The sequence below is a fragment of the Cinclus cinclus genome, chromosome 17, assembly GCF_963662255.1.
Source record: "Cinclus cinclus chromosome 17, bCinCin1.1, whole genome shotgun sequence".
Lineage (NCBI taxonomy): Eukaryota > Metazoa > Chordata > Aves > Passeriformes > Cinclidae > Cinclus > Cinclus cinclus.
In genome coordinates, this window is record NC_085062.1 from 5,605,505 (window position 1) to 5,675,461 (window position 69,957).

At 42.6% G+C, this 69,957-nt stretch overlaps 2 protein-coding genes, 1 long non-coding RNA gene and 1 other non-coding gene across 4 annotated transcripts; all 4 read left to right on the forward strand.

Moving 5' to 3' along the window:
• The first annotated feature begins 748 nt into the window (after nucleotides 1-748).
• On the forward strand, nucleotides 749-887 carry LOC134051155 (small nucleolar RNA SNORA49). Its single transcript, XR_009933763.1, has one exon. It is a non-coding gene; the product is annotated as a small nucleolar RNA SNORA49 (small nucleolar RNA).
• A 556-nt stretch (nucleotides 888-1,443) lies between these two features.
• On the forward strand, nucleotides 1,444-3,574 carry LOC134050909 (uncharacterized). Its single transcript, XR_009933744.1, has 3 exons — nucleotides 1,444-1,561; nucleotides 2,026-2,137; nucleotides 3,441-3,574. It is a non-coding gene; the product is annotated as an uncharacterized LOC134050909 (long non-coding RNA).
• Nucleotides 3,575-6,305: 2,731 nt separating this feature from the next.
• EP400 (E1A binding protein p400) lies at nucleotides 6,306-50,952 on the forward strand. The gene is made up of 51 exons (XM_062504049.1): nucleotides 6,306-7,628; nucleotides 13,467-13,557; nucleotides 13,980-14,087; nucleotides 14,792-15,171; nucleotides 15,385-15,693; nucleotides 15,836-16,021; nucleotides 17,358-17,498; nucleotides 17,606-17,734; nucleotides 19,033-19,090; nucleotides 19,758-19,847; nucleotides 21,065-21,172; nucleotides 21,737-21,930; nucleotides 22,117-22,294; nucleotides 22,733-22,869; nucleotides 23,027-23,196; nucleotides 23,620-23,794; nucleotides 24,186-24,322; nucleotides 24,936-25,122; nucleotides 26,037-26,203; nucleotides 27,006-27,160; nucleotides 27,662-27,916; nucleotides 28,968-29,132; nucleotides 29,902-30,069; nucleotides 31,269-31,360; nucleotides 32,054-32,349; nucleotides 32,788-32,990; nucleotides 33,089-33,258; nucleotides 33,471-33,667; nucleotides 34,114-34,225; nucleotides 34,715-34,858; nucleotides 35,166-35,324; nucleotides 35,567-35,650; nucleotides 36,209-36,340; nucleotides 36,461-36,505; nucleotides 36,613-36,766; nucleotides 37,188-37,429; nucleotides 37,933-38,106; nucleotides 39,412-39,548; nucleotides 40,046-40,102; nucleotides 40,224-40,302; nucleotides 40,875-41,069; nucleotides 42,136-42,181; nucleotides 42,273-42,382; nucleotides 42,979-43,183; nucleotides 43,675-43,838; nucleotides 44,202-44,408; nucleotides 44,712-44,907; nucleotides 45,219-45,346; nucleotides 45,699-45,860; nucleotides 46,586-46,667; nucleotides 48,465-50,952. The coding sequence occupies exons 1-51, from the start codon at nucleotides 6,306-6,308 to the stop codon at nucleotides 48,728-48,730; spliced, it is 9,249 nt and encodes a 3,082-aa protein (XP_062360033.1). The 3' UTR covers nucleotides 48,731-50,952.
• Nucleotides 50,953-51,098: 146 nt separating this feature from the next.
• Nucleotides 51,099-58,958, forward strand: NOC4L (nucleolar complex associated 4 homolog). The gene is made up of 15 exons (XM_062504296.1): nucleotides 51,099-51,200; nucleotides 51,308-51,426; nucleotides 51,520-51,622; nucleotides 51,903-52,010; nucleotides 52,152-52,301; nucleotides 52,853-52,952; nucleotides 53,235-53,269; nucleotides 53,373-53,423; nucleotides 53,960-54,071; nucleotides 54,688-54,748; nucleotides 55,295-55,405; nucleotides 56,601-56,764; nucleotides 57,144-57,226; nucleotides 57,957-58,070; nucleotides 58,402-58,958. Exons 1-15 carry the CDS (start codon nucleotides 51,099-51,101, stop codon nucleotides 58,516-58,518), a joined length of 1,530 nt encoding a protein of 509 aa, XP_062360280.1. The 3' UTR covers nucleotides 58,519-58,958.
• Nucleotides 58,959-69,957: the final 10,999 nt, after the last annotated feature.

A 69,957-nucleotide genomic window follows, 5' to 3' on the forward strand; every position in this document is an offset into this window, starting at 1 on the left:
GCTGTTGCTCCTCCGTGTTTGTATGGAGCAGGTCCTTCTCTACACATGGACGTCTGGAACGGAACTCCTGCAGTTCAGTCCCAAGGAGCAGAGATGGTGCAGTGTGATTCAGGTATTGAACACCCACCACTGGTTACACCTGTGTGCAGGGGCTGTCTCCAATTGTGAGTGTGACCTGCAGAACCCCCAGGTTCTCATTCATAACCAGGCAAGATGGGAGCTCTGGCTGTCCTGCTTTGGAAGCTGAAAGCAGAAGGGAGAGCAGGTGCTGATTTTGACACAGAGGATTGCAATGCTCAGCATCCTCAAGCTTTTCCTGAATTTCTGTTTCCTCACACAAGTGAGAGTGGTGCTCACAGCTGGCATTATCTAGTAAGAGGATCTCTTACTCAAGCTAACAGTGAGGAGATGCTCATGGTGGGAGGGAAAATGCTAAAGGGGAGTCTAATACATTTGCAAGATTCATTTGCATAGTTTCCTTACTTATTGAAGCAAATTATGTATGTAGCTGTAGCACAAATATGTAATTATATATGAAATATGTCAATCATATTACTATTTGATGAGGCAACTAGGGTGTTTCCAATGAGTATGCCACTAGTTATCCTACATTTATGAGCAATTTGTGCTTCAAATGCAGGGTTTTTTTTTTTTGTAATAGCAATTTGATTAATTGCTTTTGCTTTCATTATCTGTAGCTATTTACATTGTTAGTACTTTAAGTGTAGTTGGTGTTTTTATGTTGGCAATTCCTCAGCCTTACTCCAGGGGCTTTTATTTTTCATAGAGTGCCCTGGCATTGCCTGAGGATAAACTGAAAGTATGCTCTTTTCCCTCCCCAGTAAGATTCTCTGTATCCTCTGGGGCCTACAATTTGAGCAAACATGAACAATATATTAAAGTTTTTATTATTTTTTACTCCAAATTGCATCATTATACTTTCTGTTAGATGCCGTATAAAACGTAAAATAATGCTTTGCCTTAAAGCAACACAAGACAGCACAACAGAAGAGATTTGATTTAGTCAATAGACAAGAAAAATGGTGGAGCATGTACAGGAATAACAACTCAGGTGTGCTTAGTCATAGGACATGATGTGATTACTGTAACAGATCTTTAGAATTTTATCTGGCTGACTGCACCGTAAGTTAGTAACTTTAATTGTAGATAGATTATTTATGAATTGTGTAGATCTGTAATGTGGGCAGTCAGAAAACTTGAAATGTTTGCATGCTTGATGTAGCTTGGGGAACTAATAAGAAAACAGTTTTTCCAGTCTTCTCACTCTGTTAAAAGAAGTTTGTTTAGAGATTTATCCTTTTAAATGTGGATTTATAAATAAGTTGCTTGTTTCCCCATTTTAGGAATTCATAAAAAACTTCAACCAAGACAAATGATCCTTCTGTGCTATCCTGTCTTACCACACTCCTTCCACAGGTGTCAGTCACATAGATGTGATTACTGTTGTCTTCTGTGACACTGATTTAGATCTGCTAATGGACACAAAGACTAAGGGATGATGTGACAAAATTGCAAGAGGCAGAGATACCTACACATACAGGTGAATTTCATGCTAAGAAATCAGTGTTTTAAAATCAAAAGTAGAGAGAAGATGATTTGGGGAGAAACTAGGATTTTTGGTTGTGCTCACCCTTCTAATTTAAGTAACTTGGTCTTTCAAGACCCCTTCAAAGATTATATCATACCCCTTCCCTTCAGACTAGAGGGAAAATGAAAATCATGTCTTTTCCACACGGCTGCTTTCTGTTTCCCCTCTACTTTCATCTAACAAACCATCTGGGCTTCTGGGTTGGGACAGCCAAAATAAATGTGTGTGTTTTCAGCCCTTGATAAACAAGAAATGTCATTCCTGATTATCACTGGGTTTCAGATCCACCAGTGATGAGATGCTGTTTGTGTAGTCCTAAGATGCATTCATTGAAAGCTTCTCTCAAGTGACTGTTTCTTTTCTTGGAGGGATATGCTGAGAGCACAAAGAGTGTAATGTGTTTCTTTGTTTTACAGGCTTGTAAGTGTTAATTGTATTGAAGAGAGGCTGTTGAAAAAGAGAATTAAACATATTATTCAAGAACTGGCTGCTCAGGGAGGGGATTGTTCAACAGACTTTTTATCTCAGGTACTGTAACATTAGGAATGTGAGCAGTTATTTAATGATACATTAAAAATTAGTGTTTTACTAGATCTGAGACAGAATTTTGGGAATGTAGTGGTTTGTTTATTTCTAGGCTTGTTTGGGAACCAGTGATATGTGTTCACAGTTAAATTCAGAAGAAATCCTGAACTGTCAGCTCATATAGAAAATCAGTAGGTTACAATATCTAGTAATAAAGATTTTCTTGTCCCAATGATAACGTTATCCTTTTATTGACAATGTTTTGATCAATCAAAAGCAACATCTGCACCAAAAGGTGTCAAATACCTCTGTAATCTGACTTTTCCAAACTTGATTTTAGGATGACTAAAAAGTTTTGATATCATGCCTTATCTTATTGAATACTTTAAAACATGTTTCCATAAGATGTTTTGCTCTGAATATGGAAAAGAGGGTTCTAGAACTTTTACAGAAGAGAGACTGTATGAGCTAAGAAATTATTTATTGAGAGTTACATGACTCAGGAAACACCATGGTTCTTACTCAGAACACCTGGCTGGCTTGGTGGACCAGGTGTGGGGATTTCCTTTGTTTTATGTAAAGCTTTAGAAAAATTTCATATTTACTTTCCTGCACAACAATCAAGTGGCTTCTGTAAAGGTCCTTGTTTTCAATCCATTCACATCAAATAGTTCTGTGCAAATTTCAATACTGAAACACTCAAACTACTCAGAAGTAATTTCAGACTGTTGATAGATCTGTTCTTGTTCCGAAAAATTTAAGTTACCAACTGTTCTCCTGAGGGTTGTAACTTGCATTGAATGAAATTGTATTGTGTTGGAAAACTGTTTCAGAGTCCGGGGTTTTGCCAGATTATTTACATTTTTTTCTAAAAGGTCTTGGCTCATGTCAGGGGTGTGGTCAATTCTTGTAACTATGTTAATAACTCTCCAAAGCAATGCCAAAATCGTTACATTGAAACCATTGCAGGTCCAGGGGGAAAGGTGAGTTTGAATAACTTGGTATACAAGCAAACGTTAGTAAATACCTTCTCCTAACAGTATGACTAATATAGGTTGTATTTATTATATTTCCATACGCCTAGAAATATAAATCTCCCCAATGTTATGACAACATGACCTTGGATGTACAATTTTGCACTACTGGTATATTAAAAATAAGGGAGGGGAGCTGTTTATTTTAAATTTTAAAGTGGTAGGATATGAATCGTCTTCATTCAAGACTATTGATAACTATGAATGTTGAGACAGGGCACTTTTCATTATGTATTTTGGGTACCTAAGCCTTCATTTTGTGTTTATCCCAGAACACAGGTGGTCATCCTCTGTGTTAGACAAGCCTGTGCTAAAGTCCAAAATTCTATGTATTCACATCTATGTAAACCACTTTGAGTTGATGACAATGACTACTAGAAAACGAAGTTCCTCAAATAGATTCCTGTAAGTTTACTTCTACTGTCTGTATTTTTTTCTCAGATTTAACAGTTAATCACTAGTGACCTGATCGGTGATTTTGTTTTCTCTTAAGCACGAATGTATTTCACGGGGACCTTTTTCTTATCCAAGGCTCTGTGATGACCTTTAGCCTTAAGATAAAGTAGTGTTTACTGTCTAATAATCAAATCTGTGTTCGGGCTGATGTAAAGCAAAGCCTGAAGCCCTTCCGTATCGTTTCGATGTACCAAAAGTCGTTCCTCGTGTCAATCCTCGGTGCAGTCTCCTGAGCATCAGTGTGTGCCCATTGTCTCTTGTCCTGTGACCTGGCAGCACCGAGCAGAACCAGTCCATGCTCTGAGCCTCCCTGGAGACACTGACAGGGATGGGGTCCTCTCTCCGCCTCTTTTCGAGCCTTTCTCCGTAAGGGAGATGCTCCAGCCCCTTCATCATCTTTGTTTCCCTCGGCTCCAGGCGCTCCCAGTCTCTCCTGTCCTGAAGAGTACAAGCCCCGCCAGCTGCAAGTGTGGATTTTCACACCGCGTCTTAAGCGACAGCCCTTCTCCCTGCGCGGACAGAAACCACTCTCTGCTCGGTCCTTCCCCTCCTCTGTTACAATAAATATCATTCTGCCCTGTCGCCGAGCCCGTTCCTATCGCGACAGCACCGCGGGCCGCCTCCGCGGTGCGCGCAGGCGCGGCGCTGGCGCAGGCGCGGCGCGGCCCGCGGGTGGCGGCGCAGGCGCGGCGGGACGCGGTTTGTCTCCTGCCGGCGCTGGTAGCGGCGCCCCCGCCCGCGCTTCCTGCCCGCAGCGAATGGAACCCGCGGCGCCCGCGGTAAGTGCGGCCCGCGGGGCCCGCCCGGGCCCGGCTGCGCCCCCCGCTCCGCCCCGAACGGCCCCCGACGGCCCCGCCGCCGCACCGGGAACGGCCGCGGGGGGACGGGCCCGCCCGGCGCGGGGCGGAGGACGCGGGGCGGGCAGGGCCGGGCCGGACCGGGCCGGGGGAGCGCAGCCCCGGCGGGGGGAGCCCCGGCGGGGGAGTCCCTGCGGAGCGGCGGCGGCGGGGCTGGGCTTCGTCCCCGGCCCGCCGGCCCCGCCGCGCTGCTCGCACACAAAAGGCGATCCCTGCTTCGGGACCTCCCTTATCGGCCTGTAATTAATTAAGTGTTTTCACTGGGGCCATAAGTGTTCGTGAGGTGCGGGTAATTAAAATAATAAGACCTTGTTGCTGGTGGTATCGTTTGAATCTTAATTATCTGGTATCGACGCTGTGAAGTAACCACAATACCTGAAAGAATTGCCGTATTGTTAAATCTTTTGGGAAAGGGCCTGTAAGGAGTGCATTTTTTTCCCTCTTCCTGTTCTGCTGAGGGAGCTCGCTCAGGTTTGAGCTGCGGGGAGTGGGAGAGAGCCGAGACCCGCAGGGATGAGCCCCAGAGCGGGAGAGGCGGACCCCGCCCGGAGCCGCCGCTGTGCCGGCTGCGCTCCCCGGTACCCCCGGCATGGGAAGTCCCGGGCTCTCGACCCCCGGTCACTGCTGGCACGTGTGTGACAGCGCTGCTTTGCTTCACCTTCCCGGACAGCCGCCTGTTTCCTGGGGCAAGGACGGGAATATCTCGTCCCCAGGGCTTGGGCGGATCGCTTCAGGTAGCGCGGGACACGGGAGCGGAGTGCTGTGATATGCTGTGCTCCCTGCCTGGGCAGCGGAGGAACGGGAGAGCGGGCAGCACCCACTGCGTGCCACTGCTTCCCAGCAGTGCTGCCGTGCCGGTGTGCTGCTGCCTGTTGCCACTTGCAAACAACTTGGAGTTAGGAAGGCCAAGGAGTGGCAGCACGTTTGTGTATGTTTGGTCTGAAATGCTAAAAATGAAAGTCTTGCTTTTAAAAGAGGAGAAAGATTTTGAAAGGGAAAAAACACAAAGCATCGGGTTTCATTTTCTCTGCTGCTATTTCTGTGTGAGTCCCAGCCCTGAATCTACCTGTCAGTGCATGTCATTGGAATTTTTGTTTGTCTGTGATTGAAATACAAAACCAGAACGTTTTGGGACTTCTGGGTAGCTTGACTCAATAAACTGCATTTTAAATGAAATGCAGATTTGGTTAATTTTCATCTCTTTATGTGTTCAGAGGGAAAGAGAAGGCACAGTTAAGCATCAAGTTAAGCATGGTAGTTTTGCATACATTTACATGACTTGGCCTTCAGTAGCTAGAGCAATAAAGTTGAGCAGTCTACCCATTTTCTTATTTTTAGTTGCTGTTGAAACAATAGATTATACTTTTTAGCAATTATGTCTACAATTACTTTGTTTTAGAAGTTAAAAGCACTGAAACATTGGTAATAATGAACACAAAAAAAAGAGTAGATGTCTGATGCTGGAGACCGTTGTTTCTTGAAATTGCACAGCAAGGGAAAAAGTCCTGTTCATTCTTTCTTTTTTTATTATTTGAAGTCATTCTACCTAGCTAAGGGGATCACAGCATTTGTAGGACTATTCAATAGCAGTATTAGCTAGAGAAATTTCTGAGAGATTTAAGTGGGATTTTGTTGTGGTGAGGGTTTTGGATCAATTCGAAGCATTTATATAATTGCAAAACCGGTATAACAGAGTTCTTACTATAAGGTAATCACTCTAGTTGTAGCTAAATAGTTCCAGTTGCAGCAGAGTTTTTACCTTCCCTAAATGTCTGTTTTTGTGTATTTCTTTAGAGTATTCTGTAAAACCTTAGATCGGTGAGGATGCACCATGGCAATGGTCCTCAGAATGCCCAGCGCCAGCTCCAGAGATCCAGGTCCTTCACAGGCAGTGAGGGAGAAGAACAACAGGCAAATTTACCCCAGTCCCCCGCAGCCTCTTTCGCGCCTTCTGCGAGTCCCTCGGCACCGCAGTCGCCCAGTTACCAAATCCAGCAGTTTATTATGAGCCGGAGCCCGGTGGCCGGGCAGAATGTGAACATCACCCTGCAGAACGTGGGCCCGGTGGCCTCGGGGAACCAGCAGATAACGCTCACCCCGCTGCCGCTTCCAAACCCGACGTCTCCGAGCTTTCAGTTCAGCCCCCAGCAGAGGCGCTTTGAGCATGGATCCCCCTCGTACATCCAGGTCACTTCTCCTCTGCCTCAGCAAGTGCAGTCCCAGAGCCCCACCCAGCCTAGCCCGGTGCCGGTGCAGGCGCTGCCCAACGTCCGGGCAGGCGCTCCCGGAGCTGGCCTGGGCATGTGCAGCCAGAGCCCCACCAGAGGGTTTGTGGATGCCAGCGTGCTCGTGAGACAGATCAGCCTGAGCCCTTCCAACGGCGGACACTTCGTGTACCAGGAAGGACCGGGAATTGCGCAAATTGCTCAAGGAGCTGCTGCACAGGTGCAGCTTCCATCGTCTGGGACACCTGCCACGGTGAGGGAGCGCAGGCTTTCGCAGCCTCACTCGCAGTCTGGGGGCACCATCCACCACCTGGGGCCTCAGAGCCCCGTGGCCAGCGGGGCAAATATGCAATCTTTGACGAGCCCGGGCCACATCACAACGACCAGCTTGCCACCCCAAATCAGCAATATTATCCAGGGGCAACTTATGCAACAGCAGCAGCAAGTGCTTCAAGGGCAGCAGCTGAGTAGGCCCATTGGATTTGACAGGACTTCTGGTGGATTGATAGCAGGAGTTGGGGGACCCAGTGCGTTTGGAATGACATCACCTCCTCCTCCCACAAGTCCTTCACGGGCCACTGTGCCACAGGGGCTGTCGAGTCTTCCTCTCACTCCTTCCGCTAACACAGCAGTGAAAAAACAACCCAAAAAGTTGGAGGAGATTCCTCCTGCCAACCAAGAAACTGCTCAAATGAGAAAACTGTGTTTGGATCATCACCACAAGCAGATGGAAATTCTTAGGGAAACTTTTAAGGAATGTTTGATTGAACTGTTTTTCCTGCAACACCTTCAAGGGAATATGATGGACTTTTTAGCTTTTAAGAAGAAACATTGTGTTCCTCTGCAAGCATACCTGAGGCAAAATGACTTGGATCTGGAGGAGGAAGAAGAGGAAGAACAATCTGAGGTCATCAATGATGAGGTAAGAAACTTTGTTGGAATAAAATCATAGATTAAGTTGTAGCATTGGGATTGTGAAGTATTAAAGAATGGGACAGCACATGAAAAGTCATTTTTGCTTGATGAAGTATGGCAGTTTTGCATAAAATAGTTAACCTGAGAGAATGCAGTTCTGCTGGGTAGTGTGATTCGAGTGTGCTGTTAGATTTATGGATTTAAAATAAAAGAGTAGAGAGGGAGCTTTAACTGGCCTAGTTGCACACAAGTAAAGATGGTAGAAGTATGGAAATAGTTCTAAGCTCTCAGAATGGTCATGATTAGGAATCGTAGTCTGAATTTCACTTGACTGGAACAAACAATAAAAGAATGAGCAAAAGCATTACAAGAGGTTAACATGACTCGTGTGACTTCTAATCGTAGATGTTACTGAAGTTCAATGTTACTGCAGCCAACAAAAAATGTGAATTAATCTAATTAGTGAGGGAGAACATGTGTAAAGGTCCACAGTCATGTATTACATCATTCAGGGTGCCCTGGAGCTCTGTGTGTGAGTAGCTGTTTAAAGGATTAACAACCAGCACTTACAGACTGGACATTGACAAGCTCACTTTGTTACTTATGCAAAGGTTTCGATTACTAACTGGCTTGAATTCACTGTTTATTAATGGCAAAGAACTTGAAAGAAGCTTACCACAAACAGGTGCTGTGCAGCTTTCCCTGCCCGTTTTTACCCATCTGTGGGTGCTGGAGCACTGGTCTGGTGCAGAGCCTGCCCACAAGCCAGCATTGCAAGTGGTTGCAGCAGGGTAGATAGAACTGATGCTTCTGCACCACTTGGCACTCATAAATATCTTCAAAAATTTATGAAAATATCTCAGGGTATATAGGTGCCAGTTTGTAGAAGAACCAGTATTATGTAAAGAACCTTGTGTTGCTTTAAATGCCCTTGGGAAATTAGCACTTTCACTGAAATTTGATGACTTGGGTATGAATCATTAGCAGTCATGCCTTCAGCTGGAATTTATGGGAAATTTTAACAGAATAATGGCTGAAGTTTAATTTATTCATTGCTTTGTTGTCTGAATTTCTTGATTAGGAAAATACATTTCTGCTTGTGACAGTTAATGGCAATTTTGAAGGAATCATTACTTTATATAGTAACATAAAAGCTAGCCTATTGCTGTAATTTATTGACAATGCTTATTCAGTATTTTTTTTTTCACCTGGTTTGTGTTTTGTCAAATTGTTTAGGTGTTCTTATTGGGTTTGCGTGTTTGTCAGCTGAAATAACCAGGTATTTTTTAACTACCATCTGCACACTTTGAGGGATCTTTAGTGGGTGTAAATGGTACAGGTTCCTTGAAGTCAGTGGTGCTGCTACACTTTAAATGAGTTGAGGCTCTACCCCTCGGTGTTTTGGGTTGAGAATTTGCTGTACTTCGCTGCCTTCTCGTGGTGGATCCTCTTTTGTTTGTGGAAGCTGCTTATCCGTGTAACTGCTGGAGAATTTTGCAAAATGCAACAGCAAAAGTCTTTATGCGTTTTCAAGTGATGAATCCTTCTGAAAGATTATGACATCTTTTGAGTATGTTCTTTCTTTGTATTTGTCGTCTTTGTTTTATTTCCCCCTTCCCCTCTTTATCACTTTCTGCTAAAGCAACGCGCTTCATCCCTTGCCTGGAAGGTTGATCTCTGGGAATTCAAGGGGAGAGTGAATGGTGGCTGTGCTCATTGCTTAAATAAATGTTGAAGCTCTCTTACGTTCAAACTGTCTGTCATGCTAATTTGTTGTCCGTTAGCAGCAGCAATCATTCAATTTTAAACACACTTTTATGTTAACTGGATTTAAGAAAGCATTTCCAGTGGCGTGAAGTCACAATAAACAGTCAAGGCTGTGCTCTGTTCTGCTATAAAAAGTAAGACAGAACTCTTAAAAATGGGCTGTGCTTGAAACAAGCTCTACTGATGGTGGTTTAGTTATTATCCCCTCTTCAGTGAGGTGCCATCAGTACCAAAGGAGTGTGTTGAACAGTTAAAAAAAGAGAAAAACTTCTAAAAAGAAAATGATTCTCCCTTCTTTTTTTTTTCCCAAAATATTTCTCTCAGGTAAAGGTTGTGACAGGAAAGGATGGGCAGACTGGTACTCCTGTCGCTATAGCAACCCAGCTTCCTCCAAATGTTTCTGCTGCTTTTTCATCCCAGCAGCAACCATTTCAGGTACTTTTCAATGGTTCTAAAATGTAGTTTCATCCCAGATTTTTTTTCTTCATTCAGATTTGATATTTCTTAGATGAATTAGAATTTTCCCAAGAGCCCATCCCTTATCATCTAAACAAAACCAAAAAACCTTTGCAATCTTCAAATGCATCAGTATAACTGAAGCCTTGAGGAAGTTAAAGCTTTGTCTCCAGGTTGCTGGCTTATTGCATTAACTTTCAGCTTGAATGTTTTCACTTTGGTTTGTTTGTCTTTTGTATCCCTAATGCATTTGGTTCATTTGTGCATTCTGCGTAGTGATAATATGGATTCTTTGTCTGTGGCATTGTAATTGTGGATTTCTTCTAAAATTCTTCTTCTTTTTTTTTTTTTCTTCCCCTTATGTATTAAAGGCTTTGAGTGTGGCTACAGAAGGTTTTGGATTTGCCTTCCCTGAAATGTTTTAAACAGCAATACTAATCCTCTGACACAATTTGTTTTAAAAAATTGCTTTCCATTAGCTCTGCCATAAACGTTGGGAAGAAGAAACAGAAGTGCTTATTTTCATTATAAAAGTCCTTTTTAACAATTTTTTTTTCTTTTTTTTCACGAGGAGTGCTGGAGAAAGCCAAGAAATAAATGTGATATTCAGTTAATTTTTTTTGTGGATCAGTGATGATGCAACTTTTCAGTTTGGTGTGGTTTTAAGTAGCTGCCTTCAACTCTGTTACCCAGACATCACCACATACATACCATGAGAAGTAATATACCCTAATTCCATCTGCAACTAAAATATTTACCTTTTAGCACAATGATATGCTTAGCAGGTTTTGCAGGGTGAATTACTCTGCTGTACCACAGCAGCTGTACAGGCTGTGCTGCCTTTATCTAGGCTTTAGAAATGGCAAGTGAAATGAAATACGAGATGGGTTGTGTTCCTGTGTGTAACAAATGGGATGTTCCCTGTGGTACTGTACAAAGGAGCAGTGCAGCAGAGGGGATTGCACTGAGAGCTCTTCCTTAGGGCCAGAACTGACATGTCTTGGATGCCTCCTGAGGTAGTCAGGCTTCATTTAAGCTGTTTAAAATACCTAATATTATATCATGTTATTTATTGGGGTGATTAGGGTTATTACCAAGCTGTAGCTGCAGCAGTGATGATACTTTTGAAGATATTGTAGCATGTCAGACTAGTTTCAGAGAAACTGGTTCATGCTAAAAATGTACACTCTGTGTGGTACTGACCTTTGAGCACAAACTGCTAACAAAAATGCCACAGAAAGTGGCATTTCTTTCCATCAGTCTTGCTCTTTGCAATTTTTTATGGAGAAATAATGTGTCCCAATCAGCATCACCATTCAAATCCCAGTGCTGAAGTGCAGCACTCAGAATGATTATTGTCTGCGTGCTGCATAATCATGACCTCGGGACAGCTACATTATTTTAATTAAAGTTGGGACGGTTTTAGTCTAATATTAGTGGTATGTGACTGCAATTTATAAAGACATAACATGTCTGCTCTCTGAAGACTCTGGCCTAAATTACACGGTGATAATGCAAACAGCTGGGAGGCATATTCTTAAGAAAATGTCAGTCAGAAATCCTAAAGTAGAGATACAGCCTGAAACTGTGAGAATGCAGTCATCCAGAGGGAGAGAGCTGGTGAAATAAGTGGCATTTAATGTGGAGTTAGAAGAATATAATTTCTTAAACTGGTTTCCCAGTAGCATCTGATGCAAATGGGACATAAACTAAATTTGTTAGACAATTTAGTAGCATTTACAAAATCAATTCTTGTGGCTTGTTTTGAAGATTCTGTAAATGCCCAGGTCTATGATGCTCTGCCAGACACTGGCTGTTGGACTTGAAATATGCTGCTGCATGTCTACCCTGTGACAAGACAAACATTTGAAGACTTAATCCCTATTGAATGTGAAATGGCAGTGAACAGTGAATATGAGTCAGAGATACTTAAAACCAGAATTTACATCTTAAGGCTGTAGCTGTATCACTGGAGTGGCCACAAATGCCCTCAGAGCAGCAAAGTGATTAAGTGTTATTAATTCATAGCTATTGATTGAGTCTGAGTGGCATGAGATGTATTCAGCTCAAAAAGGAGCATTTGAAACCCACTCATTTTAGGTGATGTTTGCTGTGATTATTAATACTATGAAGTGAAGCACTGAAGATGCAGGATGTCACTGCTGTGATTTATTTCAGTATAGACTGGTGTTTACCTCCATGGGTTTAATTTATATTGGTAAAATTTCACTTAAAATTATAGAAGAAAATACCTGTAAGTAAAGTAAAAAAAAAAAAAAAAAATCATGTCTTTCTATGTTGTCATAAAAAATTTTCACAACATTTGCAGACCCTTACTATACCTCATCATGTTTAAGGCTCTCACCATTAGAAAAGTACACTTTGAGAACTAGAGTGCTAAATTAATTAATTTCCCAGGATGCAGAGACTGCCATACATCAAGTCTGTGTTCGTATTTTCTGATGGAATCTCTTAAGATGTTTTTTGGGATAGCCCTTATTTTTCTCATATTAAGTTTCATAGTAGAATATTTGGCACAGCATGTCCAAATATTGAGGAGAATTTAAAAATTACTTGGAAACAGACTGAAAGGAATTGGACTTGCACAGACACTGATGGACATTCATAAGTACTTGCCAGTATGCTGAGGGCCCAAAGAGCATGAAAATTGTCATATACACAAGTTTGTTTGCTTCAGTAATCCTGTACATGAGGCTGTCACCTGTGCTTGATGCTGAAAGGATTCTCTGGGATAGGTTCTTCCCATCATTATCAATATGAAATGTAGTGATTTAAAAATAAAAGTTTGAATGCGCTGTTTAATCTTACTGAAGCTAAATTCCAGCTTGCTGAATCAGAGCCCAGTGATTCCTTTTGCATCTCAGTATCAACAGAGCTCTTCCAGGCTTCTTAATTCACAGTTTGTGTGCAGTTTATCCTCAGACAAAATGGATAGTAATTTCTGGTGAGCTCTGGTATCACCTTAGCTGTATGGAAATAGTTTTTTTCCTCACTGAGTTTATTAATGAGACTCATTTTGCCAGCTGTGCAAATAGGTACAAGTCCAGCATCTGGAAAACTGGAGCTGGGACTTGTGTACCTTGGCTGAGGTTCTTTATTCCATCTTCCTAGCTTTTTTCCTGGAATATTTCAATGGTAACTCTCACAAAGCTCTATCCTGAGAGTGAGAGTGCTGGAGACTCAAATAAGCTTACACTTTTTCAGGATGAGGGTGAATTTGTGTGTTACTGATGTTCCACACAGATGTAATACACTAATGAAAATTTCCATTAATTAAAAAAAAGTAACAAAAATACTGGGCAAGTTTAATTTTTTACATATTCCGTTTTCCTGAGTTTGATATCACTTAACAAAATAATAGGTACGCATTATTTATAACCAACTTCATCACCGTAAAATTTAAACTCAACAAAGAGTATCTGTGCATTGTGGACAGCTAAAACTTCATAGCAGATACTGAATGAGTCTTGTTTCCTTTGTTGTACAGCTGTTCTGAAGGACTTGTTCTGTGCTGGTCCCCTTAGATCCGTTTGTGAATTGTCTCCTGGTGTCAGACCATCTGCAGATTGAACTTCTGTGATTTGTTTTCTTTTCCCTGTAGCAAACGCATACAGGGACTCCAGTGACGGCGACTGTGAGCACCATAGAGATTGAAGCTTTTAAGAGACAGCAGCAGACCCTTGCACCAGCAGGTAGGTTCCACAGGCACAATTCCACTTCCATCCTCTTCTTTTTTTTTTCGAAACAGTGATTGGAGCCCACTGTTCTGTAACTCTTGAAATACATTTTTGCCTCACCTTGGGAATCACCAGATCCTTAGGGCTATCTACTGTGACTGGTGCTGTGGGAGGAGTGCACTCCACTCCCAGTAGATGGGCCTGGATTTGGCAGGCATGGAGACATGGTTAGGTTGATTGTTCTAGCTGAGAAGATTGGAGATGGCCAACTTGAAGTCAGAGGGACTCTGCCCCTGGAGCATGTTCTTCATCAATGCTACACATGTACAGTAGTTGTAGCTTTCAGAGCTGATGTTGGAATCATGTGTAGTAGTGTGCTTTGTAAAACTGAACCCATTCCACTATACCCTGCCATAAATGGAATTTGAATATCACAGATTCGTCTAAGAGACCACGAATTGAAGTGGGCCGTCATGGGATGGTTTTTCAGCACCCGGGTGTGGCTTCAGGAGTTCCTCTTCAACAGCTAATGCCAACGGCACAAGGTACTGTGTCACCACATGCCAGTTGCACATTAATTTCACAAGGAGATGTTGGTGATGGAACTAGAAACTTGGGCTTCCAGCCTGCCAAGATCCTAGTCCCACCACACACTTCTCCATGTAAATTAATACTTGGTATGCAATGCCTGGTTTGTTTAAGGAGCTGAGTGACGGGCTCCAAAGGTGCATGTGGGCATGGAAATACGTCACAGGTGCTGATGCAAAATGGCCAATCTGAGAATTCTGGAACCGAACCAATGATTTATGAAAAGGAAACCACCTAATTGGAACGTCATGACAAATTTTTATTCATTAGTCATGCCAAACTTTAGAATATGTGTTAGAGTGAATGTGTTCTTAGAAAAAACTGAGTAGTATTTAGACTTTATGCTAGTTTTTTGGGTTGAATTCCATTAGCTCACCAGTCCTTTTTTTTTTTGAGCATACAAAATTTAGAAGACCTATAATGACATGCTCTTTTTTAGTTACTGTGCTCCAAATTTTAGTTACAGTCCTGTGCATGAAGTACTTTGTTGTTTATTGTAATGGTGATTTATTTTGTGATTGTGATGTGGTATTTTCAAGTGATGGTGTATTGTGGCAAAGTAAGTAACAAAACCGCTCCGCTGGCAGTCCATTTCCTCCTTCAGTCAACAGAGAGCATCGGACGCTTTCATCTCACCTGCCCGTCTCCTCTTGCCCTGCAGGTGGGATGCCTCCCACTCCCCAGACGGTGCAGCTGACGGGGCAGAAGCAGAGCCAGCAGCAGTACGACCCCTCCAAGGGCCCTCCCGTGCAGAACGCGGCCAGCCTGCACACGCCGCCGCCGCAGCTGCCGGCGCGCCTGCAGCCCGCCAACGTCCCCATGGCATCGCTGCCCGCCACCCTGCAGCTCCCGCAGCAGCAGCCTCAGCTCGTGGAACCTCCAGCCCAGCCGCAGATCCAGGTGAAGATCCAGCCCCAAAGCGTGCCCCTGGCGGCCGCTCCGCTCCCAGCGCCGCTGCAGCAGCAGGTGCCACCGGCAATCCACGTGCAAGGACAGACACCCGGCCAAGTGTCACAGCCACAGGCTGCGGTACAGCAACAGGTACGGGAGCCTCACTGGGGTGGGCGTGTCCAAACCTAAGAATGCTGTTGTCATCTTTTCATTCCACTGGACACTTTCCTTTCCAAAGTCCTTTCCTTGTAAAAATGCAGGTGTGTGTTTGTTATTAAATTAAAGTCTCCGTTATGTTCTGGTGTAGTGTACGCTAAGTATTGGATCCTCAACTGCTCAGTAACAAGTGTGTTTCTTGGGCAGACTGTGACTCTGACACGACCATCTGCAGATCCTGCTCAGAGTTCTCAGCGTCTTGCAGCAAATCCGCTGCCACCTACCTCATCCATTGCTCCAGCAGCGATCCCAGGCACAGCACCGCCTTCTCCGTACCCAGTGCAAACAAACAGGACCTCTCCAGCAACCAACAAGTCCCTGTCTCCTATTGCATCCAAGCCTCCTGGCTTAGCAGTAGCAGCAGCAGCAGCACCAAAAACACAAAGTCCAGCTCAGAATGCAGCAGTGTTGCCACAGGAAAACTCTCAAGACAAGCTGGCTGAGCAAGTCAAGCTGGTAAGATATTTTCTGTGTCATGCTTGTACACCTTTTCTTTTCCTGTCAATTCTTTTAATATAGTGGGAGCAATTGCTATTTTTCTCTAAGACTTCAGGTGCATTCTGCAGCTTCATTGTAAGTCTCTGTACTTCTTTTTAAGGAAAATCAAATCCATCAGCGGATAGCAGAACTGAGAAAGGAAGGTTTATGGTCCCCCAGGCGACTGCCTAAACTCCAAGAGGCTCCAAGACCAAAATCCCACTGGGATTATTTGCTGGAAGAAATGCAGTGGATGGCAACTGATTTTGCCCAGGAGAGAAAGTGGAAAATGGCAACTGCTAAGAAGGTACTTGGAAAACATTTTAGAACAATAAAGGTTGATATCACTCAGTTTGGTAACAAAGCTATTGAGATATCTTTTGCTACAGATAGAAGTAAAGGAAAGATGAGGCACTAACTTTTATCTCAAATGAGAAGTTATGTTTTCAGTTTTGGATATGGCACCTGAGACAGGCTGGATAATTGTATGGATTGTGCAAGTTGTACCAACAGTTTGTGGATTTTATTCCTCTGGAAATCAAATAGGTTATTTAGGAACCCATTCAATATCTTGACTGGGTTATATTTAAATAAATAAATGTCTGTCTCACAAATTAGTTATTTCCTGCCAATTAAGAGTAAATACAGAATTTGGTAAATAACTTCCATTGGGTGTGCTTGTCTGTCTAGTTCTTTTTTCTTAATCTCACAGAAAAAGAAGAATAAAGGCAGTAGTGGAAACACGATAGAGAGCTGTTTCCATAGGGGAAGAGAGCAGCACAGCAGGAATACAGTAGTGGAATGAAAATTCGTATGGTGTGAGATGAAATTATATAAAATCTATTAATTTACAGTAAGCAAGGGTTTTCTATGGATACCAGCAATGTTGCCTCTGTTTTTTGGATACATTTATGACCAATTTAGAGTAATGGAGAGAGCAACTGAAGGTCATTAGTTTAAATTGCCATGTTGTTTTCTACTGCTTATTCTGAAATTATGGAAACTCAGAAGCAAAGTATTGAAATAAGTGTGTTGTTTTGTACAATAAACATCTGCATTTTGAATGTAATTTAAATATGGATTTCCATTTGTGGCCAATGCTAGGTTTTTAAGAATAGGAGAAACAGGAAGGGCAAATGTGAAATGATCCTTCCCATGGCACTATGCTTCAGACTTCTGGAAGTTAATGTTTTAGGGACCTCCTGAGCTAAAGGTTGCAATCAAGTCAGTCTTAACAGCCATTGACTGGTCTTTCACTCATGTATGTACACTCTTTTTGAACTCATTTTTGCTTTGGTCTGTGACATTTTGTGCTGTGATTTCTATAATTTCATATGTGCTGTCTGAAAAAAGTTTTCTTTTGTGTGTTTGCTGCTAATTTCAGTGGAATTGTTTCTAATTTTTGTACTCAGAGAGTGAATTAAGAGTTTCCTACTTGACCGCGTAGTTATAGTTGTATGTTTTTTTCTTTGAGTTTCATGTCTGTTGCTTTACTGGCATGGTAAGAATTAGATATACTGGAGGTAAGTGCTATGTGTGTAAAGCTATGGTCTACATCTGGCTGCTGATAACCACTATAATGTTAAGAAATGCAATGATATGTATTTTGAGGTAACCTAATTCAGTATTTCATGGTATTTTAGATGGTAAGAACTGTGGCTCGTTACCATGAAGAAAAGAAGCTTAATGAAGAGCGAGCTAAAAGGGAAGAACAGAACAAACTGAGGAGGATTGCAGCGTCCATTGCTAGAGAAATAGAATATTTCTGGTCTAACATTGAGCAGGTAAAGTAGCCACTTACTAGGACTTGTATAATTTGTGGTGGTTTTCTCATGTTCAGTAGTTTATTTGTAAAATAAAAGTGCTTTATTAGACTTGCTTTGCATTTCAGGTTGTTGAAATTAAATTGCAAATTGAATTTCAAGAGAAAAGGAAAAAAGCTTTGAATTTCAAGAGATTTTCAAGGAAAGGTAATTGTATTCCATTTAATAAGAAATATAGTCTGAATTCTGAGGATGTTGTTTTGTATAATTTCACTCAGTGCAGGTTAATCTCAATGACAGTAAAAATGTGAGATGCTAATAATAGGTTGTGACTAGATCTGAATCATGGGTTATGAGTTTTTATGTTTTTGTGCTAGATTTTGTTAATACTTCTTGTGTTGTTTGAATATATTTAAAATTCCATGTAAGAAATGTAAAATTGCTAAGTGATGAATACATACAGCAAATGTAATAATTTTTCAGGTAAGGATACAAAAGAAGACCTTTATTTGGAAAAAGAAAGTGAAATGGTAAGTCTTTTTGTTTTTTGAAAAATCCATCAGATTATTTTAAATGTGGCTACATATGTAAAAAAGTTTTGGTAAAGATGATTTTTTTTTAAATACTTGGTGATGATAAGATTTCACTGTAGTTACTGACAAATGAACATTCAGTCACAAGCACAAGTACAATTTTTCTGTTCTGGATAGGAAGGGAGGTAGATTGTGGTTGGTACCTGTCTTTAGTGGCTGTGAATCATTCATTCTGAGATTGAAGACCAAAAAACTACAAATTAATTGCCAGGTTTGGGCAGAAGTTTCATCTACAGTAGCCAGGGTTAGACTTTGTGGGGCATGAAATGTGTTTTCAGGTGTTCAGCAGAGATTTATCTGCTGAGAGATGAAGGTGTATGTTACAGAATGGATCAAACTGAATGAAACTTGGATATCTTTCTCCCTGGATGAAATGCTATGGACTCCTCGGCTGTGCCTGTGCAATTGGAAAAAAATGGACAAGGGATCTGAGGCCCTGAGCCATCTGTTGTGGCACAGCTGATGCCCATGTGCTGAAATACTCCCCCTCCACCAAGCAGAATGCCTGCATCTGAATTTTCTGCTAGGAACAAGCCTTAGCACATGTTGTCAACCAAACTGTGGCCCAGCACTGGCTGTGAGATTTAATTGGCATAGGCTAAACAATTCTATGGAGTGCACTGGACAGCTGAGACAGCTGTAGGCTTGTGCCATATCCCTTTTTTATTGACTAGTGAAAAAATCCAGTCCTTGAGCCAACCAGGGTAAAAGTTTTATACCACAGCTGGACCTGAATGGTTTGACCCACAAGCAGTGGAAGTGGCTGATGGCACACTCCCATCAATTCAGAAGCACTGTTTCTGTTTTTGCATGACCAGGGAAGTGCTAATAGGTGTTAAGTGTCTATCAGCAAATGCTTTTGGGACTGCAAGGCATGTTTTGCTGTCTTTGAAAAACAAACAAAGCCCCCTGCTTCTCTTTTGTTTTCTATGATTTTAAATACTACAATTATTTAATGCTAGGGGGGTTCATCATCTGGAAGGAAAAGAAAGGCAAGCACATCTTTGACTGATGAGGAAGGTAAGTCACTTCTCAAAATATTGCATCCATAGCATAGTACATAAGCTGAATATTAAACCCACAGGTTTTCAGACTGTTACTGTGTGGGTGCAGTGTTTTTCACAAACCAAATACCAACCTTCATCTATTTCTTAGAGACGTTAGATAGTCAATTAAATAGTAAATTATCCCTAAAAGAGTTCCAGTGAAAATTTGAAAATAACATTTTCCCCAAAATTATACTGCCACCATTACTGGTGGATTTTAATTCTTTCTGTCCTCATTACTTTGTTTGTCAGGCCTTACTAATGGTCTTGAAGTTCTTTTGAGGATTTTAGACTGAAATGCCCATGTGCTTTGGGTCCTTTCTTGTGGTGACAACTCTGTCATGTTCCTGAGAAAGGAACTCTCCTATTTAAAGCTACAGAACAACCTGTGTTGAACATTGTCAATCAACACTTAATTGCCTTCTGTCCTGGGGCAGAAGTGCTTCTCTCCTGTTCATTTATCTTTTAAATACTGCATATGGTTGCTTTCAGATTATCTTGTTTTCCTTACATATTTAATTCTTTTTAAATCCTGCAGACTTAGAATGTTCTGTGCTCATTCAGTGCAGGGGTATAGAATTACAAACCTCCTGAGTTATTGTATGGTTTTAATCCAAGATTTGCACTTGTTTTTCTTGTAGTTGAAGATGAAGAAGAAACAATTGAAGAACAAGAAGCTAAAGAAGGAAACATAAACCATCAAACTGAATTGTCTAATCTAGCCAAAGAAGGTAGGCATGTGGCTTGATTCTTCTCTGGTTTGGGCTCTGAGACAACAGCTAGAAAAACACAGCACTTGTTATATTTGTAAAGAGGATTAGAGGTGGGAAATTGAGTGCATTCAGATGTTCAGTCCTGTGTAGTCTGTATTTATTTTTTTACTGTTTGGAAAGCTGCAGCAGTTTATGGGATGATGATGGACATCTGCACTTCATAAAGCTGTCCTAGTTATCACACAAGGTGGCTTGAAAAGAAGTAGTTCTCTAGTGAAGCACTGCATTAAAACCTTACACCAAGACTCTCAGCCCGAGTTCTAGGAGTGCAGGACAAACACTTCACACCAGGGTTGTATCAGATTGAACATGGATGTTTTATCATCAGCTGGATGTTTTATCATCAGCTGTCTTGGGTATCTCAGAAGGGTTTTGTGACTGACTTGGTAGGTCTGAAAGGGCACTTAAGTGCTGACGTTGAAGGGGGCTGTGAATGATTGAAGATAAGGGGCTTTTAGGTACAGTACTCTGGCTAACAGCTCTCATTAGCAATGTAATTGCTAATTGTAGCTATGCTGAGCTTGATGTGTGCAAAGTATCCCATAGAGATGTGTCACTCACTCTGGTAAAAGCAGATTTTTTGAGGCAGGCTGCCCATTAGGCTGAGCATGCCTGGCAATGAACATGCAGTTTCCAAATCTGTTTGTTTGGTCTGTTCGGCAGCTTAGTGGCTGCAGTGAACTGGCCAGTTGGAGGGATTATAACCCTTGGCCAGTCAGCCAAGTTCCTAATGAGAATGTTTGCTGATTGATTGGCCATTGCCAGCATGTACATTCATGTAATTTAGCTCAGGCAAGGGATCCTGGAATTACAGCTCAGTTTTGAAACTCAGTTTTGAAACTTTTGAGGTCTTGCATTGTCTTCCAACTACTCAGCTGGATTTGATGCCCCTACCTTCCCAACTGGGGGTTTACTGAGGGTTGTAGGGTGTGTTTGTGATACAGTAAAAAGCAAAATATGAGAGCAAACTGCTTGGTGTAATGCCAAATGTTCTCTGTAATCAAGGTTATTAAATAAATACTGCCATCATTCACTTAATAATTACCTCTAAAGTTAACTTCTGATTAGAGAACTGGCTTTTTGCAATTATGAAGAATGTAATGAGTTTATAATTAATAGTATCTATTGCTCCAAGTGTTGGTATTTTTAAACTTCCATCCTTTAATAACCTTCAGCTGAATTGCCTCTGGAAGATTTGGTAAAGATGTATGAAGGTGCCTTTGCAGAAAATTTTCACTGGCCCCAGCCGAAGCCTGACAGTGAAGAGGAGAGCAGTGAGGAAGGTAAATGAGTCTAAGTTCAGAAGGAGTTGTGCTGATTTACAGGGTGAAATAATTTGCTTAGCTCTTCAGGACTCTGTGAAAAGACATTTTGTTCTAGGGTAAAACACATATTGAGTGAATCGAACTTAAGATTTCTCAGTTTGTGAAAAGAGGGCAGTGTTTGCCTGTCTTAAAGTGAAGATGTGTGAGATTTTCAAGAACAATACAGAAGCCTCTCTACCCTGAATTGTTCGTAGGTAGCTATGATTGCACCTCTGTTCTATGCTGACATGATGACAGAACTGCATACTTGAAGATAGGTTTTAAATAGAATGAGGGGACCTCTCTAGAAGTTGTGAAAAGCTAATGGTCATGTTAGCCTAGCTAATGTGAATGTCCAGAACATGTACATGAACCTGAGCTTAGACTATTTGCATTTTACTAGCTTGAAAATCATAGAATTGCTTTTAAAATGTAGCTACCTCCTTTGGACCTGTGTCTGAATCCTGGTTATCTCAGTTCCTTTGTGTAACTGCTACCGAAGTTTTATTTTAGATACCACTGTAATTTCTCTCTCTCCCCTAGAAATGGAAGACCACATGTCTGATAGGGAAAGTGTCCAGAAAGAAGTTGTCCTCATAGACTCCCTTCTCAGCATTGACCAGTACAAGGGTGTGGACAGATCGAGTCCTCCCAAGAAGCACATGCGTGACATAGCAGAAGTTGCTGCTGCAGCAGAGATGTTGCTACCTAAAGGCAGCTCCAGGATAACAACAGCAGTAAGAATCCCTATTTTCTGCTACTCTGTGTGCTGATGTTTACATAAAGAACGCTTTCTTCTTTGTTATTTTGTAGCTTTTAGCAAGAAATTACATTTATTTTTAGTTTCCTGTAGAATGTTTATGCTTTATGCCATGCTCTGTGAATTTAGCTCAGGAAAAAATATTACATTATTTACATTACAGGTCAAATACAACACTCCATCACTGTTGTATGGGTCTCTCAGAGAATATCAGAAGATTGGGCTGGATTGGCTGGCAAAGCTGTACAGGAAGAATCTCAATGGCATCCTGGCAGATGAAGCAGGGCTTGGAAAAACAGTGCAAATTATTGCCTTTTTTGCCCATTTGGCTTGTAATGAAGGTAAGTTCACTTGGTTAACAGTTGTAGACAGGTTCTTGGCCAGCATTATCTTTGTGAATTTTAGCCTAGGGTCATTTTTTTTCCCCGACTGAACCATGTCAAGCTTTAGTTACTGATAGGAGTAAGATTGTGTCAGAATAACTTTCTGATATTTTGTGACAAGGGTGCTATCTAGTCAAGTATAGTGTGTGATCAACCTGTTACCCTCTAGAGATTCTTCTGAACACTTCTAAATTCTTACTAGTACAGAAAAGCTTTACAAGTTATTTAATGGCCAGGAGTAGATTAGTTGTTAAAATACCTCTGTTTGTTGTTATTGGATCTCACTTCTAATGATTAATTTAGTGCAATACATTTTAAAAACCAAGGGAGAATATAAGCCACATGCATTGTAAGGAGTCTCTTTCCAGTGTTAACTGCTGTGTTTCCCTTCTGTAGGGAACTGGGGTCCTCACCTTGTTGTTGTCCGGAGCTGTAACATATTGAAATGGGAGCTGGAATTGAAACGCTGGTGCCCGGGCTTGAAAATACTTCTCTACTTTGGGAGCCAAAGAGAGCTTAGGGCAAAAAGACAGGTGCTGTATTTTGCAGCTCTTACACTCTTGCCTGAGACATTTATCCTGTATATATCTTTCTTATTTGTCTTTTTTAAATGAAGAAGTAGCTGGTTGTAAGAGATTTGAGAGTTCTGCCTTAACTTTTCCATCTCATCCTGTCTTTCCTTTTCCATAGGAGTGGACAGAACCCAACAGCTTCAATGTGTGCATCACTTCCTACAAGCAGCTGTTCAAAGGCCACACAGCCTTCATGAAAATGCGATGGAAATATTTAATAGTAGATGAGATGCAGCAAATAAAGAATATGACTGAGAAACACTGGGAGGCGCTTTTCAGTCTCCGCAGGTACAGAGCAGAGAATTGATTTCCTGCTGGCAGTGGGTTTTTCTCTTTTCATGGCATGCAGTTCTCTTCTTAACAGAAAACTGATTTAAAAATGCCCTTTTGACTTTGGTCTGCCCAAATTCCTGAGCAATGTGCACCCATACGGAAGTGCTTTTATTTGAAACAATCAGAAATGCGTGAGATCTTTTTGTTTCCACTGTCATATTGCTGTAATTCTTTTTTTGCTGATATTCTGTGCTCCCAAACAGATTCCCTTGTGTGTTTTGATACTCTGCAATGAAGAGGCTATTTGGTGGTATATTCAAGATTGAAAAGATACTTTATCATAGGTTTAATTTTATTATATCTACATAATTCATCTGTGTATCTCACAAACATAAAGGCATAGTAATCAGTCAATTAAAAATCTTCTTCTGTTCACAGCCAGCATCGTTTACTTCTGATAGACACTCCTTTGCATAACACATTGATGGAGCTGTGGACCATGGTACATTTTTTGATTCCGGGAATTTCCAGACCTTACCTGGATTTTCCAGTAAAAGCACCTAATGAGGAGAACCAGGATTATTGCCATAAACTGGTCATCAGGTTGCACAGAGTATGTTGTCATTTTTTCTCATGTGTCCTACTACAGCAGTACTGTTGAGGAGAGGAGAAATAAAAGTATGTGGTTCAGATCAGAATTTGTCTCCTTTCTTAACACTTTTTTCAGTTTAGACAGAAAATCCTGCTGAAAGCAGAGGGTTCTGCTGCCAGAAGAGTGTGAAGATTTCTTTTAAAAATAGTATAAGGCTCAGATTTTGAAGAATGACATGCAGAAATTAAAGAGCAAATTAATGTCTATACAACTGTGTGCATAGCAGAATGATTATATATAGCATATGCAGTTTATCACATCAAATCTGTTAGGTGTGAATAAGTTAAGCTTCCTGTTGTAAACTCTTTGAAGTGAGAATTTATTTTTCCCTCTCAAATCTGAAACATTTCAGATGATTCAGCCATTTATTTTGCGGAGATCAAAGAGGGATGTTGAAAAGCAGCTCACAAAGAAATATGAACACGTGCTCAAGTGCCGTCTGTCTAGTCGACAAAAAGCCATGTATGAGGATGTCATATTGCAGCCAGGGTAAGGGCTTGGCACAGTAAATATCAAATGCTGTCACTTTAAGTGCTTAAGCAAGGAAAGAAATGATTGTCATGGGGGGAAGTGTTTTAGTGTTTCTCTGAAATTTTCCGTTATGACCTGTGAATAAAATGTGATTGCATTATGGACTAGAATTACAGCAGGTGATGTTATGGCCTTGTGAAAAACATGCTTTTACCTCTGGAGCCTAAGAATTGAGTTATGATGGTCAGGTCTTCTGCTGCATTGTCTTAACATTTGTCTCTAATGAGTGGTTCTTCATTTTTTTGAAGCCCAGAGTTTTTCCTCGCCACACCCCTTCCAGTAGTAATTGAGAGGTGCAGGGGTGAAACAGAAACAAAGCAGGGAGAGGATGGGGAGCTGGGTAGGTTGTATTTGTTTGTAAGGCAGCACTGGGTCTTTAAGCCTCACTTTTCCAAGTTTACTTTTGGTACAGTGCTGCTTAAAATACTGCAGAAGACCTTGGTGAAATCTAAACTTGTTCTTAAACTTTTGCATAACATACTGCATTGCTCATTCTCACTTTGCTGATTTAGGGTCATCTCCATAAAAGCTGCACATAAATCAATGTCTTTCTATATAATTTATTTGGTAGAACCCAGGAAGCCCTCAAAAGTGGACACTTCATCAGTGTCCTGCATGTCCTGATGCAGCTGCAGAGGATTTGTAACCACCCTGATCTGATAAACCCCCGGCTTTCAAGCTCCTCTTTTGTATCAGAAACACTGGAATACAGAACAGCCTCTCTGGTGCTGCGAGCCCTGGAAAGGGATATTTGGAAGGTCAGTGGAAGAGTTACGGTTTTTCCTCTCTTAGTGCCCTGGCAGAATTTCAGTGCTTTCTATTGTTTTCTTATATGTGATAAGTCTTCCTGAAGGAATTCACTCTTCCATAACTGTGGCTACCAAGTGTGTTCTTGCTGCATCTCTTTTTTGGTCGCAGTGGTTTGAACTTTTCAAGTGGTTTGTAAACAGTAATTTTTCATGAACTACTTGGTCAAGGAGAAATTACCTTTGCTTTCATCATGTTTGCAGGAATTTTCCAGCACTGGAGTCACTCTGGGTAGCACTGTGCTTATTTATGGCATTCTGCAATTTTCTTTTTGCTTTCACTAGCTGAAGGAAAACAAGACTTACTCTTTTTCACGTAACAGTAAACATTCTGTTACAATGACTAAATTGGTACCCTTCTGTCAATCCATTTGAATTACCAGTGTTTCTGTTATTGTTAAACAAGTGATCCCACTCCTTGACAGGTTAAAAAATATAAAAGAAGTATGAGTAATGGAGCAGCTGACATTTTTTGTTTCATTTTATTTCTATCCTTCCTATTTTTCTGCTCATAAATTATAGTTTGGCATTAAAGCTTGATAGTTAACCTTCAAAGAGTTCTATTTAATTCTTTGGAAACTGTGATATATGAAGAATTATTAAATGTGTTTTGCTTTAATTTCCATAACTGGATAAAGATTTCAGTTCTTTTTCTTCTAATGCTTAAAATGGAACTGTCAGTTTAAGATTTATTTCCAAGGTTTCTAGACAGTTTTGGCTAATAATGAATAGTTTATTTCTTAAACTTACACTATTTATTTCCAGTTAAAAAGTAAATATACAGAAATTTAATTCAACATTGAATATAAAGAGGACTTGACTGTTTGGGTTGTGACACAAAACAAACAATTTTCTGAAATCCCTAGGAATTGGACCTGTCTCTTTTCGATCTCATTGGAATGGAAGACAAAATGACTCATTATGAAGCACAAATGTTGCCAAAACAAAAGGTTACTAGAAAGCTGATTGAAGAAATATACAGCTCCCCATCACCACCGGCGAGGCCCAACCCAGTGAAGCTCAAACCAAGCAGGTATGTACAACTGCACTCCTTCTAAGCTAGAATTACAGCAGGAAAAGGTGGTTGTGCTGCAAACTTTACTGAGTTCTCCCCAATGGGATTCACACAAAACCTCAGGCTTACCTTCGCATTTAATTTTTCTCCTTTTGAGTTTACCTCTGAAAATAAGAATTCTGTTCTTTGAGGCCTGCAATTCCATCTGAAGTTTGTTGATGGATTTCCTGTAGTCCTTACTTCAGCAGCAGATGAGCTTTGTTCTTAGACCTTGTTTATGGCAATTGAGTGTTGTTTTGCAGAATTAGCATGAGGATAATTCAAGGCTAAGTTAGGCCTGCAGTGTCAGCTGTGCTCTCATTGTTATGGAAGAGACATAGGAAGTTTCATAGCAGTACATTTTTTGAACTATTTTTCTTCTACAGCAATAGTTTTCTCAAAGTAATGTAGAACTGTTTTTCTAAAGCAAGAGAGCTGCCTGATGACCTGCAGCATGTTCATGTCTCTCTGGAGATTATATGGGAGCCCTTTTTTTCAGATATCTTCAGATACATCTTTTCCCAGATATTGACCTAACCTCTTTGAGATTCTGAAGCATCCTGCATTAAACTGGGTGTATGGCAGTGAAAGTTTTCTTTGTTGGATTTAGCAAAATCACTTTCTACAATGTTTACTCAGGAAGCCTGTGAAGGCTTCAGCCATCTGCAGGAAGATCAGCACCTGACTCGACCAGTTTATATGCTCCTCAGGGGACAGAGTTTGTTTCTAAAGACCAAACTATGATCTTCCTATAGGCTTTGACTTTTCCTGCCCTTGCCAGGTTGTTCCAGCCCGTTCAGTATGGTCAGAAGCCCGAGGGCAGGACTGTGGTTTTCCCAAGCACTCAAGTCCAGCGCACGGTGACCACGGCGACGGTGACTCAGCAGGGACAAGTGCGAGGCAGATCCCCCATAGCCACGGTGTCTTCAAATCCAGGTAAGGGAGTCTGTGCCACCCTGGTCACCTGCACCTCAGCTTAGACAGATACAAGTTAGTCTGTTTAATAGAACTCCATTTCCCTCTAGCCTATTGGTCTAGAATACTAATGGCTTAAAAGTACCAACAGACTAATTGCCAGAAAAATTCCCCACCAGTTTCTCCAGTATGATCTGCCAGTATAATGTTTTGTGTAACCTGTTAGCATATGGAGTATGCCACAGTTGGTATTTAAACCCCGAAGACGAGTAATGTTCTGTCAAAGATGGGGATGTGCTTCTCTGTATTTATTTAGCCTTTAAACAATGTTTTCCAAGTAGATAATGTTGTAAAAATAGGATGGAGTAAGAGGTGTGGCTAGAAATCCCAGCCTGTAAGGACAAAGCCGTTCTCGTAGCCGTTTGATTATCCTGTTGGAAGGTTTCTTTTTAATGCAGCTTGTTTAAAAGAGTGGAATTAAAGCCTCTAACAGCTTGCACAAACAACCCTTATTGATTGCAGCTGCAGCAGCACAGTTTCAGACAACTCAGGCTTCCACCAGTGCTCCAAGACACCAGCCCGCAGCGACCTTCACCACAGCAACTAGCACAGCCAACCCTGTGAAACCGCGGGGCCAGACCTCTGCGCCGGCCCCGCAGCCGGGCCAGCCCCAGCCACAGCCACAGCCACAGCCACAGCCCCCCCCGCACACCATCCAACAGAGTGTGCTGCCTCAGAGGCTCGTACTGACCTCTCAGGCCCAGGCACGGTTGCCTAGTAAGTGGCCTCCCCTTTCAAGGTTTCTCCCACCTTTGTACTACAATGAGGTTAAGTTACTAGGCACCCTAAAATGTGTACAGAATCGTTGTTTTTTTTTCACTCTTCTGATTACCCTTGCTCAGTACGTTGCTTATGACCAAGGAAAATCGAAAATTGGATAAGAAACAATAGAATTGCTGTGGACATACATTAGCGGTGTCAACTTAATCTCCTATTTCTGCATGTTTCTTCTGCTGGCAAGACTTCCTTCAGACCAAATGTTTTAGCTCTCTCCTAATTATTCCTTTCATGTTAAACACTAATCCATCTGCTAAAGGCCTCTCTGGCAGAGAGGAGCGTCGCCACTGTTAGGCAGAGAAAAGCGATGAGGCTTTGCTTTAAGGTTGTATGTGCACTGCCTATTAGCATGTGTAGAGAGTACTGAGCACTGATGTATTAATTTTATCTCTGGGGTAATGCACTGCCTTTACAAAAGCTGAATTTTCACACCAGTATTTTCTCAATATCGTAAAGCTTAATGCTGAAATGCCTCTAACCTTTCTGCATTTAAATCACAAAAAGCTTGGCCCTTGCCACTTCAGAGCTTTTTGGTTTGTCTAAATGCAGATTGCTTAAAATAAATCCTGTTTTATCAGCAAATTGCGAACGTGTATTTAATGTGCCACACATAGGAATGTTTTAATTCCTTCCTCAAACCTTCCTTCATGCTCTTGAAAAGGCAGTGAAAATCACTTTAATGTCTATACTTGTTCTGTTGCAAAGTGTCACATGAGTTTTCAGGTAGCTCCTAACTTTTTTGCTAATGAAAGTGGTAATTTCTAAAATGTTGATGTTCTTACCCTTTAAACAATCAGCTTCTTTCCAGTTTGTCCAACAAATATAGAAAGCAATACCTGCTTAACTTTTATATGACACTTTTGATGCACTAAGTATAATTATGCATGGAAGGCGCTTCAGCACCAGTTTACTAACCAAAATGTAGAATTGTGAATATTGAACAACTGCCTCCCACTTGGATTTTTTTAATGCCTGTTTCCCTCCTTAACAGGTGGTGAGGTAGTAAAAATAGCCCAGCTGGCTTCTATAGCAGGAGCACAAGGCAGGATTGCTCAGCCAGAGACCCCAGTGACTCTGCAGTTCCAAGGGAACAAGTTCACTTTGTCACACAGTCAACTCCGCCAGCTCACGGCAGGGCAGCCCCTGCAGCTACAAGGTACATTCTTCAACACAGGCATTTTCCATTATTCAGGGTGCTCATGTTTTCCTATGGGCACCATGTTCCTTATTCCTGGAGATTTTTCCATGCCCAGTGCTTATACTGTGCTGTTCTTCCTATTTTCTGTGAGCCAAGGTAGCTCTAGTTTGAAAAATAAATGCCTGTCAAGTGTGAGACACGGTTACTTTCTTTTTCTGTATTGTATTTCAAAAATGTTATTTTATTTGTTTTCACACCCATGCAGTGCAGCTAAAGTAAGGTGAGGCATTATTTGATAAAACACCCTGCTGAGCAGGAACAGAAAAACTGAGAACATTCTTGGTTTATTCTGAAATTGTGTAAATAATACTTGAAGATTGGCATGTTTCTGAATTTGGCCTAACTATAGCCCTGAGCTGAATGCTTTATCTACAATATATTTTGTTCTCAAATCTTGCTGACAAATTTAGGAGATCCTGCACATCTTGTGGCCAACAAAATAAATGGAAGGAATGTTAAATGAAGATGCTTTTTTTTTGTTTGATTGGATTTTGTCCAAATTCTGTATAAATACCTAGATTAGAATGATACTCCTATGACATGAAACTCCTCTTCAGCTGTGAATACTTGGGTGTTTCCCTCCTTTTTTTGGCAGATCAGTGTAATGAGCATGTCTGGTAGAATTTAACATAGTTCGAAGCAGTAATGATCAGCTTGCAACAGTAGATTTTGCTAGAGAACACTGATTCTTTTCCACCCTAATATGTGTTAAAATCCTCCACTGCAGGAAGTGTCCTTCAGATTGTGTCAGCCCCTGGGCAGCAGTACCTGAGGCCTCAGGGCCCCGTGGTCATGCAGACGGTTTCCCAAGCAGGAACTGTGCAGAATGCCCTGAATGCTTTAGGAAACCAGCACCAGGCAGGTGTCCCATCTTCCACTGCAGTCACACAGCAAGGTGGGTTTTCCAGCCTGAAGAAATGTCTCTGTTGAAATATTCAATTGCTAAAATTGAATTTGTATATAACTCCAAATTGCTGCAGGTCATAATTCTGTAAGCTGAGCTCAGAATTGGGTAAACTATGAGGCAAATCCTTCCAGTTTATGCTTGGTGTGTGCTGGAAATTTAAGAAAACTTTAGTGCAAACTTTTGAAAGCATGTGACTTAATTATAGTTTTTTGGATTTTTTTTAACTTGTTTCACCTTTGGTCAATATTTTTTGGGAAGAACGAAATTTGAAATACTTTGTTAATTTTTGCAAGGAAAAATCAAGGGTGATAATTTTTTATACTGCAGAGTATGTCTAGTTATTCTCTCCATTTTTTCCACATTGATTTTACTTTTATCTAATTTCTTTTACTTCTCTAGCTGATCAAGCTACAGTTTTCCATTTCCCCCTGCAAATGTTGCTTAGGTATTTGGTGCCTTGCTGTAAATGAGATCATTTCCTTGCTTAAAAACACAACCAATATGTTGATCAAAAATAATGGAGAAATTAATGAATTTACAACAAAACAGCAGACTGAAGATAGATATAACACTAGGAGTTCATTCCGTGAAAATGACCATGTGCTGTAATTTTCTTGGGATATAAAAAACCATTTCTTCAAAATGATGTGATGTTCTTACACAGTGTAGTTAACTGTCGAGGTAAACATCTACTAACAGCTGAAATCACAAAAATGCTACTGAGATTCCATCATGTGATTTCACCAATTTGTTGATACACTCAATTGATGTGTTTTCTGAAAAATCTTAGATGGTTTTCTCAAGACAAGTTAAAACAATCTTTTCCTGAATTAGAACATCTCCTATTTTATATTGTGTTAATATGAACATTTTCTAAATGTCAATGTGTATTGCACCATACGTGACATTTTGAATAAAGTACAAATGGAGCACTGCACTTTGCTTTGTAGAAAGCAAAGTAAAATTCCACTGATCTCTCTTGGATTTTTGTGAGAACAGTTAGTGTAAGTATGTGTCAGAGATCTGATGTGTGACAAGGTACAAATTTGCAATACTCAAGGGACATTTAGGCTAAAAATTTGTCTACAGTAATGATATGTTACAGCTATGAAATGTCTACTTGTTGAAAATAATAAAGAGACCTATTTTCAGATGAATGAATATATAAACACAAGGTTTATCCTCAGTTTGTATTCCAGGTAGAGCTGCAGTTACTAATTTGCCATCTGGTGACATGGGAGCAGTGTTAAAACCAGCACCTTTACATGGACAGTCACAGGTACTCAATTTTTATTTTCTTGTGGAAACACAACTTTTCAGATTCAATATTAAGTCTGTGTAATAGTTGAAAGCTATAATTTGCAAAGCTGGAGTTAATTGGAAACTTTGATAATTACAGGGTAGGTAAATATCCCAACTTCTGTCCATGGTTCAGGTTGACAGATCTGAGGCATTTGCATTTGTAATCCACAGATACAAAAGACAGTGTATAAAAGCAGCTGACAGCTTTCTGCTGTGATTGACAGCTTCTTGTAACTGTAATATATTTTAATTATGTACTAATGCATAAATTAAAAAGTCATGTGGGTTTTTTTTGGTGTTTTGAACACAATGACAACTGGGAAAATTTTTATAGCTTTCTACTCCTAACAAGTTTTTAGAAAAGATACTCAAGGAACCTACAAAGCATAGGAAAACATTAAGTATATGTCAAAAGCTATGAAAATGTACTTTTTAAAAGGAAGAAAATACTAAACTAGAGCTAGAATTGACTCTTTAATATGAACTGAATTCAACTGTAGCCTTCAGATTATATCTGAAATGTACACCTTTAGTACTTGGTCTAAATAGTAGTTCTACTCTAAGATCTATACTCTGATCCTGATAATTTCATTCTAAAGAACCTCAAGTCCCTCATTTATTGTGATGAGCAGCAGATGTGATTTTCTTTCACCTTCTCTCGGCAAAGGAGACGTACGAGGAGAAGAACCGACTCTTGAAGGAGCGCCTGGACAGGATCTTCAACGGCAACGAGCGCCGCTGCTCGCGGGCCCCGATGTACGGCCGGGACGTGCTGAGTGCTTGCTCCCTGGCTGGGCACAGAAAGCTCTCCCAGCTGCCTTCCAGTGAAGGCAACAGCTGGAGGTGGGCTGGCTTTGTCAACTGCTGCCTTTCCTCAAGTGCCTCCGGAGGCCCGAGTAACCCCTTGAGGGAAATGATCCTGGGTTTGGTTCGCAAACAGGAATCTCTAAAGGATCTTGTTAACAGGTAATGTGTGACTCTGCCTAACAAACCTTTACCATCTAGTTATTTCTAAATCACTTTTCAGAAAGGCTTAAAACCTTGTTTCGGTTGATGAGCTTATTTGGTTTAGACTGGTTTATTTAACAGTAAATGATGTGCAGCATGGAAGTAAAAATGAGACACTTCTGTTTCCTTTGGATCTTTATAAATAAATGTTTTCAGTGCTTCTTTCCTAATTTCAAGCCCAAGTTCAACTGACCATACTTAGGCCTACATTCTTATGCTTTGTGTTTACTTGAATAGGTACCGCTTGGACTCAGCTAACAAGAGTTAAGACCCAGAGGTGCAGGCAGAAGCTAGTTTAGCCAAGACTGACTTTTATTGCTGTGCCTGTGATTACTGATGATCATTTTGTGTGTAGCTTTTAAAATCAGTATTTCCTTGTTTTGATGCCTTTCACAGGGCTCTCTTCGTGTTGCCAGCTGCAGTTGCTGCTCCACCATATTTCTGTGTAGCAAATCCTCCCCCTTCATACAGTCATAGACTGAAACTCCTTAAGCACAGCCTGAGGCAGAAGGCAGCTCCACACCTGCATCAGTTGCAACAGCTGACAACTCCTCACTTGCTGCAGTTCCCTGACCTCCGGCTGGTGCAGTATGACTCAGGTAAAGGACATTTGCTGACAAGATTTCATTAATTTCCTCTATCACATGAATGGAATGTCTATATAAAACCATTTTTGGTTTTTCTGTTTGAATTATAGGAAAATTAGAAGCTCTTGCTGTCTTGCTTCAGAAGTTAAAATCTGAAGGGCGCCGTGTGCTGATTTTGTCGCAGATGATTCTGATGCTGGACATCCTGGAGTTGTTCCTGAATTTCCATTTCCTCACCTTTGTGAGGATTGATGAATATGCCAGCCAGGAACAACGGCAGGTGAGCGTGCCCTACCAACTGCCCACTGGTACAGCAACATGTGCTGCCCAGGCTTTTATACACTACAGCAGGGAAAGGAAATTTGCCTTGTTTTGTACTCAGTTTGAAACACTTGGTATGTTTTTATCCATATTTTTATTAGGCTGTAGTGTTTTGGTATTTTATTTTGATGTATGGTTTATCTAGTCCTTGCTTTTATTCTGTTTATGTAGGAGCTGATGAAAATTTTCAACAGAGACAAGCGCATTTTCTGTGCCATCCTCTCCTCTCACAGCCGTTCCACGGGAGTCAATCTTGTCGAGGCAGACACTGTTGTGTTCTATGACAATGATCTGAACCCAGTGATGGATGCTAAAGCTCAGGAATGGTGTGACAGAATTGGGAGATGTAAAGATATCCATATATACAGGTGATGGTGACAGTCAGCAGCTGCTCTTTAACATGTTTTAGTGTGAGGTTAGTTCAGATAGTGCTGCCCTGTATGATCTGGAATAAAGTGGCAACAGTGCTGAAAGCCACCTCCCTTCAATAAAAAATATGTCAGGATATCCTATGAAAAAGTTGGGGGGGACGGTTATCACCAAATATAATAAATGAATCATACCTGCATGGGTTTTCTTATGGGATACTTTCCATTGTTGATTTTTTTTTTCTTATTACATAAATTATGAAAAAAAAGCTCTAAAGTAGGGATGGTAGTGTGTTTTTTTCTGGGCCTGTACTATAACTGCTACATACTTCCATATTTTAAGTGTTTAGTGGTGCATCTCTCCAAGGACAGTTTGTCTTTTTGTTTCTGAAAGCTGGTTTGGAAATGTCTTACCAGATTTCTATCTTTTTTCCACTTTTTTTTAGGCTTGTCAGTGGTAATTCTGTAGAAGAAAAACTTTTGAAAAATGGCACAAAGGACTTGATCAGAGAAGTAGCTGCTCAGGGAAATGACTATTCAATGGCCTTTTTAACTCAGGTAAGTTAATATTCAGAATGCATTGAAACACCCATGTTGCAGTGTTTTATGAATTCAAGCATCTGTGTTGGAGTGTTTAATAGCAGTTTAGTAGAAGTCTGTCTGGGCTAGAATTAATAAGGAAGCATATTGGATTTCATGATTGCTTGAACTCTCAGTGTTGGGACTACATTCTTTCAAATACTGTCCATCTGTTTCATTCTGTTATTTGCATAGTGATGCACAGACGTCACCCATGACTTGATATATTGTGTTTTCTTCACCCTGCTGCAAAATTTTGCAGAGGGCGAAGATCTCAATAGCTTTAAAAATGTGAAATAAGTTTGGATATTTAGAGAGATAGGCTCTGAATTGCTGCTCTGAAGATACATGAGACAGTAAATGCGCTGGTGAAGCCAGACTCTCCTAGCTGGCACTCTTGATATAGAAAAAAATTTGTATGCTCCCAAAAACTGAGTGTATTTCTCTTTTTCCCTTCTGTTTACCAAGCAAACAATTCAGGAATTGTTTGAGGTTCATTCTCCTATGGAGGATTCTGGATTTAGAGTGAAAGCAGAAGAATTTGTAGTACTTTCTCAAGAGCCGTCTCCAGCAGAAAATATTTCACCTAAAGTTGCAAGACCATTCATAGAGGTAATGATTGACACACACATTAAAAGAACAGCTGTGCAACATTAGTATTAAACAGCTGACTAATCCCATTTTATTTGGCAGAATATTTTCAGTCTCTTTTTTCTGGTAGTTTTATGCTCTTTTGTCATTTGCCTTGTGACAAAACTTCCAAAAGCCCAAAGCTGAGTTTTGTAATTTCTGGGACTGTTTCTCTTGCTTGCAGCAGACTTACTCCAGAAATTTGTGTTGCATTTCAGTGAACTCCTTATGGAGTTTCTTTCCATAATTTTGAAGTCTTAATTATTTTTAAAATGTATCTCTCTGAAAGGCCCTCAACAGCATTGAAAGGGAGGATGAGGAGTCAAATGATCAGATACAAGAAATAGGATCTGAGTCAAGCATTGAACCTTTAATCTCAGAGCTCTGCGAGACAAAATACAATGAAGAGCCCTCACAGCTGCAGGAGTTAGTTGCTGTTGTGGATCAGGTACCATATCTTCCCTTGAATAGCTGGCTAAAAAGTAATGTTTAGTTCAAATGTTTCAATTTCTTTGCAGTCTGAGCAGTCTGACCTTAAAGCAACTTTGTTGTTTCTCCCATTAAATGAAAGGGAGATCTCCCACTGATTTAAAGTGTTAAGATGAGTTTTAAGGAGAGCTTTGATACTTGATGTAACATTTCCTTTGTTATCCTCAAAGTAACATTTTTTCCCTTTGATACTTCCCTCAGCTGACTCCAATTGAGAAGTATGCTTTGAATTATCTGGAGCTCTTCCACGGTTCAGTTGATGACAATGAACCACGGTTGAGTGAGGTAAAACAAATCTTTCTTTTCCATGTTTTTCTGTCACAGAACAGCATTTATTATATTTTCAATAGGAAATGGAAGTTTTTCCAATTATATGGAATATATTGTAGACAATTCTGTGATCTTTTCTCGCTATACCTTATGAGCAGGATGTCTTACAGAGAGCTCATTGTTTTGGGATTCTCTGGTTTAAGCAGGTGTCAGTTTATAATTTGTTTTTATAAAATGGGAATTGCTTTCAGCCCGGCTCAGCAAATATTTGTTGTACTCCATTGATAGCAGGGGAAGAAATTTCATTAATTTCAGTGAGCCTGTGTTCTGGTTGTCTTCATGGTTTAACTGAAATTCTTTGATTGCTTTATATTGATGGTTTAAGAACCCTCAACAAAGACCAAGAAATATCTTCTAAATTATTATGAAAGAATCTGTTAAGAAATTGCTATAAGATTCCTGTGTCTGACAATGTCAAAGTTCAAGGCATTTATCCATAAATTGCAAACTGATGACTTCTAGTCCAGTGTCTGTTACTGTATAAAGTTTCTAAGGAGTCTGACTTTATTCTAGATGGAGCTGAAAACTGCAAAGAAAGCCTGGGAAGTCCAGCATATGAAGGAGTTAAAGGAAAGAGAGCAAAAAATGCTTTGGGAGGATGAAGAGGAACTTCTAACCTACACTCGGGAGGATGCATACAACAAAGTAATTGCTGATTAGTCTTGTTTTTGTAAATAGTTACTTCTTAATAGTTACTCTGAGAATACCTTTACCCTTCAGGTTTCAGTTGGATCATTCAAATTATGTTCTCTTTTTGCTTTGTAGGAATATGTCTATGAAGGTCCAGATGGACAAACTGAAATTATGCCAGTAAGTAAAAGTAACAACAGGCAGCCTAAACAGGCTTTTTATTTTATAAAACATAAAGATCAGTGGAGAGTTAACATTGCACTTATTACAAACTTTATTCTATGCAGCTCTGGACTCCTCCTACTCCACCTCAGGATGACAATGATATCTACATAGATTCTGTTATGTGCCTGATGTATGATACCACCCCTATTCCAGAGTCAAAATTGCCACCAGTGTATGTGAGGAAGGAGCGTAAACGACACAAAACAGATCCCTCTGGTGAGTGCGTGCTCAAAACTGTTCTGAGATTTATTGCTGAAACTTTAAAAAATCGGGGGGTTTTCATACCTTCTATATGTCTGGTCCAGTAAAGATCAAATCTGCATGTTTGAAGGGATGAAAATTCTTGTCTCACCATGGCCTTGAAGCAGTGGAATCACTGGAAGGCCCAGTTCTTACAGTGTGTCTTCTCTTTAGACATAAAGGTGTTCTTAAAAGGACAGTTTTAGAAAGCAGACATTCTACTTTGTCAATTAGGACAGAGCTGGTCTTACTTTTTAACAGGCTCTGTTTAGTTCCTGGCTGTGCTTTACAGAGGCAGTGGGGGAATACTCTGTACATGTATGAGCTTTTTGCAGCTGTAGGTAGAGGAGTCAAAGAATGACAGTATCTTCCAATAATGCTTTATTTTTTGTCTTAGCAGCAGGTAGAAAGAAGAAGCAACGTCATGGGGAGACAGTTATCCCACCTCGTTCACTCTTTGATCGAGCAACTCCAGGAATGTTGAAAATGCGCCGAGAGGGCAAAGAGCAAAAGAAGAACATCTTGTTGAAACAACAGACACAGTTTGCAAAGCCTTTGCCAACTCTTGTCAAACCTGCTACTGAGGCTGGACAGGACAATCCAGAGTGGTTGATCAGTGAAGACTGGGCACTTCTGCAGGTCAGATGACACGTGCAGTTTTTCCGTCATTATGTTTTTATTCCTGCATTTTATCTCTTCAAGGTTATTTCTAGTTCTTAATGGCATTTTGCTCCATAACTCGGAACAGATTGCCTGTCATTTGTGCACCTCTAAGGAGAAATTAAAGGCTAAACTACAAAATGTATGATTAAGCCCTATTGTTTCAGAAAGCACTTAATATTATTCAGATTAGTTGGCTGGACACTGGATAATGCAGCTAAGGTTCTTCCCACCTTTGAGGAGAGTGCAGCACTTGAATAGCAGCTCTCTGTCCCTCTCATACCAATCTCCAACTGTTTCCCTGACATCAGTCAGCATTAAGGTACCTTGTGCTTGTGTATTCTCTGTGACTGTAGCTGAGCACAGAGCCTTAGCCCTGAGCTGTCCCACTGTAGTAATGGTGTGTGGGCACATGCAGGTAAGGGAAGGTTTGGAAGATGATGATTTGTTACCTGATGAATTTGTACCTTTCTCTATTGCAGGCAGTGAAGCAGCTGCTGGAGCTTCCTTTAAACCTTGCTGTTGTGTCACCAGCACACACTCCCAACTGGGACCTGGTCAGTGATGTTGTAAACTCCTGCAGCAGAGTCTATCGCTCGCCCAAGCAGTGCCGCAACCGCTACGAGAATGTCATAATCCCAAGGGAGGAAGGAAAGGTGAGTTCATGTGGAATGATGCATCTTTTTTTTACCTTAAGTTGTAGTGTTTCTTTTCCTTATCTCCATAAACACTTGTTTTTTGTTAAACGTTTCAACAGTGTAAATAAATAACTTTAAAAAGATCTTTTAAAATTATTCTCATCAGGATTTCCACTTATTTTATGTGATTTCTTTGAAAAGAAAAAGCACCTGAACAAAATCTTCCACAAAAGATCATCTAACTTTCCTTCTTATTTTACAGCTAATGTACGAAGCTAATCCTAAAAAGAAGACAAAAAGTATTTATAAGGTGTGCATTGGTATTCTTTCAAAATCAAATCTAGACACTGTGGTATTTAGCAGCAATGGAGGTGGGCAGATAATTCATATGAGATCCATGTTGAGTGTTACTTGAGTTCTGAAACATCAATTAAATTTCCAAATTTATTTTTCCTTTCTTTGTTGATACAGTGGATTGACACCAGACTTCAGCTTTTGGATTTGGTAGATAAATTTTAGATCATGCAAGAAGTTTGTGATTTCACTTAAACTGTAGTTGGCATTTTTCCACCAAACCACCACCATGTATCTTATCCTGATGGTATTTAAGATCTGTAAAAATGAACTTCATGCTAGAGTCTAAGTGGATTACAAATATGTAGTGAATTTGATGCCTGAAACACCTTTTAGTAAATGAGGATGAGAGGAGGCTACAGAAACAAAAACAAATTCCATGACTGTGAACACCTTCTTCCAAACCACACAGCAATTTAGTGACAGAGTTGGGTGGAGAATGCAGAACTTCGGGCTGTAGTCCCATTCTCTGACTGCTAAGGAGGTTTGTCCCTGACTGGCAGTTTCTGCTTAGGAGAAGCCAAATGTTAGACTGGCATGGTGTGTGGATGTTAACCTAGCTTTGTTGGGAGAGCAGTGCAGTGATGGTTTTGTTTTATTATCTTACGTGTGCGCTATGCATAACTATAAACTAATGGGCTCTTGGTTTGGGTAATGAATTAAACTTGCAAAATCTAAACTAAAGCGAAGATTCTTTCTCAAATTAGAGTTTGCCATTTTGTATGTCCCCAAGTGCTGATGCCAGTGTGACCGTGAGAACTGCTCCTTATTTTGCTCTTTCTTTATATATTTCCCATAGAGTTTTGTGTGACAATAAGTTATCAGTGGCACAAGGCAGGAACCAGTCTGTGATAGATATGTTGGAGAGTGTTTTTAAATAATCTACGAGCGCGCCTTGTGTTTAAACATAGACAAAATGCCCTGCTGGGTGAGTTTGCAATTGAAAGTTGGTTTGTTTTCTTTTTTTAGACTAAAAACAGTCGCCCACTTCGTACCAATCAGATCTATGCTCAAGATGAGGGTGCAACCCACACACAGCTTTATACTAACCATTTTGAGATGATGAAAATGATTGCAGGGAAAAGAAGTCCACCTATCAAACCTCTGTAAGTTTACCTGGGATCATTTGATCTCCTGTCAGCACAGATCTCCTGGAAACTGTTTTTTGAATGGCTCTCAAGACCCAGAGTTATTCTACACTCTGTGTTTCTGTTCATGATCTCTCTCTGTGTCTTCTGGGTTACTGGAAATACCTCCATATTTCATGTGTTTGGGTCTCACTGCAGCAATTTGCTCTTTGTCATTAAAAGCAGAACTTTAATCTACTTTAGATCTATCCATTTGCCTGACTTGTAAACAATTTGGTGTCTATGCTGTTTAGTAGTACATTCTTTTCTGTGTATCTTCCTGCAGTTTTTTTTTTATTTATTTAGTATTTATTCTGAGTCCTTCCTAAATGTCTGTCTATATGCAGGCTCCAGTACTGGTGGGAATATCATGGAAACTTCACCAAAACTGCAGTGTTATGTGCTAAAATATGTGAAATGAAATATTGTTCTTAAGATTTTTCTGTCTCCAGTAATACAGTTTTGCTCTATTTCAGACTTGGCATGAATCCTTTCCAGAAGAATCCAAAGCATGCATCAGTGCTTGCAGAAAGGTGAGCACTGTCTGTCTTGAAGGACTTAGAAATTGCATAAAAGTGCTGGCTTTTTGTTTTCCTTTTTTTAGGTTTCAGTTATTTCTAAATATTGTGTGTTTTTTCTTATTATTGTTTCTAGTGGAATCAACTATGATAAGCCCCTCCCACCGATTCAAGTCGCATCCCTCCGAGCAGAGCGCATTGCCAAAGAGAAAAAGGTATGGTCCCCATCTCTGCTGCACAAATGACTTCAGTAATTAAAAAATTAGGCAACAGATGAGGTACAAGCAAAGCTGCCTCCTGGGAGAATTTGGCAGTACAGTGGATGTTATGAGCAGCTGTACATTGTTCGTGTACAGGGGTTTAGATAACCAAGGCCCGAAGTGGGACCTTTCCTTGGGCCACTTGTCACACTCAGTCTCCTAAAACAATGAGGAGCATGTTTTTGCAAAATATACTAAAACATGTAAAAATCTTGTTTAATTTTTGACCATTCTCTAGCCTCCTTTCTTATAGTATTCTGAAAGAACTGTTTGTCCTTGCTTGTGGATGTTAAGTTGCTTGTTGTGCTGTGCTCTAAGCCATAAAACCATGAGTACAGCTGTAGTTTGAAACGAGTCAGGCTGTGTAACCTGGACTTGAAAAGCGAAGGCAGCTTTGTGAGCTGTCTCTGGAATTAAAGGGGTTTTGTGGATAGAAATAAAGAGGGTTTGTCTGTTGCTTTATTTTGTTTAAAAACAACCACATCTTACTTGATGCTTGAAGACTGAAGGTGCCCCTTGCCTTGCAGGCGCTGGCAGAGCAGCAGAGGGCCCAGCAGCAGACGGGCCCCCAGCCCCAGCAGCCCCAGGCAGGCCAGCAGCCCCCCCAGCAGCCCCCCGTGCAGCAGGCCCAGGCCCAGCCACAGGCACAGGCACAGGTAGTTCAGCAGCCACAGGCAGTGGTGCAGACTGCAGTCACTACTGTGGCCAACACAGCAGTATTGGTAAGAAAGGGAGAGCTCGGTGTCTCTGATGTAGTAACTTCAGTTCTTCTGTATTTGTTTTTATTATCTTCAGTGTTGTATTATAATTTGTTATTATTATCTTCAGTGCTGTATTTGTGTTGTGTTTTCTCTGGAAAGAGAATTTTAGGTCAGTATAGTGAGATCAAAGATACTTTTTCTTGTTTACTTTCCCTGGTTATGCTGGGTATCTTCTGGTTCCTTGATTTACTAGGACTATTCATACCATTGTAGCAACAGGTCTTGGCATTCTGAGGTGGAAAAACACCATGCAAAGATGGTGTTTCCTTTTTCACTTTAGAGTTCGTTTAATGAAGTCTGAGTGAATAGATGTAGATGGTCAAGGAGAAGTTATTTGTACGGAGAAGTTGCAGAATACAGAGAATAAAAGATAATGTAGCTGTAAGAACTACTCAGTTAGAGCTTAAAAACCAAGAATTCATTAACCTTTGCAAGCCAAGTGAAATGATACATCCTGCAGGAAATACCATGGTGCTTTTTCTGCAAATTTGTGCAAAGATTTCGTGTCTTCCCTAAATCTAGAGTCTGAATGAGTCTGAATACTGGTCTGTGGCTTTTATATTTAGAGCCAATCCAATTTGCATAGTAATGTGTGCAGGCAGTGGTAGATTTATTTTGCTTGTTGAAGAGCAAAAGTACAGCATCTTTTGCAGAAAGTCAGAGGATGTGTTCTGACCCACAAGCATTGCTGTGTATGAAGTGCCTAGTGATGTTCCTCTTTGAGTGGTTGTCTGTGGTGTGCCAAAGTAAGGTATTGCTCCCTTCTTCTGCTAACAGGGATGTCCAGTGACCAGGGTTTACCACACTCTTGGCTGGTCTACAGCTGCTCATTAGTGAGGCAGAATCCGGATATATGTATGCATTAGTTCCTGTGATCTGTAAAGTCAATGATCAGCTGCAGAAATCCCTGTGTGTTCCACTGCATTTTTCTTATTTTGTCACTTCTGGAGTACAGCATTGTGTTAAACAATGCTCAGTTTTCTTTTATTGTTTTTCTGAACTGTTACCTTAATTGTCTTCTAATCAGGCAGGCACCATCAAAACAGCGGTGACAGGGACAAGCATCCAGACTGGTAAGGAGACTTTTTAACTGGGTGTAGGAGGTGATGGGACATTGAGATTTTCACTTTCAGGATCTCACATTTAATCCTGGCTTGCTTTCAGCTACAGTGAGTGGAAATGTGATTGTGAACACTGTTGCTGGGGTCCCTGCTGCTACTTTCCAGCCCATCAATAAACGTCTGGCCTCACCTGTTATACCTGGGACGCTGACTGTGAGTAGATCCTGTCACTAGTTGTGTCCCTGGACACACAAGGTTGCATGTTTTATCGGCGTTGCTTTAGCTTTCCATGTCATCAGAAATTCTGCTTCTTGCAAATGTCATGCGCATCTTGGGGTTCTTTATCAAACTTTTCTCTTACCAAAATACCAGAACACTGATGGTTTGTCAGAAAAATGTGCTTAATACTGTTAAAAATAGTTTATAGGCAAGTGCTGCAAAAAGCAATGTATAACATCATTAATGTTTTCAGCCTGTAACTGTTTTGAGCTTTGTTAATGATGATCTTTATGATTACGTTAATGGTTTAAGACTATGGAAGATAAAGCAAAATATTGAAAGGTTCTAAAATCAATTGTCTGTAGTGGAGTGAACAGTTTGGTGATCAGCCTGTTGGAAGAAGATTTAACCACATGCTGGTTTTAAGATGCATCCAAACAGACACATTAGACAGATCTGGGGCTTTTTTTACTTTGGCATTTTTCGTGCTCGTTTTTAAAATTGCCTAGAAGGCAATTCCATTTGCAGAAGGTTCCGTAGCTGTGTGTGAGGCAGGGGAAGGGGGCAGTAACAGCTGTGTTCCCTTGCAGACCTCGGGAGGCACCGCCACTGCCCAGGTGGTTCACAGCCAGCCCCGAGCGGCCGCGGCGCCCGCGGCGTCCACCGAGCTGGTGACCATCGCCTCCACGCAGGGCGTGCGCGCCGTGACGTCCGTGACGGCCTCGGCCGTGGTCACCACCAACCTCACGCCTGTGCAGACACAGACCAGGTCTCTGGTGACCCAGGTTACGCCAGGTAATGATCCTGTCTTCAGGGACTTTTTCCACTAGTGCATAAAGGGCACCGGAATTCCTGTAGATTCACCACCACAGCCCCACAGTATTGGAAGTCTGGGGTGCAGTTAAGCAGGGCTATGATTTTTAACTTGCTTTATTGTTGGTGCTCAGATTATATTTTTCTCTGGTATTTCTGGATGAAGTATGGCAATAGAGAGCTTAGCCTGTAAGCATTGCAATTTAAAAATATTACTAACAATCTAGCGGTAAAATATTAGAATTGACTGTCTTGACTAAAAACCATTGTGAATAAAGGCCCTTGTATTTTATGATCTACTCTGCTTTTACATCATGCTCATGATAATATGTTCTTACATGTAGTAAATCCACAAAGTGTGCAGGGGCAGAAAACTAAGCATTTAACAGCTCGACTTCTCAGGTGAAATTAATGAGTCAAACTGAACGTTGAAAAGCTTTCATCTGAACATTTTGTTTTTTCTTTATTCACAGCTACACCAACAGTCCAGCTGTCAGGCAAAACCATCACCCCTGCTCACTTCCAGCTTCTGAGGCAACAGCAGCAGCAGGCTGCTCAGGTGCAGGTCCCACAGATCCAGGCTCAGGCACAAGCCCAGTCTCCAGCTCAAATAAAAACTGTTGGGAAATTGTCGCAGGTGAGGAAACACTCATGAAGTAATGTAGCACATTGCTCTCATTACTGTAAGCTTCCTTAGCAGTGTGTGCTCTGTCCTATTTTCTTGGGCTAGAGTGAAATGTACTTCTCTCTTAAATTTCATCCTACTAACATTTCACACAGGCAGTGAGTATGACAGCACTTTCAACAGTAGATTAGGGCAGGATGGAAAGCACTTACTGTTGCTCACTGAAAGCCATTGTGTAAAAGAGTTACATTTTAGATACTTGATCTTAGCTCAAGTCTGGTAGAGAACAGTTTTCATTTTAAGCTTTGGATTTATCTCCATTTCTCTACTGTAATGTAAACCATTGGAAACGATGGAAATGTTTGATTTTTGCAGGAGCAGCTGATCAAGTTGCAGAAGCAGAAGCTGCAGCTTCCCCAGCAGCAGGCAGCACAGCAGACACAGCAAGGGGCACAGCAGCAAACAGCACAAGTGCAAGTGCAGCAGCAGCAGCAAACTCAGCAGCTCACTGCTGTGACAGCCCCTCGTCCTGGCGCGGTCCTCACGGGCACTACGGTCACCAACCTGCAAGTGGCACGCCTGGTGAGTTGGCTTTGGCTTGGCAAAAACAGTCTCAAACCTCTCACTCTTGGCTGGTTTAAATGGGCTGGGCACTGATCATTCGCACTCACAAGTGCCCTTTGCATTGCTCTGGCAGTTCAGGAAGAGCAGCTGTAACATAAATAGCTTTACATTGTACTTACCCATTGATACCATCTCTGAATTGTGTCACAGTACAGGAGCCATTACATTTAGAAACATTTACAGCTATCCCTTTATAATCACCTGTTATATGCAGCAAATTTTTCTGTGCTGGTACAATAATCTTCATTCCTTACTGCTTAGACTCGTGTTCCTGCTTCCCAGCTCCAAGCACAAGGACAGATCCAGGCCCAGACTCCACAAGCAGCACAGGTTGCTCTGGCAAAGCCTCCAGTGGTGTCTGTTCCAGCTGCTGTTGTGTCATCTGCAGGAGTCACCACACTCCCTGTGACTGTTGCAGGCATTAGTGTTGCCATTGGGCAGCCACAGAAAGCAGCAGGTATGTGAATGCAAGTTGGAAATAGGAAGAATTGTATTTCATAGCTGTCTCCTATGGTACAGACAATTTTTTTCTTGTAGGAATATTGTTGGAACAAGGAATTAGCTTATTCGTGCCCTTAGATAAGACATTTTCTCCACTGTCAAAATCATGTCTTATTCCCATTAAAATCAGTGGGTTGTTAGTGCTCAGAGCTATGCAGATGTGTAAGTCTGTAAAAGTAGAATCTGTGTTTGCAAGCTGTGATAACTGGGGCAAAGCAATAAACTGAAGACTCTTACAGTTCTAATTATTTCTGTAATTTTCAGGAGGCCAGACAGTAGTTGCACAGCCACTGCATGTCCAGCAGCTGCTAAAACTCAAGCACCACCAAGCAGCACAGCAGCAGAAAGCCATCCAGCCCCAGGTTGCACAGGGACAAGCTACTGTGCAGCAAAAGGTACTATTGTCTGCTCTCCCATTAACTCATGCAGTGAATCATAGGTATAGCTAGAGAGAACAGGTTCTCAGGTGTTCATTTTTTCTGTAAAATGGTTGTTTTTTTGGTAGTTTGTAGTAAGTGTATTGTTGTGTGAGTGTTGTGTGTAAGGGAGAAACTTTTCATTAAATACTTTAATTCTGAATATTTGTGCAAATGCCTGAAAACTTTCATCTAGTGCTCATTTTTTTGTTGCTAATCCGAGGAGAATTTTTTCAGTAATTAAATTTAATTAATCTTTTCTCCCCACATACCTTTTCTTTAAAATACACTTATTTTTATAGTCACCGATGTCTTTTTTTCTCTTGTGCAGATAAATGCTCAACAGGTTACAGTCCAGACCCAACAGCAGACTTCACAGCAGCAAAAAGTAACTTATGCTACACAGCCTGCCATTAAAACACAGTTCTTAACAACTCCAATTTCCCAAACCCAGAAACCAGGTGGAACCCAGCAAGTACAGGCCCAGATTCAGGTACAGGTAACACAGGTTTACACCTTTAAACTGTACTGGGACTGCAGAATTGTAAAGACTACAGGTGAGGTAGAATTCAGCACCCACTTACTTTAATTCTAGTCACACATTCATTTAAACAGACTTTTTAATAAAATTCATTAGTTGATGTGGCCTTACAGCAGGTCAGAGCAACTACAAGCTGTAAGTTCACCTTTCCTCTTTAAATTAAAGTAATTGAGTCATTCCTTTTCGTTAGGCAAGGGATTCCATACTGTGTTTGCTAAGGAAAATTCAGCCAGAGTTTTTCCTGTTTCTGGTGCCTAATCTCTGACAGCCAAGGTGACAACTCACATAGTTTATTTTCTGCATAACTGGATCAGCCTAACCAAGGAAAAAGGGGGTTAGGAACTGGAAGCCTTAAACTTTCAAAAGTATATCCCAGATAATGTAACCTGTTAGAACTCATGTGCTTCCCTCAATTTTATAGGTAGTAGGGAGGAAATTACTGTGTTGTAGTTAAAATTGAAAATATTTCTCTTCCTCCCCTAGCTAAGTTCTTCGGTTCACGGATCTAAAATATTTCACAAACATTAACCCTCACTGAAAATGCCAAGCTGCAACTTACTATGAGCAGGCCTTGGGGAAGGTGTTCCCTTGGTAGAAGTTTTGCTAGATGTGGTGTTTTGCTGCTATCAGCAGCTTTTTATTTTGATCCAATCTTTCTTTATTTCATATCACTACAGGTTGCAAAACTCCCACAAGTGGTCCAGCAGCAGGCTACTGTTGCCAACATTCAGCAGATGGTTTCAGTTTCCCAACAGGTAGGTTTTGCTCTTGTCAAATATAGCACTAGAAATAAGATCTTTAGAAAAGCTCATTTTTTTGGAATGTGGGTATTTTTCACCTTATGTGTGGCATAGGTAATATTTTTGAAGGATATAGCAAGTGCCTTTCTATAAAAATAATTCTTGAATACTGAATCAGCTAAGGTATATTCTCTGGTCTAAGACTTTTGTAGATGTAGCAGTGTTTGTTCATCACTGTAGATAAGCTGAAAAACAGATTTTTAAGTGTTTTCTAGAGCTGAAAGGATTTTAAAAAGTTGGTTTCTGGTGATGTATAGTCAATATAGGAAATCATTGAACTAATGAGCATCATCTGAGCTTTTTCCTCAAAAATTAGGACAAATTGAAGGTTAGAAGTTATTTTGTTTCAGTTCATAGAGCTGTGCCAAGTGCTCTGTAAGAGGCAGAACGGTGTGGTAGCTGTTCCAAATGCGTGCTGGTAACAGATGGGGGCTCTGGCAGGAGAAGGTCAGGTGGTTTGGTTCCCCTCCCCTAAGGACCAGGCAGTTTCAGTAACACTGTTTAGAACAAAGTCATCCAGATCATTAGCAACAGGCATAACTTAGGCAGTTGATTGGCAGGAATGATTTCACTTTGGAGGGTGGATGAAGCTCTTGCCTTTGGTGCACAAAAGTCTGGGCCAGTCGGCTCTTAATCTGCCACAGTTTACAGTGCAGGGTTTTAGTGCAGAATAAAATCTGTGACTTCTTATCTCAAAGTAGTGATAAAGTGGTATAAACTGTCTGATAACCACCTCAGATGTGAATGCTTCAAGGACAAAGTAGACAGCAAGAAGTAGAAACCTCATCAGTCAGCACAAGCTGAGTTACCCTCTGTAGTCAGGAAGATCTTGCAGATCATTTTCTGAAGTCATCCATGGTGGCATGACTCTGGGACTGTTGGAGCCTGTGGCAAAAAGACAAACAGTTTCCCTTCCATGTACACCAGTGACTTCAATGGCAGTAGGTTTTGGCCATGATAAGTGTTTTTAAAACAATATCCTTTGTGTATGTGGCATTCTTTTTATCTGCATTTTTAATGCATCCCACTGGAATCCTTTTGGATCATTCAAGAGTTAATTTTCCCCTGGAGAAGCCCTTGTAGCTTTGTTTGGCTTCTGCATCTGACAAGGGCTGCTGAAGCTGCTCAGTTTTCATTACCTTGTCCTCTGAACAAGGAAATTTTGATTTTTTTTTTTTCTCCCTTGCTCTGGGTAGAGCTATGAGAATTAGATGTCTGGATGGAGTTCAAACTGTTCTACCCTAAATTGGCAATAGAGACTGGCAGCTGTAGTCTGAAAGGGTAATGGCAGAGACTGGTGGGAAGCCTCAGTGACTATTTATTGTCACAACATGGGTGCAGAGTCAGTATTTTAACCTCTTTAGTCCTCTGGCTGTCCCTTTCTTCTTTTCCCTGCTCCTTCACTTCTGCAGTACAGGAATTTTCCTGTGTATCTGGTAGGGTTTCTGTACCTTTCATCTGCCTTCTGTATGCATCTGAGGGCATGTCCTTGGATTTGCACTGCAGAGACCTGAGTTGCAGGCATCTTGGCTCTTAGTTCTGATTTATAAGGCTCTAGAAAATGTGACAGAATGGTGTTTCTCAGTGAAACCACAGATCCTGTGTTCCCAGAATCACTGTCTGAGATGTTTGTCAGTTAAGAGAGCAAATACCTAAGTAAATAGGATTCCTTCTGTAGAGCAGAAATTTAATGACTGCTCAGTTTAATGCCAAATTATTTTGTAATTGCCTTTTCATCCTGATGTGTAGGTACAAGCTCAGCCCCAAACTGTGACCCTTTCTCAGACGACAGCAGGTCAACAGCAGGTTCAGGTGATCCCTGCAACCACTGCTACTGCCCAGGTTGTGCAGCAGAAACTGATCCAGCAGCAGGTTGTGACCACAGCATCTCCCCAGGTTCAAGCTCCGGGTGTACAGAACCCAGCCCAGACACCAGCAACACCTGAAGCCCAGAGTCAGCAAGCAAAAGTACAGATGAGAACACCGACTGTCAGATTAAAGGCACCTACTAAACCAAGTTGAACTATTGCAATAACAGGGAAACACAGTATTTTGTGTTTGCTGAGACAAGTGAGAAGCTACTGCGAACATCCAAATGAAGAAAAAACACCTCTATTTTTTTTTTTTTTTGTAGCAGAAGATTTCTTGCTGGTGAACATTTAAACATGGAAACTCACATGTAACTTCAGTGTATCAGCAGTTGTTTAGCACTCAAACTCTGTACAAGATGCATTCTGCCTGTGTTCTCTGTGCTCATTCAAACCAGATAAAGCAAGCATTACTTAGGTTCAAATTCTGCCCAGCTTCTCAAAAGTGAAATGGTGATCTGCCATAAATGTCAGTAAAATCCATCTCTGTTGGAATACCACACCTGCCTGTGGGAATGTGCAGCTCCTTTCTGTAGGTCAGTGTGTGCTCAGTACCCACAGTGAAGCCACACAAAGAACCAGGTGTGGTTCATACAGCACAGTATTTTCCATCTGTACAAAAGCTCTGTGTTGTTCTTCCCTGTGGTAAACGCCCCTGGAAGATCTAACACATGCTTGAAGTGCTCCCTACAAAGTTTAGCCAATAAATGTGAAAACCTGTAAGTATATGTAATTAAGAAGGAAAAAAAAAGGTTTCATTCTCCATTTTTGTAAGTCTTTTAAAATGTTTGTTAGTAGTTTTTGTGTACAGTTTACTGAATCACCCAACCTGTGTGCTCATTCCCATGTTTCACTTTAAAATAATGGATATTTTAGGCATGAGCTGAGTAAATACTGTGTTGATAGTAGATGTGTATTAAAGTGTAGCCCATTTTTTTTTTTGTAAAAGTAGATACAGCTGAACAGATGATCCATAGCTGTTTCTCATGGGACTTCTGTCACGAAAAATCTCCAGCTGATAAAATCAAATCTCTCAGTTTCATTCTGCTCTTGCAACATGTTTAAATGTTCAGTACTTTTTACACAGCTTTCAGCTTGGGGGGTGGGAGGCTGGGGGAAGGGGAGAATAGTGAAATTAAATCTAAGACTTAATTCTTCAACTGTGTAAAGATTAAGATCTAACTTTTGTACTATTCTTTTACTAAAGCTAACGATGAATGTATCTTCAGGTGGGTATTTTGGATGTGAATAGAGCATGGCCTCTTCCTCCAAATCAGTTTGCCTTATTGTTATGGAGAAAAAGCAAAAAAAGCTGCATAGAACTGTGGGGGGTTTCTTTACTTTTCTTGTGTACAATGAATAACAGACTTTGCAAACAGCGCTGACTGAGGAATCAAAAAGCCCATGGTGGTTGAAGGGATTTATTTTACTTTGGCCATAAAACTGCACAACATGTAAAATTCAGATAAAATTACAACATTCCTTTTCTGAGATGGTTTTAAAATCATTTTTCCATTCTGTGATCTTTTTACTCTTTTACGAAAGGAGCCTATTTAAGGGCAAGGAAAGCATATATTTTGTTTTTACCTCTGTATGTCCACACTTGTTGGTACCTGGTAGTACACATGGCTTAAACAAGAAAGAATTCTCAGCCAGCTCCTCTGTGTTAGTTGGGATAGGTACAGACAATTCTGTTCATATCACAAATGTAAACGTTGGCTTTGGCAGTGTTACTGATTTTTTTTAATACCCGTTTTGTCCTGCATACTTTTTTCCTTGGACCCTCAGGTCCACAAATACAAGGGCATTTATTTTTTTTTTTAAAGCTGTTTTTGCACGCAGTAATATTCCCCTAACCCTGCTAACACCCTGTCGTGTGCCATCCCCTAAACTTCACGGTCAGCCAGGGAGCTGGCATTGCTGACAGCGGAGTAGTTTAAAATGCAAAGCAGATGCAGTGGTAATGGATAGTGACACTGTGTACAGTATAGCCTTGCTCATCCAAAAAATATTGCTTAGTTAGCCCCAGTTTTAAGTGTTTAGCTTTTATGATGTGCATGAAAGTCAGGGTGGGGGGGGAACAGTTCCAGCAGCGGGAGAGCTGTTGGCTACGTCGTTGTGCTGGTCTGATTTGGTGTCTAAAGAGGCGATTGTTTCTTGTTTAGGTCAGTTGATGAAGATAAAAAGTCACCATCATTTTTATTTTTCCTTCCAAATTTTTTTTTTCTTCCTTTCAATGTGTCTTTCTCCCAGGAGTGTGTTAGGAAGTCGACCTGTACATAAGTGATGACCATTTGTACTGGACCCAGTAGGATGATAAGGAATAGTGCTGTATCCAACCTGAAGGTGTAATAAAGTGTACATTTTTATACCGCCGCCTCGCCCTGCCTTCTGTACCGGGGGAGGAGGGCGGTGCTGGACGGGAGGACGGACCCATCCCCATCCCCATCCCGATCCCTGCCCCGGCGCCGGCCCCGCCTGCGGGCGGAGCTGCCGCGGCTCCTCCTCTCTGCCATCGGAGCATGGCGCGGGAGGCCGCGCTCGCCGCCTGCCTGGAGGCCGTGCTGGGCAGCCGCTGCAGCGCCAACCGCGTCTTCGAGCTGCTGGAGCCGCTGGCGGTGCGGGCCGGGCCGGGCCGGGCCGGGCGGGGAGCGGGCTGAGGGAGAGCGGGCTGAGGGAGGGCAGCGCGGCCGGGCCGCCGCTCTGACACGCCGTTCCCCAGGGCCAGGAGGAGCCGGAGGACATCGTTAGCGCCGCCAGGACGTGCAGCCGGCTGTTCGGGGCGCTGCTGGAGCGGCGGGAGCTGTTCGTGGGGCCGCTGCCCGACCAGGACGCCTCTCTGGCCGGTGAGCGCGGAGCGCGGCCCCGCGGCGCTGCCCGCCCCGGGCGCGGCCTGCCCGAACCCGGCCTGTGTGTGAGTGTGTGTCTGTCCCTCACAGAGAGCTACAGCGCCGAGGACAAGTACAAGATATGGATGAGGCACCGCTACAGGGACTGCGTGGGCTGCCTGGGGGAGCTCATGGGGCACGACTCCTTCCAGGTCAAGGTAGGTCCTGAGCCCGCTGCTGACCCGCGGGTTCACGGGGATCCCTTGAGGTTATCGCCCAGTATTACAGTGTGAGAGGGCAGGCGGGGCTGTAAGAGAGCACTGGTGCTCTGACTCGCCTCTGCTCGCCAGCAGCGAGCATGCAGCTTTCTCAGGAAATAATATTTCTTCCTCCTCTTGAAAGTTGCTTCCTTTGGGTATGATCCCTGGTGTTCTTGTTTAGGTGTTTATTTTCTGGTTTTTTTTTTCCTTTTTTGTGATGTTAATTTCTTTTTTAAAGGAGCTGGCACTCTGCACACTCATGAAGTTTGTCGACTTGGAGGCACAATATCCGTTGATCAAAATAGAGTGGAAGGGAGCTTTAACTTTTCCGTGTGACCTTCTTAAGGCAAGCTGCAGAACTGAAAAGTCCCTCTTGTCAGTAACCTGATGGTGCACGAACAAACTCATGTGCCCTTAGCCATCTCACTCTCTGCTTTAGTGCTGTAAGAGACTGACTTGTTGCTTTCCTTTCCAAACCCTTTGTTAGGTAGTTGTTGATGGTTTGCTTCCCACCAAGGAGGATGCCTCTCTCCTGATCTCCCGCTTTCAGGAGTACATGGAGTACGACGACGTGCGGTACTTTGTCATGAAGGCTGTCACTGCCAGCATCGGGCAGGTCATGCAAAAGACAAAGGAGGTAACAAATTCTTACTGCTCTGCATGAGCTGCTCTGGGTTGTGTATGTTGTGTGTGAAGCAGGGAGGAATTAGTGGTATATGGAAATATTTGGAAGCCAGAGAAATGAGTATGCCCACTGAAGGCATTGATTTTTTTTTCTTATGCATGTCAGTATGCCATACTGACATGCGGCTTTACTCTGAAAGACATATACTGTTCTTTCTGGTCTGTGCTCTAGCTTCTCTTTTACTTAAAATTCCACAGCTTGGGTGACAGAGAATTTTTAATTCTGTTTACTCTGGTGCAGAGGAAGAATCTGTTGCCTCCATTGGATCCACCAGCTTTGTTATACCAGAATAAGTACAGAGATAAGTTTCATGTTGAATAAACAAGTAATATTCCAAGTTGAGGCTGCAACAGAGAATATACCAGTGTGTAGTTTAGTCATCAATGTTTTCCCTTTTCTTTCCTAAATATATTCAGTACTTGGAAACAGGGCAGTGTTGAAGCCCTCTCTTGCTATCGGATGTGGAACTTCCTTCATGTTTGTTTATATGCTTTTTTCCTCAGAGACCACTGCCTTTTTACCAGCAGAATGTATTTTCCCTCATCTCACCCATTAACATGCCAAACAAAGAGTCTGAGATGGTCAAATTTATGGTCAAGCAAGGTTAGTAAGCTCTGCATGATGAACTGTGTGTGAAAAGGAAAATCAGGCTTAAGATTTTTAGCATGTGAAGACTTTATTATTGTTTGCTGATGAAGGTCTGTTTCTTTGATTGCTGTAATTCTAAACATTCCTTAGTCTGCAGGGGAGTCTGTTGTGGCTTTGGATCAAATCAGTTGCTTCAGCCCAAGTTTTTAGAGCATCAAAGGGCTAAGTTTAAAAGGGTCATCTTAATTTTTTGAGTATCCATTTCAAGTTCATCATCTGCTTTCCCTTTCTTCTTAGATAACCGGGAGGAATTGAAACTTTCAAAGCTGCAGGTAACTGTTCATTTGGTGCACTAGAACTGAAATTTTATCTGCTTCAAATAGAGCATTATTTGTACCAGTGTGTTTAACTCACTGTTTGCAATTCTGTTTTAAGGCACACAAGCAGGTGTTTGAAAAAATGTGGCTGACTTTTCTGAAGCATAAGGTGAGTGCTACTTCTGCCACTGACCTGCATCACTCTTTCATTTAAGGATTGCTGATCCTTAGCAATTGTGTCCAGCCTTGCACAAGCTGCTGCTAGGACCCCTGTTTGTTTTGAGTGTTGGGTGAGAACAGCCCAGTGACTGTTTCTGTTGGATCACTCTGCCAAGAAACATGACTTCATATATGGCCTGCTTTTTCTCCTTACTCTCAGCCTTTTTTCCCTACTTTAAACATCTCAGCCCATAAGGGTGATCTTCAGCATAACAATCTCTGCTTGCAAACTGAAGCTTCCTTTTTCCTGGTGCTTTTCCCCATCTGAGTGATGACACTGTTAGCTGTGAGCACCTGCTTCTCGAGTGAACTTGGCTGGTGTCACTTGTAAACTCTCCCATTTGGGAACGGCTGCTGCATGCTGTTCTGTGTTTTCCTGGCACGTTCCCTTCTGCTTGTGCATTGTCTTTTTGAGCCACAGGTTGCTGCTGCTGTCCGAGTTCTCCCTGCAGTGCTTGTTTCTCTGTGTTGTTTTGTCCTTCACAGCTGCCCACTGGCCTTTACAAAAAGGTTCTTGTCATTCTGCACGACTGTGTCCTGCCTTACATGAATGAGCCCACTCTCATGATGGACTTCTTGACAGTGGCCTATGGCATAGGTGAGTGGGAACAGCCTTTTATCCTTTGTGGCACCTCCAGCATGGGACAGATGGACTTGGAAGCTCTGCTGGATGCAGCACCACGACTTGTGTGATGGAATAGGTGTACTTTTGGCTGGGATGGAGCTAAGGAACTGTCCCTGAAAGTGAGATGATTTTACCTGCCTTTGTTGATGTCATTGCTTTTTGTGTGTAAGGAAAATCATATTTAAGGCTTTGGGGAAGAGTAGAATACTGGAGTGATTTATTTTAAACATAGAGTTCAGCCAGTGCTGCTGATCCAACCACAGGATCCACAGATTCCTGCTGAAGTGTCCTTTCTAAGCAGACTTTTGCTTCCCCAGTGTGACCTTGTTGATGAATTAGAGCAGGACATTTTTGTGTCTCAGTTGCTGAACATTTGTTCTACTAAACTACAGCTTAATCTTTGTAAGGAAATTGGGAGCCTCTGGAAGGGTGTAGATGAAATTGTTTCACCTTTCAGCCATTGCACTGTCTCTGATCTCAGGTATTGAGTTTTGTGTTCCTTCTGGAAAGATTTTATTAGAGAAAAAATGTGAATATTGTTTTTTTCTAGTTATTTTTGTTGTGTTGATACCTGCCTGCTTTCATACAGGTGGAGCAATCAGTCTTCTAGCTCTAAATGGATTGTTCATTCTGATTCATCAGCATAATCTGTAAGTGAAAAGTACATTGTTTGAAGGAACACGGGTTTTTGTATTTATGTCTTTATGTCTTTATGTAAGAGGAACTGAAATGGATTCATCACACCTTCAGGCTTTGAAATTCCCCCATGAGAAAGCCAAACTGCACAAGAGGCTCAGGCTGTTTGGATGCTGAGCTTTATTGGCTGTCTTGATTTCTTTTACAACAGAGCCCAGATATTCTCTTCCTCTAGACTGTGGTTGCTCAGCACTTAAAAATCGATTTCCACTGATCTGATTACAGAATGAAGCCATAGTCTTTGATGTCCCTTTCACTGCCTCCTGTACCATTTGCAGATACTGGACATGGCTTCACACCCTGAAGGTGGCTGGGCACTGCAAGAGCCATAAGTTCACTTTGCAGCTTGTTTTCAAGTGGTGACTGTAGAGGGAAGTGTAAGAGAGCTAAACAAAGCACAGCAGTGGGCTGGGGTGCTCTTAATGAAAGCACAAAAACATTTAGACACAGTCCCTCTCTGCACCACTAATAGATGTTGTATTTTTCCTCTTTTTCAACAGGGAGTACCCTGACTTTTACAAAAAGCTGTACAATCTGTTAGATCCTTCCATCTATCACGTGAAGTACCGAGCTCGCTTCTTCCACCTGACTGATCTGTTTTTGTCTTCATCGTGAGTAGCATCTTTCTTATGTATGCTCATGTATTTTCCTCCTGCTTTTCTGTTCTTGAACAGTCTCCCACACGTCTGGATTGAATGTATTCAGTGTACCTGCTGGATTAGATACATTATTATGGAGAAAACATAATCCATGATTATTATTGTAGCCTTGTGTGATTTTTCATGTGCTATTTTTGAAGATTTGCCTCACAGCCATAGATTTTCAGAAAGGAATAATTACAGTTAGCTATCAGAGTTTGAGCTGCAAGTGCTTATGGATGTGTTTTTGAACTCTGTTCCACTTTGGGAAAGTGATGAGTTTTCTGCCTTGTCTTTGTAAAAATGGAAAAGTAAAACTTGAAGGCTTTTTATAGATTACAATGCTGTTGATAAATGGATGGCTTTTTGCAGACATAAAGCACTGAAATGTGAAGTGTTTGACAGCCTGTCTTGATGTTGTCAGTTCATTGTATACAGGGAAGAAACCGAATAGGCAGCTGGTCATATAGTTGCTGTCATATGTTATAAAATAAACCAGCAGCAACACAGCACCAGGCACTTCATATCCTACCCCCTTGTATTCCTGGTGTACTTTGGAGACAGTGACAAGACCTGTGGATAACTTTGTTGAGCCTTGTGGATACAGTGAAGTCTAAGTGAGTGACAATTGTCATTTTCATCCCAGCTCTTCTGATGTGAAGAAGAGGCCTAAATGAGCTGTTAGAAATTTACATTTTTACCACACAGGAGCTTTATGTTCTCATTAACAGCTGCAGTGCTTGGAAGTGTTACGTAAATTTAACACCATGGCCTGTGTATTAATTAAACCCACAAAATGACATAAGAAGAATATAATTGAAGTTGTCTGGCCAAGCACTCAGAAGTTAATGAAAGGACTGAATAAAGTTTACCATGAGAATGGCCATGTACAGGGGCTGTGCTTGGCAATGGTGCCACATGTCAGGATTGAATATCACAGTGATCTGTGGTTATTCATGCACTGAATGTAAATTCCCCTAAAAATTTGTTCCAGCGAGCTCACAATCTATTGCTGCTTAAAAGCGAGATTCCTGAAGCTTCTCTTTACTCCATAGCCAAAGAAAGCCTGGCGAGCCCCGCCGATCTCTAATCTGAGGTGCTCTTAGGGTGGCTGAGGCTGCTGGCTGTCCTGCCAGGACTGTGACAGGCTGTTCCCTCCTGTCCCCAGGCACTTGCCCTCATACCTGGTGGCAGCGTTCATCAAGCGGCTGGCCCGGCTGGCCCTCACAGCCCCTCCCGAGGCTCTCCTCATGATCATTCCCTTCATCTGCAACCTCTTCCGCAGGCACCCCGCCTGCAGGGTGCTGGTGCACAGGCCAGGAGGGCCAGCAGGTAAGAGGGGAGTTGTGGTATGCCTCTAAGACAGCATAAAGAGGAGCGTTCCTGTAGAGGAAAAGGGGAGATTGCAGTTCTGAGGTTTGGAAGGTTCCCTTTGTTCTGTCCCTTGAGTTTGTGGAAGGTCAGCAGGCTCCTGCTGTTGAGTTCAAAGCTATACCAGATGCCCTACTTCCTATGCTCTTTAAAAGTAACGTGGTTCTGTAGTGCTGCCAGCAGTGACTCTTGGGTCATGCTGGGATGTGTCAGTTTGTCCCTGGACCGTAAATGACTTGGGAAGGAGCAGCTCTGGCTGCAGCACTGCTCTGGCCTGTGCTCCCCTTGGGTTTATGTACATCACACAGGAGGTATTAGCTCTGTATCTCCTTTTCCTTAGATATGTCAGAAGATCCATATGTTATGGAGGAGGAGGAGCCATCTGAAAGCAGGGCTTTGGAGAGTTCTCTCTGGGAGATTAAGGTATGTCATCCCAAAATGAGCATCTGATTCTGGTATGGGTCTCTTCCACCCTTGCTTCTTCCTTGACATGTGTGGGCAGTGGATAGCCCCTCTCACAAGAACCTGCTTGACAGATATCTTGCAAATGAGATGAGTTCTTTGCATCATTTTCTGTTCTAGCAAAGGATTCCATGCTGGAGAAATGTATGTACTAGTTAGTGAGTGGCTTGTGAGCACACATTTGAACTTGTAGTTCACAGCTGAAACAGACTAAATAGGTGCAAGTATATCAGACTTCTCCTTTCTCTGGACAGGAGAGAGGAACTTGGTGAGCACTGATTAAAGTGAATTGAGTAGACCCAGGTTATCCTCCAGAAGTGAATGAGGGGTTTGTGTAAGGGGCTGAAGCAGCAACAAGAATGATGTGCAGGAGCTGGAATCCTGGAGAGCAGGAGCTTGGGTGTGGTATGAGGGCACTGTGAAGTTGCAGCATTGTAGGCATGGCCTCTGGATGGATTGGTCTTGAGCTGGATGTGGCCATGTGAGAGGAGCCTTTGACATGTTTGACAGATGCCTGAAGTGAGGATTTCTGGAAGCTGTGTAGTAGCATGTGCAGCAAACTTGGATCTGATGGAATTTGGTGGTCACTGAAGATCTGACCAACAAATGGGCAGACTCCTGTGTGGGAATGCAGATGGATGTGTGTTACCCTGTACTTATTAGATTATCTCCTATTTGTCTTGTTTTTCAGTCTCTCCAGAACCATTATCACCCAGATGTGGCCAGGGCAGCTGCTGTCCTGAACCAGTCCCTGTCTGAAATGGAGGATGACATATCAGGGCTCCTGGAGCTCTCAGCTTATGAGGTAATGGTGCTGTACCTTTATGAATGACTGGAACCAGAGGAAAAGATTCTGGATGCAGCAGCTGTGTCCTGTTCATCTGCCTTGCTGCTTGGGAGGGAACTACACTAACTTGGTTACCCAGAACCAGGGCAAACCAGGAAAATGGTCTGTTAAATAACAGCATGAGCAACAGTGGTGACTGACAGGGCTGGTTTTTTTATTATTTTTAAATTTATTTTTATTTTTTAAGTGTTTATTTGCTGGTTGTTTTAAGACTTTAGAGTGAGCAGTGTTGTTGGGGTGAAGAGCTTGTTCTGAGTTTTGACAATATTTTCTGGTTTTTGTTTTGTAGCTTTTTGATAAAGAAGTAAAGAAAAAGGCTGTTGATGTGCCCCTGGAGTTTGAGCAAGTACGAGGTTTGTTTGGGAAGAAAAATGATATTTTTGCAGAACACTTCAGTTTAGACTGATGCCATCTCTTACCAGAACACATCTGTCAGCAGCCTGATATTAGGGACACTCAAGAAGCTCCCATGTGCTCAGCAGCCCTGCCCTGTGAGGAGAGCTGGACTGCCTGGGCTGCAGCCTTCTTCAGTGCCCCTGCCACTGCCCCTGGATGGACTTTGCTGTGTATCTCACCCTTGCATAATGCCACCTGGTATTTGGGAGGGATCTTTCCTTGGAGAAAGGATTTCTGGGCTTCTTCATGGCTGGAATCCCAGTCCTTCCCCCAGAAGTGCTGGTGCTGGCTGTGACCAGGGACTGCATCAACAGATAACTCACTGCTGTTCCATGGAACTGAGGGGAATTGCATTCTCTGACTGCTCTTATTTTTCAGACTTTTTACTTTTATATGAGAGCTGTTTGTAATAAATGTCTTCAATACATACATGTAAACACCTGATGTATTACAATTATATTTTTATATGCACATATGCACTTTCAAGCTCATCTTCAGAGGGAAGTTTTATCTTCCTTGTACTCAGCACTCCCACGTTTGTGGCACTGAAACTGGTTTGTCTGACAACTCAGAAGATGCTCAGTAAATCCATCTATGAAATGTTGCTGGTGTTCCTTCCTGTACATCCATCTCATGCACTAAGGCTGCTGGATTCCAAATGCTCATGAGCTTTGGAAGTGAACAGAATCCTGGTGCCTGCTGTAGCCAGGGAGGCCAGCTGATGTGCAGTGGGAGGCTAATCCTTGAGTTTTGCTTCAAAGTGATAAGCAGCTTGGTGTAGTTTTGCTTGCAGCCTGCATGTGTTTTAGGAGCTCTGGCCAGAGTGTATCCAGGGGCTAAAAACTTTTTAACTCCACTGCTACTGGATGCTTTTGGTAATTTTTCATATACTTAACAGAAGTCATGCAGAAATTCCATTTGATAAGGTTTCCCCCAAGGTTTTGAGATAAACTCATTATTAACAGCACAGATGAACTCAGGACTTTTTTAAAACTCATTTTCAACAACTTAATATTACCTCTTCAGATTTAAACTCTGCTTGCATAATTTGAAATCATATTTTGTGGAAGAGTAAATTACAATCAAGAAAGTGGCAGCCAAGAAATCCAATTTCAGGCAGCCAAGTCTAGTTAAGTCAAGGAAAACTGCAGCTGTCTTGGAGACACTGAAGTGTTAAATTTTCTTCATCCAGTTTTTTTCATGCTTTCCAAACAGTGGATGTGTTGTCACAGTGAAGAGCTCTACATCTTTTTCTTTCTGATGCTTTTGAATTCAGGTGGGGTGTTCTGTGGATTGATGTTTTTCCTCTTTTTCTTTGGAAGTCTCTGTTCTCTGGTGAAAAGTCAATGCTGCCTCCTCCCTGGCCAGCCTGCTTTTCTTCTTTCTTTGACTTCTGGTATCTGAGGTAGGAAGGCAGAATGGCTGAGATGTGACTTTCAGCTTGAGAGGCCTCAGTTCAGGTTCACCCAAGCCTTGTATTTGATCTCTAAGATGTATTTCCCTTTGCCATGGGGTTTTGTCTATGTGTTTGGTAAACATCTTGAAGTGCTCTGCTGTAGCAATGAGAACCACATGAATCACTTTGAAAGAAGTCAGTGTATCATCTCAGATGAAATTAATTACTGTATTTAAAAGAATTAATGTCTATGTTGAATGGCTTTCGCTGCATATTTTATTTTATTCAGGTTGGCCCCAGTTACATCTGTGTGTAATTGCTGGTGAGCTGTGTCATTATATTGACACTCAGGAGTGTTGGGTCCTTTTTGAAAGTACAAATATTAAACCACTTGGGCATGAGGCACATCCAGGTCTCAAAATGCTGAAAATGAGGGAGTTTGGGTTCTGTGTGGAGGATAAACAGAGTGTCCTCAGGGCTGTGTGACCTGTGTGCCTGTCTGTCCTTCTGGGGTCTCCTGGCACTGAACAGGGACACCTGCACATGGGGCAGATGGATTTGGTGGGGAGTACTGGAAAGGAGCAGCTTCTGCCTTGTGGTGTGGCCCTCTGCTGCCTGTGGGGGAAGCCTTGTGTCTGAACCAAATGACCAGGGCCCAAAGCATTACCCAAGCAGCAGGAAAAGGGATGCCATGTAAGAGAGTGCTTCTCAGGAGGAGGACTGCAAAGGCACCAGCATCTCCAGCATTCCACCAGCTGTGGATCCCCAGCACCACACTGCAATGAGTAGTGACCGGATTGGAGCAATTAATGTTTTCCAGAGCATTCCCAGTGCCCTGTGTGCTGCTCCTGCTGACAGAGGCTCAGGCTGACCCAGGGTGTTTCCAGATTTCTCAGCACCATTCTGTGCTGAGCTGGAAATGCCGTTAGTGCTTTACTTGAAGTATGTGCAGCTGACCTGGAGTGACTTAATTATTTTGTGATGATGCCTGGCAGTCCCTGACAGTCCCACTGTGCTTGGTGCAGACAATCAAACCACAGACAGCTCAGAGGAGCTTACAGCTGAAAGCCTAGGTGCACTTCAGATAAGCCTTGAAGGTCTTCCAGAGACGTCATCACCCAGCTCTGATGCTGCACTTAGCTGAGCAGCCTTTTTAAACCAGCTCTTAGGTGAAGATAGCTTTAAGCCCCTGTCTGTCCTTGGAAAAACATTCCACCTGGTCTTTCATCAAGCTTTTATCTTTCAACTTTCACCTCTTTCCCCTCAATAGGAGGCATCAAGAAAAAAAATCAGCAGTTATAAATATTAAAAGTTTCATCTGCACAGAGTAAGCAACCCTTATCAGGCTGCACACCTGCTGCTGCTCCTACTCTACAGGTCTCCACAGACTGTAGATTATAGATGCTTTAATCATGGGGTGTATTAACTGGAAGGCCAGATTGAAATACCAGGCAGAGAGTGCATAAGTCACTCCTGTTATTACTTGATTTTTATCAGATGCAGGGAGGGGCGAGAGGGATGTTCTGGGGTTTTTGTTGTTGTTGAGCTATTACAGTGAGCATAAAAGATAGTTTTATGAAAACACTGACATAACCCTGCAGCCTCCCCACCCATCACTGCCTCGGTCCACCACCAGAGGATAGCAATAAGGTCTCTGATTCAATGGACTGCTCTTTGTTTTTTTTTCCTGAGCTTCCATTCAAAGTCATGCCAGCCTGGCTGCAAAATAGAGCTGCTCATCAAGAGCATAGATGTGATTTATCTGGAGAGTCAAAGGTTGAGGTGACCACAATGTTTGTGTTAATCAGCTTAGGTACTTTTAAGATATTCATTGGGAGATAGAGGGAAGTGCAAATTCACGTCTGTAAATGAGTGCTGCTTTTAGCATTAAGGTGGTTTCATATCCCTGAGATACTGAGAGCTGCAGTTCAGCCATAACCCCTGTGTTTTCCTCTACCTAATTTTGAAAAACAAGCTCTCAGTTAATTTACGGCCCTGCTCAGGCAAAAAGGGCTGCAGGATCTCAGTTCAACTGACACTAGCCTTTTCCAGCACTATCATAATCAATATTCATTAACTGAAGCCTATTGGACTTGGAGATTTACTGCTATTAATAAGCCAAGAGTCTATCTTTCTGTAGGTTATGAAGAAAGTTTGAGACGTGTTACTAAAAAGAATTGCTTTCATGCAGTTTCTTTGCCCTGTCCCTGGGCCATACTTGCACCTCTAAAAAGAGAGTTCTGGAGCATGTGAATAGAGCCAAAAGAGAAAAAAACCTGAGTGAAACTACCTTCCTGTTCCAGAGAATTAAACCCCAGCAGACAGGATGCTCTGGTTGATGGTGCATACAGAGATGTGAACGTCATCTCTGTCCTAACAGAGTTAAAAGCTGCAGCCTCCACGTCCTGCTGGTTATCCCCATTTTATTGATAAATGCACAGAGTGAACCTTATCAAAATGAGCAGGCTGCAGGCCTGCTAATGGAGCTGTGCTTGTGCTGAAGGTAATTGATGCCTCAATAATGCCACATTTTATCCAGAGAGCGGCTGGAGCCGCGTGTGAGGAGCAGCATCAATCACAGGTGCTCGTGTTTAAATTTTATCAAATATTTAGGTGGGTGGCAAGGTGCATTCTTGGGCTGCTCTTGGGGGAAGTGTTGGGCTCCGAGATAGAGAGTGAATGAATCATCACATCCCTTTTCCTACATCAGTTTCCTGCACGCTGGCAGTGTGAGGATTTATGTTTTAGTCATCTCTGCTGGAGATGGGAGATAGCACGTGCTGTGGAGTTGGAAGCGCAGGTTTGATGGCCAAGAGCTGGAGACAGCCTTGCAGGTGATCGGTGTGACAGCCGCAGTGTCCCTGCAAGGGTGACAGTCCCATTCACCTGGCTGGGAGGGGCGGAGGGGGGCTGCAGTGCGGGCACAGTGCCATGGGGAGCCGGGGCTGCGCCGGCTGCGCTGCTCCCCCTGCCCTGTGGCCAGTGAAGCGGGGCCGGTGGCCACTAGAGGACGGTGCAGACCGGGCGGCGGTGCCCGCTGCCGGAGCCTGCTCCGTCCCACCTCACCTCCATCCCCCTCTCCCCGCAGCTCCCCTGGGAATGCCGGTGCCCCCGGGCTGGGCATCGCCCTCGGGGATGTGTGACCACACCAGACAGTAAATCCCGCAGCAAGCCAGGGCGCTGTGCGGGTCCCCTGCCCGAGGGCTGAGCGCGATGCAAAGAGGGAAAAGCAGAAATCCCAGAGCAGCTGGCTGTGGTGCGGAGTGAAGGGGCTGCGGGGAGGTGAATGGGGTGACCTGAGCCATGTCCTCTGTCCCCTCGCTGCAGTGGCTCGCTGTGTCCCAGCAGGTGCTGTGCAGCGGGGCAGGAGATGAGAGCACCCTCTGTGAGCGGGCTGTGGCCATCCTTCTCCAGCACTGCCCTGGCAGTGTGGTCAGGCAGACTCCAGCCCTCCCTCGGTGTCCCGTGTGTCCCCGGCTGCAATGTCTGAGCCCCTGGCACCGCTGCCTGACCCTGCTTTGCTGTGGAACAGCCTTCCCCTGATTCTTCCCAAAGTAGCCTCACATGGCCTTTCATCCTTACGTTTTTAACCATGTCCTAAAAACATTCAGTCCCGGTTTAGAAAAATATTCTGGTTCAGGACAGCATTTCGATATTTATGTGTTTTAAATATCTCGTCAGATGAAATGTAAATCTGTGCTTTAGAGTACTTGACTGTCTTTAATACCGCCCTGAATTCCTTACTGAGGAGCTGGGCTGCAAAGTGCCCACCAGAGAATGTCTGAGCAACACCTTTACAGGGCAAAGGCTGCAGCCCCAAGCACTGGGCTTATTCTCAGAGCTCCCTTCAACCTACACAGCAATTCCACCTCCAAAAACCTTATGGTAAGACAAAGGACTCAGTGCAATCATGCAGGAAACCTGCTGGAGAGGCTCTGTCCCCGAGCTCCTGGTTGTATAGGAACCCCTTTATCCTATAATGCACTGTAAAGTCTCTCTTGATATTTTTTTTTTTTAACTGCATAAAGCAAAACAGATTTGGATTCTGTTTCTGTTTTAGCTGGTTCTAACACCATTCATCATTGCTGTATCTTAACAGGATCTTACTTTGATAATAGGATTCCAAGAAGTGATGAAATAAAGTGAGATTAAAATAACTACATAATAAAGTTCCAGATTAATCTGAAACTATGGTAAATCTTTCAGGGCTGTAGAAAAGCAATAGCTAAGCTGCATGGACTCAGTGTTCAGTGAGTGACTGTGATAAAATGTGTTGATCCACATTATAGCTTTATGTCTGTTTAGGTATAATAACCATAACTACAGTTCAGCTGCAGTTTGGCACCTAAAAAAATCTCCTTTGAATTTACAACTTGTTGCATATCTTTTGTTTGACTTTTCAAATCTCCAAATATTTGAAAAAAAAAACCCCAAAAAAACTATAGGTGATGGGTATTGACTCAGCACAGGGGCTGCTAAGCAAATGGGGAAGACAAAATCCTCTCCCCTGCTAGGAGTTCTTTGGCTGTCTTGGTGGAGCGTGGGACCCCTGCAATCCTGATTTCAGTGTGTAGCTGTAAAGAAGAGGGACGTGAGGAGTCACAGGGCTCTGCTGGTGCTGGATCTGAGTCCCCTTTGCCCCATCTGCCACACACAGAGCTGGGTATCCCAGGTTTTACAGCCGTGCAGCTGGGTACTTGTCCCTTCATGGCAATCTAATGGCCCAAGCAGCCTGCTGGCCACTGACCCCACCAGGTGACCCTTGGCTTTTGGTTGAGGGCTTGTCATGGCTCCATTGAGAGTGGATTCAGGTCAGGGAGGGTGAACACAGCGTTGGGTACCAGGGGCTGCCGGGGCCCTGGGCTCAGCTCAGGCTGCCTGTGCTCAGCCTTACCCAAGAGCTGCAGTTCTGATTCCCTGCAGCAGCAACCCGGGCTGCGGCTCCTCCTCGGGCACAGCATCTGGTGCAGGAGGACAGAGGCCTCCTGCTCTTATCCTGCTGAGCTCACGGCACAGGCTTGCAAACCTGGGAACTGAATTGCTTGCTGAACAAATTGCAGATCATCTTGCTTTACAGAACCAACGGTGTTTTTGTATTCTTTGGATTTACTGTTCATTCTTTCAGTTCAGATCAGTGATCCGGCACCTGGCTCTGTTAGTGTATTGATTAGTCCAGAATCCCATCTGCCACTTCACTGCAAGATATTGTAAAGCTATCATGAAGCCCTGAAACATTTCCAAAGGAATATCAGAGCCTCATGCTCTCTGTGCCAGCGAGCATCTCATGGATGAGCTCTGATGGTAGAAGGGGAGGGAAGGTTGCTGGAGCAGGCTTTTAAAAGGAAGAGTAGAAATTATTTAGCAAGCTGATCCAGCCAGGAATCTCCCTTAGCCTGGGTCACATCAGCTCTCTTGTTGCTGGAGTTTTGCTCAATGAGATGAAGCCCCTGCAATGGCAGAGTGGCACAGCACATGATGGACTCTCCCATTTGCAGCAGGTCTGTTGTGCTGAGCCCATCCCTTCCCATTCCACGGCTCTGGCATACAGCAGAGACCTGTGTGCTCCTTGAATCCCAACATGGAAACCTGAGTGTTGCCAAAAAACCACAGGATGTTTGTACAGGCTTTGAGCAGGGATGGAAGGGGGGATCAGACTGCAGAGTTGGCTTACAAGGGGGTTTTTCTCCACCCAGGCAGGAGTGGGAAGATGTGCCACAAGAAAGGGCCCAGCAGACATGCCAGATGCAGAGCTTTGATTAACTAGAGTGACATTAACAGAGAGGACTTTTGTTCCCTCTGCTCTGTACTGCTGCAGAGCACTGACTCTCATCCTCTGGGATGGACCTGATGGGTGCTGGGGCTGCTCCTAAGAGCCCAAACATCAGTGATGGACAGACTGATGGACAGACCTGTCTCATCCAGTCTCCCAGTCAGGTATGTGGGGGTAGGGTGCTGTGGTCAAATCCTTCTCCCCAGTGGAACATCCCTCTCCAAGGACCCTCTTTCTCTCCATCCTCAGGGATGCATTTCAGTCCTTCTGAACCAGCTGATGTTAGAGAAGGAGACTTTGAATTTTGAATATGCAAGAAATTGCCCCTGTAGGCTTGAATTACTTACAGAGGATAAATGATGCTGGAATGTTAATGCACGTTCCAGCACGCACATTCAGGAGGGGATGATAACTTCAGTAAGTGCAGCCATGCTGCACCAGAAATGAATTCAGCCTGGGGTGTTTGCTGGCACGCAGAGCACCATCCATCCCTGCTTATTCGCCTCAAACCCTCAAGTTTGTGTCGGCCTGTGAGCCAGGAACATTCCACAAGAGAGGCAGGGAGTGGGAAATAACAGATATGTCTGTATATTGGAAAGGTAAATTGTTCCCTTGGTAAAAGTGATCCCAAGGGTTGGCAAGTCACTGGTAAGTAGAGCAGCTGGAGCTGGAGAGTCCCTGGTAGATGAGAGGATCAAGGCTGGAAGGCTGCTATCAGACAGACCAGCAGGACCAGGGTCTCCAGTGATCCAGGACTAATCCTGACTCTGCCTGTGACAGGCCAGAGCAGCAGTGGGTACAGCGTGGCTGGGAAGGGAAGGTTGATTTGCCTGGCAGAATGTGCATTTTAATTGCTCATTTTCTTGCCTTTTATATGTGATTCGATTGTGAATTATGTTTTCTGCATTTGTAATTAGAGGGTAGACCAGATGGTGAGGTTTTGTCTGAAGTGATGTAGCCGTTGAAGTAACTCATACTCCTGGATGATGATTTCCTAGGAAGGGAGTGTTGTGACATGAAGGTACCCTGGGAGTTGCTTGAGGGGAGTCTCACTTTCTAAATAGTCTGGGATAGAGTTTTAAATTATAGAGAGCTGCACTGTCCCACTGAAATCAGCATCCAGGCTGGTTTACAGCACCTGTGAAACTGTTCACTGGGGAGGAACTGTTTTTCACCTAGAAATGCCTGCTCTCAGACAGTGCCTGCAGGGAGCTGTGCTCTATTTATTGATGTGTGACACGTGCCACAGCCAGCCCATAAAGTGTCAGTGGGGGTTGCTTGTGAGTCTGAAAGGGACTGGGTGATGGAAGCTGCTCAGTGTTTGACAGAGCCCATGAGCAGCGGATTTTCCATCAGGTAGAGGAGGAGAATGGTGAGCTGGATTTGGGGGCTTTGCAGCCTTTCCAGCTTCACCCTCTGAGGCTTTGGCTGCCCACACCCCGACTCAGCCACAACCTGCTGGGTCAATGGGATGTAAGCAGAGCATTCTGCACAGCCAGCTCTTCCACGAGAGACAGATCTTCACAGCCTTGGGAGATGCCCAGCTCTGCCTCGTCCTCCTGCGCTGTACTGGGAGGCAGTATTTTGTAATTCCAAAGTTCTAAAAGTTACAAAGTTGAAATTTGGAAAAGATAACTTGGAAAGGTGTGGGAGTTCCTTCAAGGACGACCTAACTTTGTGCCTCTCTGTGTCAACCTGACACTTCATTCATCATCTTCCCACTCGGTTGGTGATTTTGCAGTGAAAATGTTGTAGAGTCTCAAAACAGAGGGGATCCTGGCTACATTTTTGAAAAAGAGAGAAAATCCTTCCTAGAAGGTTGCTTAGGTATGTTTTTGCCTTTCATCCATGTCTTCTTTTACCAGGCACTCAGTGATATGCTAGTAGGCAGAGCTGAGAGCTCAGCTAACAAACAGCTCCCAAAATAAACTGTTCTGCCACCTTCCAGCCTCCCGCCTTGGGAAGACGAGGTGTTTCCCATCCCACTGCCTTTCTCCAGGCAGTCAGACCTTCTGCTTCTCTTTAGAAACCCTTAGCACAGTGTGAGTCTGGTTAACTGTGAGGCTCAGGAAATGCTGACATTCAGTTCCTTTCTGAAGGACATTCGTTTATGACATTCATTTATGACAAATGGAAGACATATGGAGGGCCACCCCTGCTGGCTCTGGGGAGCACAGGCTGAAATGTTTGTGGGTGAACGTCTCACAGCCCTGGCCTGCCTGTCCCACTTTACAGGAACTCCTTGTGCAGTGCAACCCTGTGTGGGATGGCACAGGGCAGTGCAATTTGAGGTGAACTTCAGCCTCTGATTTCATAAATCCCTGAGGATCCGGGAGATCTGGGTTGCTCCACAGAAGCACCAGAACCATCTTGGTGTATCCTGGCCTCCCTGCATGTGTCCTTCTCTCTAACCTGGAACCTGCCCCTCACTCCAGAGGCAGTGCTGAGGCATGAAGGAGCACTGAGAAGGTCCCATAATAAATCAAACCTACTTATAGGGGTGTGTGCCAGCTCTGTCAGGGCTCTGGGAGGAGGGATGGGAGTTTTCCAGAGGGAGTTGCTGGCTCTGGTGGCTGCAGTCAGATGGTCTGACGGCATCCTTCATCTTCTGGAGGGATGCAGTTACTTACCTGTTCTTTCTGGCTGGCGCTTGTAAACACAGATTTTTATTTTTACTCCTTAATACAGCAGCACTGTGAGCTCTTCCATTTGTAAAATGTATCTGAAGAGAAAAAAAGGAAATATATTTACAAATGTACTCTCAGGCACACATATATCATTTAAGACAACAAATAACTAGGAAAGAAGAGGCAGTAGTAATTCACTCTCGTTTTTCCTCTGATGTTTTTAAATGCCTCAAGTTTTCCTCTTATAGTTTACGATGCTATCATGCTCCTGTCTAAACTACCACCTTAAAATACATTCTACATGGTTATTTTCTCCATAAAATCCTGACAATAATAATTTCCCCAGTACTCCTACTTGCACTGTAATTTTGGATCTGCCAAGCCATCCACACCTATTTGATGGCCAGCAAATTGCAGCCTTGCAGGAAGCTGCTTTCCCCAACCACCACTCGTAGGTCACATTGCACCACTCTGATGACAAATTCCCTGAGCTGGCAGAGGTGGCCTTGGACCACCTCAGGTCTCCAGCAAGGACTGGAGGACATCAAGAGGTTTCATTAAATGAATTGTGTCCTTTCAATAGCAACGCTGCTGCCCTGGACCAGCTCATGCTGGTGACCTTGGGCAGGCCCTGGCTAACGCTGGTGTGATGGCACGTGCCAGCCGTCCCACCTGATCCCATGTGTCCCTCGGGGTGGTTTCCAGCCCACATGGCTGGAAATGTGTCATGCTGGAGCTGCAGCAGCCCCTGGTGCCTGGCCAGGCTGGTTCTTGCCCCGCTCTCTCTTCCAGCTGTCACTGCACTGATGCCTGGGCAGGGATTTGGAGCAGGAGCTGAGCAGAGCTGTGCTGGGGCTGCCTTGCAGCTGCAACAGAAACCATTTAATGCAGCTGTGCTTTCCTGAGAGCCTTCTGCCTGAGCCCCCCGTGGGTGCCCAGGCACTGCAGCCCTCTCTGAGCACTCCAGCCTAGGTGGCCCAGGGGATGGAATGTTGACCTTGAGGAGGAGCAGGTCAGTACCCAATGCCCTTTAATTTGTGCTTAGTAAAACCAGAGGTTTCTGGGAGCAAAACTCATCGTCTGTTGTAGCCTGGTGGATGTTTTTTTCCTATACCTTTGGGAAGAATTGCCACATTAACCCTGTCCTGGTTAAATCTGAAGCAAAGGCTTTGCTCTCTATTACTGCTCTTGCCTACTCATTTGTAGCAAGGAAAGAAAGCCTGGGAGTATTGCCAAACCGTGAGAACATCCTCACAGAGCCTGACACTGCTACTGCGTGATATCATTTCTCCTCCAGGTTGTTTCAACTCATCAGTGATAAGGATAAGATTACTTTTTTAGATTGTTTGTTTGTTTGTTTACGTTTCAGTTTGATTTTTGTTTTGAAATTTCAGCTTGCTGCATGGAGTGTTTTGGGATCATCTGAGGTGCTATCTGGTCTTATCTCCAAAGCACGCTGCTAAAAACCATCAGGGAGTGAGTCTGGCTTAACCAGTAATAAAGTGGCTCTCTGGATTTGCAGATAGAAAAACTGTGGCATCCTGCTGCTTGCATATATCATTTGCTTCGTCCAAAAGTTGCTTCAGTCTAGTCCAGGGCAAACAGAAGTTCATTTGCTTCGTTCAAAAGTTTTCCATGTAGCCCAGGCACTTGCTG

Excerpts from the sequence above, each read along its gene's own strand:
- EP400 (XM_062504049.1), top strand. The coding sequence starts at position 6,306 with ATGCACCATGGCAATGGTCCTCAGAATGCCCAGCGCCAGCTCCAGAGA. Across the intron at positions 17,735-19,032 it reads GTCTGAATTCTGAGGATGTT|GGGGGTTCATCATCTGGAAG; the intron begins GTTTTGTATAAT and ends ATTTAATGCTAG. Across the intron at positions 24,323-24,935 it reads GATGTCATATTGCAGCCAGG|AACCCAGGAAGCCCTCAAAA; the intron begins GTAAGGGCTTGG and ends TTTATTTGGTAG.
- NOC4L (XM_062504296.1), top strand. The coding sequence starts at position 51,099 with ATGGCGCGGGAGGCCGCGCTCGCCGCCTGCCTGGAGGCCGTGCTGGGC. Across the intron at positions 52,302-52,852 it reads TCATGCAAAAGACAAAGGAG|AGACCACTGCCTTTTTACCA; the intron begins GTAACAAATTCT and ends TTTTTTCCTCAG. Across the intron at positions 53,270-53,372 it reads TGAAACTTTCAAAGCTGCAG|GCACACAAGCAGGTGTTTGA; the intron begins GTAACTGTTCAT and ends TTCTGTTTTAAG.